The 70,768-nt window shown below is 32.9% G+C and overlaps 1 protein-coding gene, 1 non-coding gene and 1 pseudogene across 2 annotated transcripts; 1 reads left to right on the top strand and 2 right to left on the bottom strand.

Annotated features, from left to right (window-relative positions):
• Positions 1 to 728: 728 nt before the first annotated feature.
• LOC113872484 (uncharacterized TPR repeat-containing protein At1g05150-like) lies at positions 729 to 4,373 on the bottom strand. The gene has a single exon (XM_027510072.1). The coding sequence runs from the start codon at positions 3,706 to 3,708 to the stop codon at positions 1,297 to 1,299; it is 2,412 nt and encodes an 803-aa protein (XP_027365873.1). The 5' UTR covers positions 3,709 to 4,373; the 3' UTR covers positions 729 to 1,296.
• A 7,798-nt stretch (positions 4,374 to 12,171) lies between these two features.
• On the top strand, positions 12,172 to 25,369 carry LOC113871527 (annotated as a pseudogene).
• An 18,870-nt stretch (positions 25,370 to 44,239) lies between these two features.
• LOC113874009 lies at positions 44,240 to 44,346 on the bottom strand. Its single transcript, XR_003506071.1, has one exon. It is a non-coding gene; the product is annotated as a small nucleolar RNA R71 (small nucleolar RNA).
• Between the last annotated feature and the right edge of the window lie 26,422 nt (positions 44,347 to 70,768).

Below are 70,768 nucleotides of genomic sequence, written 5' to 3'. Positions count from 1 at the left end.
CACCTCATATTCAATCTAGGTTATTTAAATCATTTTTATGTATTTACGTGAATTCAATGTAAAATAGACCAGTATTTATAGTTTTTAATGTTTTTATATTATTTGCTATTTTATCTTAATTCAAGGTGAGAAACGGAGACGAGGAACAAAAACACCTGATGGCTAACGAGATTGAAAACAAGTCAAGTTTGTGGAGATCAAGAGCAGGGAGGGAGACACTCTCTGGTTTTCCCATTTTGAAGAAAATGAAAGGACTGGGAAATTTTAGAATTTGAATTTGAGTCAAAATGAGAAGAAAAGCAAAGTTATTTCTAAAATTTAATTTTCCTCTCCAATCAAACCCTTCTGTATTCATTTCCTCGTGCATATTCTCACGTCAGCATTTTTCATGCTGCATCCTATTCACATGAACATTCTCATTATTCCCCAACCTGTGCTTATTGCTCTTGTGGATCGGACATGCCTTCTCGTTGCTAAGGCTTTTGGTTTAGCACATCAAACTCCACTACTAATCTCATTTTAACTTAACAACCCTTCCATTTCCACCATTTTTTGCTTTTTACGAACCTTTATATTTATTTAAGATCACAAATCAAACAATAACATTTTATTTCAATATTAAATAACTTCCGCAGAGAATGTGTTACAAATTAAAAAAAATCACGTCATTATTTGATTTGAGAACTTCATATCAATAACATAAAGAACTTGATCAGAGGTTAGTATATTTTTCTGCACTAGATTCAATTGCAACAAAATTTCTGTAAATTCATAATACAAAACCGCAAAGGCCCAGTACACAAAAGTGTAAATGTAAACCAAATTAACCATATAAAAACAAATGACAGTTGAAAGAACAGTTAAATGTACTGTCAAATTAACATTGAAATGAAAGAAAAACCATGAATGTATTGTACTCATGATACTTGAAACGTACAGGCAAAATCTAACACAGTTAGGAGGACAACTCTTGAAAAATTAATCACTCCTCCATTGAACATTAGACAAAGGTTTGTCAAAGAAAAATGCTTCATACACAACAGCAAGAAGCGATAAAGAAGCATGATCAACACAAATGTTTGTCACGGATGGGGTTAAGGTTTTACAATATCTATAAACAGTTACTAAAACAGTGAAGAACCCCCTGAAACAGTTATTAGACAAAAGGGCCAAAATGCAAAATGCCTGGTGAATGCATGAGCTAGATATGTCACACTGAAAAGCTAGGATAAACAAGATGGGATAATACAAGATAGTAGAACAAAAAATCAAAAGACAAAAATTGAATGCTACTATCTACTGTTCATCGCGGGAATGCAAATTAAAGCACGTACATTTGTCTTTCATGGCTTCCCCTTCACTTCCATATTCCTTAAACCTGTACTCTTCCTGCTTAAATGAAGCAGGCACCTTTCCCTCACTGTAGCATTGGTTACACAAACTAAAATGAGATTTTGTCTCCTTAAACCGAGAACCAATAATTGGGTACCGGCAAACTACGCACACGGTGTTGCCATGCCGGTTTCTATCCCCCATTTCAAGCTTCAGTAGAGTGGGCATGATACCAAAACCCCAATCTGGATCATCAAACATTACTAGAAACTCGGAGAAAGACACCATTGAAGTGTCTGAGTCTCCTCGAACTTCCATTAATTCACTAACCCCTTGGGAAGGAAGATAAACGGCCCTTAACAACTTGATGTATATAGTGGCATCAACTTTCTTAATATTAGCACCGTCTTCATTCATAGGACGCCACAAAAGTGCATCAAAGGCAATCCTTTTACGTCTGTCTGGTGGACCGCCGCAAATAGGGGCGAGAATAGCATAAAACATTCCCAGATCGAGCCTGCCTGAACCACTATCATCCAAAACAGACAGAATCCTCTCATTTATCGCTTTTACAGCTCCTTGAAAAGTCTCAGGCTTCAGAAAACTGAGTAATCTGTGAAGAATTTCTTCCAAATTCGGCTTTCGAATGGACTTTTCAGGAACTCCACTTCCAGAATAGGACACCGGCACCTCTCGTTCACTCATTTCCTTCTTCAAAAGCTCCACACTGCAACGATTCAACCTGGTAACCCTCTGAAGTGCTCTGATTTGCAGGGCAGTGGCTAGTTCCTGCCTCCCAGTAGTCCTTTCTCCAACTGTCTTAAACTTGGACGGTTCAACTATGATAAACAATGACTCCCCAGAAACACCCCCATTGGCTTTGGTCTTCTTTTTCTGCAGCTGCTTCAAATGCGATATTGCGTCATGCAACTCAACCCTATTTGTCATTTTCAACGCTTCCTTCAAGGCTCTCTTTGCTTCTTCCGTCTCCCCAGCTCCGAGCAGAGACACCGCCTTGTTCAGCTGCGCTCGCCAATGGTTAGGCCACACAGCCAAAACCCTAGTATACATTTCAGAGGCCCTCTGAAACCTGCCAAGGTCCATATACAGCCCACCTAAATTGTAAAGCGCATCCACATGCCCGGGTTTCAAATCAATAGCCTTCTGAAACACTTCAATTGCCCTCTCATCCTCCCCCATGGCATGCAACGCTGAGGCCAAATCGCAATGCGCATCAGCATAATCCGGCTTCATGAAAATTGCCTCTTCCAGGGCCTTCACAGCCGCCCTATATTCCCCAACACCGAAAAGGGCACTGCCTAGAAGCTTCAAAGCTCTAAAATGCGTGGGACAAAGAATTGCCGCCTCTCTGTAATACTCACAGGCACTCAAAACCATGCCTTCGCCCTCAAGCGCAATGCCAAGGTTGACATAAATCTGAGGCAGCAAGTAAGCCCATTGGTTTCCACCGGCCTCGGCGGATTCAAGAGCCAACAAGAACTCCTCCTTGGCCTCCTTGTACCTGCCAAGAACATACAAACAGTTGCCAGCTCTAAAATGAGGCCTCACATCAACAGGTTGCAACTCACAAGCCCTCTTGAAACTAACCAAAGCCTCCTTAAACAACTGATGCTCATACAAAACCCTTCCAATTGCCATGTGTCCATCAAAAGCTTCTTCCCTTGATCTAGCACTATCAGCCCTGGCTCTCAACCCTCCCAATTCCTTCAAAAACACTGAATAATCATGCCCTGACTCCTCCCAAAACACTCTCTTCTCCGAAATCTCCGCAGAAGGCCCCAATTCTCGGGACCAACCTGCATCCGAATACGCATCAAAGTTGTCATTTTTCAATTTACCATCTTTGGATTGCTTCATCTTCAGCCTCTTCACCAGAATCTCCAAATCATCCACGATCTTCCACGTGTCGTCAAACACGATCCCATGATTTGGCGACACAGCCCACGCCGCCGTCCGCTGCTTCTTCTGCGTCTCCACGGCCATTCTCTCGTCGACAATCGACGACGACGACGCCTCAGAAGCTGCCGCAAGCGACCCCTTTGCGGCTGCGGCCTCGTCTACGTTGAGGTCGAGGCCAAGGGCGTCAAAATCGCGGTCAACGTCGCCGGCACCGTCGTCGTAGGTTCGTAAGAGACCCTCGTAGGTGAGACCCTTGTCGCCGTCGATGAATTCGCCGTAGGTTCGGAACACCTCGTCGAGAATGGCGTTGATTTGTTCGTCACTGAACTTTACCCTAGGGTTTACTGCACCAACAAGCGACGCCATTTCGTCGCGGTTGAGACCCCCGTCGCGGTTCGCGTCGAATTGCTGGAAAATTCGACGAACCTTCTCCGATCTGGTGCCCCTTGTCGCCATTTTCAAACTCAAAATCGAAGCTTGGTGGTGGGGGTGATGATGGGTCGGTGTGGGTGTGGGTGTGGCTGTGGCTGTGGTTGTGGTTTGGGGAAGCAGAAGCGAAAAAAAAAAAAACCCTAATTTTTTATTAAGTGTTTGAAATTGGAACCCCAATGAATTGTTTTAGAATCATTGGGATTGTTAGGATCTGGGTTTGGGGATGGACTCAAAATGGTTACTTGTGGTTGATGATAATGATGATGGGTGGTTGTGGGGTTAGAGTAACTCAAAGGGACCATTTCGAAAGGCCATGATTTTAAAATTAGAACCCTAATTTGTTTTTTGAATCTTTTATTGAGTTTCGGGGTTGATCCTGGGATTGGGGTTGGACTCAAAATTGTTAACCGTTGTTTATTGTTGATGACGATGATGATGGGTGGGTGTGTGGGTGGGAGCAAAAGGGCATGAATGGGACCAATTCTAAAGGCTATTATTTTTTAGGGTTTGAAATTGAAAACCCTAATTTGCTATGGAAATCATTTGGAATTGATTTGAGATTTAGCTTACACCATTAGCTGTTTATCGTTATCATCACAAGGGGATTGTCAATCTCGGCTCAGCTGTAAAGGAATTGAAGAAGAAACATTGTTCTCTTTCTCTTTACAATTTCAATTTCCTTTTTAAAAATATGTAATTATAATATTGATGGCTGTTTGATGCTTGGTGGGGCTTAATTAGTTAATTTAAGTTAACTAATGATTGTTATTGGTAATGAATACACCTGTCATGCAAGCTTTCATTTGCAAATAGAATAACAAATCTATAAATATTTTATTTTATGCCTCACATTCCACTCTTTCAATGTAATAGTTTTACACACACCAAAAAAGTAATAGTTTAAATATTTTATTTTGTTTAATCCTACTTTAAATTGGTTTATTTTATTCTTAAATAAAATGTTTATTTCTTTAAGTTTAATTCAGCTTTTAAATTTTTATTTTATTTCAATTTATTATCTTTTTCTTTAATTTTAATTTAATCTTATTTATTAATTATCACAGTGAAAGATTGTGATGATTGAAAAAAAATCATAATTTGTGATGATAAAAATATTACAATTGTCGAATAGAACTAAATTGAAAGTTGAAAAAAATTAAAATAAAAAAGGTCAAATGACCAAAATATTAATTTTAATGTACACACACAAAAGTGTATACGTTCGCCGTATATTATTTATGACAAAGCATTAACATCAATTAACATTCAAAAAGAATAAAATAAACAGTGAGTGAACATACGATAAAGATATGATAATTAAAGATAAATTCAATTTTAGTGTATTATTAGTGTTATTGATAATTTAAATATATAATAAATATAAAGTTTAAATTAGTTATTAAAAATATAATTTTTACTAATGTAATAATTTATAATTGAATGATATATATTTTAACTACTTAAATAAAAAATGAATATTTAATTATGAATAATTAATATTAAAATGTTAAATTATGTAATATTTTAAAATATTATGTAATTATAAAAAAATAAAATAAAATAATTTCACTGAATGTATTCCTTATCTAATCATGCTAAGAAGATAAAATTGATAAAATCCAAGATTTGGGGATTTAATTTTTCACTGAAATTTTTTATCATTTTTATCTCCTTGAAATGATCAGATAAAGAATATATAAGGAATACATTCAGTGAAATCTTTTTTTATTTTATTTTTAATAATTACGTAATATTATATATATTAAAAAGGAAAAACCAAGCTTCTAATTTCTCTGTTCTTTTGAAGCATCCAAGAGTTATTGTCTCAACATGTGATGTGACCCTATTTTCTGGTATTAGTTCCATTAATTTTACCTTTTTTTGTTCGAATTATCTACGTTTCTGCTGTACTATTTGATTCACTTTTCTTTTTCTACTGTTATTCCAGACAAAGATCATTATTACCAACAGTAATAAGACTATGCTGCTGAGTCCAGATGTAAGTATATAACCAATTACATTTTAATGTTATCAATTGCAAAAGGTTATTATTCTGGTATAGTGGACGCAGAATGTAAAGATATTTGGACTAATCATATAAATTTTACTTCCATGTTGACCTATAATTAACATAGTTAATTGTGATTAGTAAGACTAAATCAGCAGTTTATTGACAAAATTAACATCGAATTTAACACTGAAGCATTATTTCTAATATCAAGAAAATTATGTATCATCAAGGCAAGTATATTCTTAGTTACCTGAACCTCAAATAGGACCAACATAAACTCATCTCAATCAGTTAGCATTAATTGCTCATGTAAGCAAGGATTTAGAGGGCAACCCATTCTATTTGACATCATCAAATCAAGTGACGTAAGTGTAAAGGTGCACTTCTAAAATTCAAAAAAGCTCACATCCATAAAAGAGAAATGACTTTAAACCTCAGGTATATGATCTTCACTGGCCAAAGCTTTGACCAACTTAAAATTTGGAGTGTTTTTCATAAGAACATTTTTTTAACAAAATCTCCACCGCATAAGCAAGTTGAAAACCGCCACCTGAACGGTTCTAATTCTTACCATAAATTCCAAACCTTGGAATTTACAATGGAGAATGGGTGTCTTGCAATGGCTAGAGATGTGAAGGAACGAAGACATGTTTGCAAATAACGTGTGGTGTTAGATAAGCATCACATATCTATGGTTAATCAATCATGTTAGCCAAAATCAGGTAAAAATCAAAATCAAATCATTAATCAACTATAGGAATTCAAATTCAATTTTTTACAATATTAAAACCAAAACCAAAACCGATGACAAGTAAAATTATATATATATATATATATATATATATATATATATATAAATATATATATAAATATCGTATCAGTTGTCATACTAATATAAATTTAAAAAAAAATTATACTCAATTTAAACTTTATATTTAACAATGTCTTTTCAGAAAAGAAAAATTAACTATTTTGTTACCACAACGACATTTTCTTTCACTATTTTTTTCTCACGCACCTTTGTGTTTTTGTGTTTTTCCTTGTTTTTGCCTTTTTGGTGAGTGGTGTTTCGGGAGTTCTGTAAAAGGCTTAAAATATCTTGGCGTTATTCTGTAACAATTACAAAGTAAATATTTATCTATCAAAAGACATTATTGACGCCATGATACTATTTAAGAGTAAATATATAATAAGATGGTTCTGACAAAAAAAAAAGTGACACTCTGTCGAATATGTCAATTTACTTATATTTTATATTTTATTGAAATTAATTGATTTTTTAAAACATTGTGTATAATTTAATCTACAAATATATTAATTTTATTTACATTTTATTTTTTTACTTATACTTTTGTGAAAAATATCAAAATATATGTAAGTTAACACATTTAACAATTAATTTTACAAAATAAAATTTTCAAAAATAAATAAAATATCACTTTAAAAAGTCAAATTATACGACTCTACCGTTTAATGAGTACCAATGACGAAAACAACAAATAAGAGAGAGGAATTTTGATTGGAGAAGAATATTAATAATATTTTTAATTCTGTATCTAAGTTTTGTTTTTAGGTGCATACGCAGATTGATTTATTTTAAAAATAATTATATATTTTTTATAACTTTGAAAAAATATAAATAAATTATTATGTTTTTAATTTAAAAATATAATAATATTATTGATTTTATTACTTCAATATATTTAAAATTTCTATATGAAATTTTAATTTTTAATTTTTTAAATTTAATATTTGTGTTCTTGATAATAACATGATCCTATAAATAAATAATGTAAATTTTTTAAGTTAATCATATTATTAAGAGGAGTGAAAATATAAAATTGAAAAAATTAGACATTAAAATTAAAATGAATAAAACCAAAGTCTTAAAAATACAAAAATAAAAACATTGTTATACTATTAAGTTTTAAAATAAAAAAACAGAAATTTTAGTCAATGGAATATTGTGATAGGCCAAAAGTAATAAAAATCTAACATGAAAACAAACAAGTGGAGGTATTTACAAAGCATGTCCACATTTGGAAACCAAAAAATATAGATACCCTAAGGTTGGTGACCTGGCTTTTTATTTAAATAATATAAATTTAAAAATAAATTCTTTATTTATTATAATTTTTAAACTATTTTTCTGTTTAAGACTGAATATGCTATGTGACACATATTTTATCAATATAACTTGTGAAAGTCTGTAATTTTTATTTTTTTAAATTAATTTTGTTACAAAAAATTGTGAAATAACAAGATGCTGCCATGTGTCATCATATCATCTATTTCGTTATAAGATAAACAAATTAAAAACAAGTTTATCATGGATAGGAGAAAACTTTCTAAAGATGTCACATGTTACTTTATGATGTATTTTATCGTAAAAGTGGCACAACTTGTGGTGAATTGACACATGGCACGAATATGGTGGATTGTGCGAATATTATGGAGAAACTTGCAAGCATTCAACCTCTTATCCAATGGACATTTTCATGTAGGTCATAGGTCATATGCTTTGACCAAAATATTTTGCTATATATATATATATATATATATATATATATATATATATATATATATATCAAATGTACCTTTCAGTTGATTCAATTTGAAGAAGAAATTTTGAAAGGCTTACAAAATTAGTTTTATTTAATTTTTTTTATAATTTGTTGTTAATTTAATTTAAAAGTGTGATATTAGTTATTGTTGATTATTTTGAATTAATTAAGTAAATAACTTAATTATTTAGTGAATGATTATAATTTTTTAAATTTTAATTTTAGAAAAATAAATAATGTATTAATTAATTTTTATTTGTAAAAATACAGCATAAGTGGAATTGTTATTATTATAAATTGGAATGGTAAAATCTATGAAAGAAATAAAAATTTGAGTTTTGAAGGAAATAAGAAAGTGATTCAAATAAAACGAAGAATAAATTTTGAAACATTAAAAAGAAAAATTTATTTGAAACATAATCTTGGTCATAATCAAGTTATTTATAGATTAATTTCATATTTTTTATTGATGAAAATGGTAGACCATACACAGCTTTGGATATATGTGATGATGAAAATATTGATTGCATGATAAGTCCATATAATCAACAAGGTGGTGAAACTATTATTAAATTATATGTAGATGTCGCTGTTGGTGGAAGTTCATCAATTCTGTTGTAGATAGTGGATTTAAATTTATCATTTTCACAAAAAAATGATATAAACCTTGTCAATTCTGATTATTACCAAGGTAAACTTGATATTTACAAATTGTTTTATTAATATATTTATTTGTTAAATTTAAATTTTTGAATTTGTTGCAATAAAAGAATTAGGAATGATGTTGATGAAGAATATGAAGATTCAAATTATGATGATTATAGATGAAGGAGAAATTTCGTTAGATAGTTCTTCTTCCACTAATGTTAAGGGCAAATTTGATCCCAAATTAAATATACAATAACAAGAAATAGGAGGAGGTATTGTTAAATAATTTTTAAAATTTGTTACTTTTAATTAATTATATTAGCAGTAATGAGAACAATTTTTGCAAAATGTAATGTAAGAGAGAGTGTAATTCCTTTCTAGAATGTAACCCTACACTATAAGTATATTAGTTGAAAAAATTATGATCAAGATATGACTAAAGAATATTTTAAAGAAGTCAATTCATGAGTTGAAGTAGATCCTTTATTGGTTGGCTTGTTATTTGACACTAAAGAAGATGTGAAAAATACATTATAATATTATGTGATGAAGATTCATCAAAGTTATTTTGTGGGTGAGTCTAAACCAACATGTGAAATGCTTGAACCATAGCTCTAGTTACCCATAAAGAGTAAAGGTTTTATTGTTGAAGAATTCAAACAAGTGAAAAATTACTAGGTGGAGTGATTCATATACATGTGTCAATCTTAGAACTTCTCAAGATCTTCAAAAGTTAGATTTAGATTTAATTTTTTAATGCATTCTTGGTAAGAGAAATCTTTAATATATTTTAATAATTTTACCTAATATTGTGTATACAGTTACATGATTTTTAACTAAATTGTTGTAATTTTATGTAGGCATGGTGAATGAAGAGCCTTTAGTATATATTTCATTAGTACAAGAGAATAAATGTTCGATTTAGATACAAAATTTTATATAAAAAAGCTTGAAAGGTGAAGCAAAAAGCCACTATTAGGGTTTTAAGTGACTAGGATGAATCATACGCTCCTTGCAACGTTGTTTAGAATAAATCCAATTACATGCTCCTGAATCTATTTATAAAATTGAAACCAAAGAGTATGTAGTTGGTCATCAAGTAGATAACAAGTTTAGAGTATTTGAACGGTTGTTTTGGTCATTCAAACAATGTTACGAAGCTTTCAAATTCTGTAAACTTATATTACAAGTAGATGAGATGTTCTTATATGATAAGTATCATTACACGTTACTCATTACAACAACTCAAGATGAAAACAATTGTGTGCTTCTAGTAGCTTTTACAATTGTTGAAGGAGAAATGTTATCAGCATGAGAATGATTATTGACAATGATTCATTTGCATGTTACTGATAAATCTGGAATTTATTTGATCTCAAATCAGCATTAAAGTATAAAAGGGACAATATCAAATTCACACAGTAGGTGACAACCTCCAAATGCATATCATGTATATTGCATTTGTCATATTACTAGCAACTTCAATCACTGATTTAAAAACACAGCATTGAAAAAAGGCCTCGTCAAATTAGGTATGTCTTTGTATTTGTAACACCTAAATCTTTACCAAAACCCCATCTATTTATCTTATGGTTTTAGTATCTATAAGATGATACACCTGAACTAACGAGAAAAAGAAATCATTGTCAAAACCGCATTATAGAGAGATTCTATCAGCTATATAAAATTCATATCACAGGGCACAATTCCGACTTTACATCCTCCATGGCTAGTTCAAAATGCCTCCATAAACAATCACAATACAATTCCTCATTGTACAATTTAACTCTAACAATATTAGCTTTTGGTATTCACATTTTTGCCTCAAGAATTTATTCATTTAATCATAACAACTCCAATCAATTTTCAGAAATAAAATAAAAAAGAAAAAACACAACAACATACTTGATTCGAGTTCACCTATCGCGAATCATATTTCCAATTAGTTTCATTTCATAACAACATACAATGCTTTTATGTGAACTACATTAATAGTTTCCAGAATGGTTTTATAACAACATCGGAGTAAGTACATAAAATCGTAAACCATTTTAAGTAAGATTCTAGAAATGTAGCGGAGAAAACATGAGTAAAAGAAAATGTCTTGTAAATTATCCAACCAAATGTCCAAAGTAAAGTCCACGGTAAAGTAAAACCCCAAAGTCTAGTATTTCCAAAAGCAATAAAATAACTCAAAGCCTACGAGCAGTATTACTCCATGACAAAATAAAGTAACAGCCTATAAATAAAACTCTAATGGAAGTGAATCCTCGTTGGGATCAGATTCTAATCCATCGGAGTCGAAAGGGTCATCCATTGGCTGAGGGCAATAAGAGGGTGGCAGGTCGTCTGAGTCACTATCAATCCAGCCAACAGTGGGTGGAGGTGATCGAGAGGTAGGTGAAGGTGGTGAAGGACGTCAGGTGGAAGGTCCAGCTTCGTCGGGAGGAGGTGCTTGGATCCGTGGGAAGTGGCGAGACACTGGTCCAATGGAAGACTTGATAACCTCAATATCTTTCAACTCGGGAGCAGGGGTAGGACTGGGAGGAGGGGTAGGCTCTAGGTCAAGATCGATAACAGTCTTACCTTCGTCAATGAAAATTTTAAGACGTTTGGCTGGAAGTTCTTGTGGTGGAGAAGGAGGAGGTGAGTGGATGATAATACTCCATTCCGAAGGTAAAGGTATGGAGACGTCTGCAAAAAGGTGATCACTCCAGCTAGGCTTCCAGCCGCCTTCAGTGAGAGGCCCCATGGTTATGGAGACCATCCTCTGGTACAAGAGATGGCGCATTGCCTGGTCGTATCTCCATGCCGCTTTTTTGTCGGAGTCCTCTCCCTATATCATTGCTCGCTGAGGGTCCATCTGTCATACAATCATGCTATACATACGAACACACAACAATAGAACACAAACAGAAAGGGTGAGCTCCAATACAATTAGTCATCAGATATTTAGTAAGTAAGGAAATCAGAGTAGTATTAAGCACTTACGAAGTCACATTTCAATAAACACACAGTCATAACATAATGCCCAATAAATAGTTACAAAATGCAAGCAGAGTCACAGAGATTCGTTGCAACATAATTTAAACAATAACGCTTAAAACGTCACTACTTCCTCAATTTGTTCCCACCATTCCTTCAGTCAAGGTGATCGGAGGCCCTCATTCCCTACAAGCACACATTGTATGTAATCCTTCAGGAATATTCTCCCATTTAACCATTTCGGTCCCTCAGGAACGAGTCCTTCCATGATCCTTGGTAATGCTTGCTCGCGTCAGGATTAGTGGAGGTTTCGATAGTGATGTGTCCCGGCCACGGTGAGCTATTATGCACCATTGGGGCAACCCCCCTCCACTACCCCCAAGGTTCTTCCCTCGAACCTGAACACTCACATCCCTCAGCTGTGCTAAACTGTGACCTTGACTCTCCATCCTCCATATCATGCACATAAAAAGTTTCGTAACTGCATCCTCCTCACACCATTTTTTGAGCATGCATTTTATTCTCAAAGGTCACAAACCACATAACCAATTCACGCTCATAAGACCTAGCACGTTCAAGGAAAAGAAGAACCATTCATCCACGGTCCAAGAATAAAAGAAAAAGGAGAGAAGATGGAGATAGTTATAAAAATATCGTTGAAATATCATAGTCGAAATGTACCTTTGCAAACAAAATAATCATCAAAGAATCATAGAAATAACCGCAAGTTTAATCACACATGCAACTCATTTCTACCACAAATTTTTTTGTAAAATAGTGATTAGGTGGTAAGAGAATTCTTTCATGGTTAAGAAAAAGGGTTCCTTGGTCATACAGAATCAAACAGAGAGAAAAAGGTGAGTAATTTCTCAGCTAAAACAAAAAGGAATGAGGGTAGTCGATGAAAACCGAAAAGAACACAAGGATTCATAGAGTTATTTTAACATGCAATCGGATATTCATCAAAGTTACCAACTTTATTTAGTAGTGAGGGCAAACAAGAAAGAATTGTGTAAGGTTTTCAATATCATTGACATGCAAACAGTAATATCACTTACCCACACCCATTCGAGTTACCACATGCCATTTTTTTAAGTAGTGTTCGAACAAAGAAGTTAGAAGATGAAGAGAAAGTCATTTGCATGCAACTTTTAATCTCATTGGAAACGAAAATAGGAAGGAGGAATATTCATCACACTCGATCACGCACATGTTAGCAAACATATTCATTCACACATAATCAAGAACTCCCCTAACCATGTTTGGTTTGAGAAAGAGAGATAGAGTGGAAGGCTTGGCCTTGATACTAGCAGGATCTTGGTCACGACTTGAGTCCTTGGTGTTTTGTCGCCTCCTTGAGTGGTTGGTGATGAAGTGTGTTGTCCACGAGAGAAAAGGGCGTAGAGGGTTTTGTGTGAGGGTGAAAGGTGTCGAGAGAGAAAAGGAGTGGTGAGGTTGAGAATGTTTTTGAAAATGAGGGAAAAAGGGCGCGTGAGGATTAGAAGGTGTCCTTATATAGTGTGGCTTGAAGCTTTTTCCCATTCATCTCCCAAAGGCTGGCGGTGAGTTGCATAAGAAGGGTTTTAGGGCTAGGTTAGGTGGAGTGACATACCCTTTCGCCTTTCCACTTGAATAGTCACGTCTCATGGTGTCTAAGTGCATGTGATGCGCCTTGTCAAGAGAGAGTGCAAAAGAAGCAAGTCGTTGGTGATCCACACGTCTCCACATGTCAATCATAATGATGGGGTAATCGAATGGGGGTTTGACCTAAGCAAGAGTGGGTAATTAATGCACGTTGGCGGCTAGGGTTTGTTTGTGGAGGGAAATGGGTTCAAACCCTTCGTGTCCCACAAATTGAAAGGGTGATGTCCTTTTGAGTGGCTAGTGAAAAGGTGGTGCCTCTTGGACTCCTTGAGGCAAGGTGGCGCCTTCTCTTTGCCTTGAGCGTGTGGCCAGTGCCATAAAACAGGAAATAATTGCATGCAATTAATGAGGCATAGTTTCCAGAATAAATGTTGCTAAGTTTTTGGTTGTTCATTAAGTGCAGGCTGGCAGCTGGGGGGTCATCTCCAGAAGGAAGTGGAGTAGGCTATCCTTTCATTTTCCTTGTGAGGTTAAATGTGGTTAAGAGGTAATTTAGGCAACTTGAATGACGGTTTAAATGAGGCAGGTGAGGCCCCCTCGGTTTAAATGAAATTAGGACGTGGTTATTAGGGAAAAATAATGTGAATGGTTAGTTGGTTCATGAAATCAATGCAAGGTTGCTGTTTAAATTTCTCTGATGGTGGCGCCACTTATGGGCCACGCGCCTACACAAATCTCTATAGGGTTTGGTCATAAATGCAAGGTAATTAAGGAAAGAATATATGGTTAATGTCAGGCACAGATTTGAGGGATTAATTGCTCCAGGTATAACGTCCCAGGCTGATTAGCACGCCCAAATAATTGTAGGTGACCGTTTGGGTCGTTGTGGAGGGAATCAAGCAGGCGCCTCTTTACTTCCCCATGATATTAAATGCAGGTGGGGCAATTGAATATGCCTAGTGGCGACTAAATGGGGAAATGGGAGGTTTCTCGAGTAAGTGGGAAGTATCCTCAATAATTGTCCACAAGATTCTTGCTAATTTATGATTAATGACCTACCTTAATTAAATATGCACGAGAACCTGAAAAGTTCACAATTAAGGAAAGGAATAAAACTCCATCCTCGGCTACACCATAAATGAGGGATTTTCAATTGATTGCAATATAACATGTAACGGTTTAGGAAGAGACAAATGGCTACACCTAATTAGGGTAACTAGGGAATTGATAATTGTATTAAGTGCAATTATTTAGGCTCAGAATCTAGGTCATTATGGTCGGTTTCTTTCTCTTTCCTATCTTAGGCATTAAATGAAAATTGGCTGCCCTAATTAAGAGAGGTATATTGGATAAAATCCTAATTAAATGTACAGGAATATGGAAAGTCTATACTCGAGGAAAGGATTGAAGTCCTATTTTTCGGTTGCACCATAAATGGAAATTTTTCAAATGATGGTCAATCAAAGTGTAACAGTTCAAGAGGTGGCGGCTGCATTTAATTAGGGTAATTTGGAATAATGAAATTTTACATTAAGTGTAGTTAATTTGGGGTTAGAATCTGGGCTATCAAAACCGATTCTCTCTCTCTCTCTCTCTCTTGTGCATTAAATGAAATTCGGCCATCAACTTAAAAGAATGAAGGTTTACAAGGTGTCTCTTGGGGTTCCTTGTTTTGCACGTGGAATTTAGGGCAAATATGGGTTTCCATTAATTGACTATCTTAATATGCATGGTACATGGAGAAAAATAAATGGAAGGATTCGTATATACTTATTAACTAGGCCAAGTGGACATTTAAGGTGAGTGAGGAAAAGTCACACGTGTAGCTCCACTTAATTTAGGAAGGTACATAACACAATCAAATAATATGAATTAAAAGATAATGTAAACATTAATTACAAGGGTTATGAAGTAAAATGGGGTCCACCTATTTGACCAAAAGACATTTTTGCCCTAGGGTTAATCTCACTAACCTAGGGTTGTTGAAGATAAACCTCATCACATAATTATTATAACACATGCACATAAAAATTCACATCAAACATTGCCAAAATAATAATAACATGTTTCATTGTATAGCAGGGGTCCCTAGCAATTTTAAACAATCATCTCAAAAGAATTTATTAAGTCAATCAGTCACACATAACAAAATAAAGACAAAATTTTTGCTAGTTGCAACAAGAAGTAAATAAATAAATAAATAAAAATAGCGTATGGATGCTAATTAACTCGGACAATCCTAAGCATATAGACCAAAAATTGGGGGATGTTACAGTATTTGCATATCATTTATATTATTAGGCATAATTGAATGTTAAGACATATATTTCTAATGCTTTTAATGTTGTTATTGTATGATATACACTGTCAAAAGTATTCTTTCAGCAAAAATTAACAAGATTTTGTAATGAATTTAAAGATATACAAAGGTGGATTGATTGCATTCTTATAATTTTGTAATGAATCTAAACTTATAATTTTGTACTTATGAGAATTTTGTATTCTTTGTTTTGTTTGAAAAGTATATTTAAATGATATTTAATTGTTGTGAAATGTTGATGATATATGTTTGGTTGGTTCTGAATAATTGTGTTATATATCATAATATATGCATTGCATGACTTTGTCTAGAAGTGCTTTACTAAGCACGACCTTTTCATCTGAATAATAAGAATGACATGAAAGAAAGTGCATGATGAGTACAAAGTGATAAAAGGAATTAATATAAATAGTTATAGAGATACACTTGGAGTATAGAGTTCACAGAGAATTAGGAAATTTAGGAAAACGTAAGGTGGTGAATGACATATGCGTATTTGTACACACTCTTTCTGAGAGCGAATGCATCACATAGCCTCACACTTGTTTCCTTATTAGACTTCTGACTATACTTTTACTTACGGTCCGTTATTGTATATGTTGTATTTATGTGCAAGAGCTAATCGGCGACTATTTACATATCTATGTAAGACCTCATGAAGTACTAAAGGTATCGAATATCCATGGAAAAATACATATTTGAGAAACAAAAGTGTAGTGATTGAGTATGTATGATTTTGTAGAAATTGTTGATGAATTTGTTTATGTATCTGAGGTGACAATGCTTCTTTTGATTTGTGAATGAAATTTATGTTATGATGTAATTGCATTATGTTTAATGGTGAGATAGAAGCTCATCATTACTAAACATTTCAGAGAACAAGGACTTTTGAATCTGGAAGAGTAATTAGATTAGTAGACTACTTTGTAAATTATAGACTACCTTGTAAATCGTAGACTAAACTATATATTTATGGAATATCATTTATTTTGTTATTTTAAATTTGCTGTAGACTGTGATAATGAATAGGGTGATGTTTTTACTTTAGAAATGAATTTAGATTATAGTGTTTCTTTCGATTATCGTGTAAATAATAGGGTTCATCACACTTTAGCATTTATGTTTATAGAGGAACAGTCAAAACTTCAGCCACTGCGAATTATTTATATATCTTCCTTAATGGTGAGATAGAGGATTGACACAATGATAATGACTATGACTCAGTCCTCAATATTTTAGGTGTTGATAAGGACTGCTCTTAGGACTTATTCTTTTGATATTATAATTGTCTAATCTAAGTCCTAATGAAATTTTAATAACAGTTTGTAAATATTAAACTTGTGTATGTAATGAAAATTCAGTTATGTACATTATTTCTTTATTAATTATTGTGTAAATGTAATTTTTAATAGTACAATTTACATTTGGTTATTTCTAATGTCTTTGTAAATCTTCATGAATAGACTTATCGATATGAAAATTTTAATTTTATCACATTTTCATATCACATATTTTACAACAAATTTATTTTATTTCTTGTATCTCGTCACAAATCATATTTTTTAAATAAGAAATTAAGGGTGTCATAGAATATTTTGTGAAGCGTAGAGAGAAGGCTATGTTTGACATTAACAATGAAAGCATGTTCTGTCGTAAAGTAATTATGCAAATTAAAAAAAAAATCAACATCAAGCACAAAGAACAAGTTTTGAGGTTTAAGAAATGTTTAATCTAATAACACAAAAGGATGGTCACAAATAGACAGTTGTATTGTCTAGGAGATTTTGTGAATGCGGAAGATTTCAGGCCTACCAATTATTTTGCTCGCATGTAATAGTTGCATGTACTACTGTGAGTATTAATTTTTGACAATATATTGACTCAGTTTATTTATTGCAATATGTTGTAAATACGTACTCGCTATGATCGTACCCTATTGGGAATGAATGCAACATTCTTACAAATAGTGAATGAAAGTTAGTGCTTGATGATGAAAGAGCGAGAGGTAAGGGGCGACCAAAGCTAACTCGTATTAGCAATGAAATGGATTAAGTTGAGTCACAAAGCAGACAAAAGTGTAGGAATTGTAACCAAGTTAGTCATAACTAACGTCATTGTCCTCAACAAAATCATGTTGGTTAAATATAAGCAAATGTAAGAGTGAATCTTCTACATTCACTCTAATTATGCATCATAATATGAGTAACATCCTCATCCAACTAGCTCATCTTCAGGAAACTCCTACAAACATATTAGGCTTTGGTTTGATACTTAGATTGTTTTCAACAATCTGCGTCCAATCACTTCATGGAGAGTTAGATCCTGCCTCAGGATGAATGTTGGAGGCATGATATTCTCGTACTAGTGTAAGTCTAAAAACTCTTACACTCGATCTGAGTCTTTTATTTAACTTACATCTAACGGGTTATACTTTACTACTTCATTGATCTTTAAATTAAGTTAAATGAAAGACTAAAATCGAGTGTAAGAGTTTTTAAACTTACATCAGTGTGAGAAAATATATATATATATATATATGCTATTAGCATGAATACATGCTAATTTTAAAATGCATATATACAAGTAATATACTACGTGATCTTGGTTTGTCTGGTACGATATAGCAAGGAAAATTTCAGTGTACCAAAATATAGTGTTAATCATAACCATTCATTGTATTAAAATATTTATATTATTAATTTTAAAATAAAAATTACTTATTTCAATGGTTACAATTTGTTTAGTGACAATTTCATTGCAAAATATCTTTATCGATTTCATAGACTTATCATATCCTAATAATTAAAAATAAAAAAAATGTAAAAAGATAAAAAAAGTTATCATAATTTATTCTTCTATTTATTTGTCTTTCACTGAAATCTCTTAAAATAATATTAAAATTATTATGATAATTAACTATTAGGAATTATTCTTACCCACAAAAGATAATATCTTAAAAGATAAAATAATTTAAAATAAATAAAAACATTCAAAATTGAAAAGCAAGAAAAATCCCACTTATCAATATATGGATATTCCTTTCGTGGTCTTTGTATATTCAACTAGGCAAAATTGTTGGTAGCCAAGAATCTTTGAGTATGCATTGTGTGTCTCACCATTCTTAATTTCCACTAAAAGTTTTTTTTTATTATATCTTTTTTAAATTTAATATTTGGTTTAAAAAAGTAGAAAAGAAAATTTTAATGAAAGGAAAAAATGATTTAGTTTTTAGGAGAGAATACAAAGGAAAAAATAATTTTACTATTATATATTTAAATAGTAAAAAATAATTAAAGTAAGACATTTTTAACAAGTGTAAAAGTTTATCTTTCCTCTAAATTTTACATTTTTAGAGAAGTTTAAAACTAATCGAGAATAAAATCTCCTTCCCTTTTCTTCAAAGTATAAAACTAAACGTAAAATTAAATTAGAAACATAAAAGTTTTAATTTTAACAAAATTTGTCTTTTTTTTTTTTTTTTTTTTTTTTTCATTTTCGTTTAACCAAACATAAAAATTTGGAATGCCGAATTTTTAATTTTTTTTTATTTCAGTGAAAACACACTTCCAGACTATGCATATCCTCTTTTGCAGTCGTCGTGTAATATCAATCGGGTTTGTACCATCGAAAAACAGTGCTAATTTTATGAATAATATGTGTTGAATTGAGACAGTTTATTTACTGAAGTCAATTGTATATTTGTAGGATGAGACTATGAAGGTAAAACGTAGGAGAGCTGTACATATATTGAAAGAAGGATGGGAGGTTTCACTTGATGGGCTGTCTAAGAAACATGAGACAGAAGAGATTCATTTGTCCCCCGTTCAGTAGGTTGAAGAAAATGACATCATTCAAATTCCACCCGTTAGAACAGGAGTTCATGGCAATGAAGTTGTAAATAATAAATATGTTGCTAAACCTATTGCTGATATTTCCATCAACAAGAAACCTGATGAAATCAGAAGTTCTTCTCCCACGTCTTGTTCTATTAATGAAATAAAATGTACCTCGTCAAAGGTATAGTTCCTTCTCAGATGGAATGTTGCTGTGTATGATCAAGATACAAGATATAATTCAAATCTGTCATTTGGACCATTGGATGAATGGCCGATATTTATAACACTTATGAATTAGTAAGAGTAAGCCTTAGTGTTAATATTTGTCTGTCACTTTACCTTCTTTTTGTGTAGGTAAAAATTACACATTTTCCAAATTTCAGTTCTATTTTGTTAGAAGAAATTAACTTGTTTACTCACTACACTATGCTTATATAGCTGTAATGGCTGTAGATTAAGATGTCATAGTTTGTTATTGATTGACATCATAATGATCTCCTTTGTCTTTCTGTATTTCACTGTAATACTATTTGGCATTTTTTAACATGGGACAGGATAGGACAGATGAGAACCTAACTCCAATGTCAATGATGGAACAACCTTCCAGATATTTCTTCCCTGAGGTCTTCAAATGTTCCTACTGTTGTGCATGTATACAGACCAACTGAGATTGAGGACAAAAGAAAGGATCTGCCGATAGTTATGATGAAGCAAGAGATAATGGAAGCTATAAATAACCATTCTAGTGTTATCATATGTGGAGAAACTGGGTGTGGTAAAACAACCCAAGTTCCTCAGGTGAGTTTGTCTCATACCTGATTACGATGATAGTGTCTATCATTTAAATTAGCTTATCCTTTGATTATTTTCATTTTAATTTCAAAATTTATCAGTTTCTTTATGAAGCTGGCTACGGTTCAAGCAAGGGTATTATTGGTGTGACTCAACCACGTCGGGTGGCTGTTCTTGCCACTGCCCAGCGTGTGTCATATGAGCTTGGTCTTCACCTAGGAAAGGAGGTTGGTTTTCAGGTCAGATATGACAAGAGGATTGGAGAAAGTTGCTCTATCAAGTTTATGACTGATGGAATTTTGCTAAGAGAAGTTCAGGTCATTATATTTTACCCCAATATTTTGTCTAGGTTTTCATTTTGAGAAGTCCTATCAAGTTTTTTTGCTGATTAACAAATGATAAATTTGTAGAAACATTTGTTCAGTTTGTATTAAGGATTTGTGGAAATGATAAATTTGTGGAAATGCTCATAAGTTAATAGGAACTAAGAAACATTTGTTTGTATTAAGGATTCTTTTATGTTACTTATACCTGATAGAATGTTTGAATTTATTATTCATTATGTAATATCTTAATCCATCATTCCAAGGAAATCACCAACTTGGGAACTTCTGTTTGTTGGCAGGCAATTTCTTGTAAGTTGAGTGAGTGATTCAGGGTGTGGAGCACGAACAGGGAAGCCTTAACTAGGATTTACTGGATACTGTCTTAATTAACTATAAGTCGAGTGAGTGATCCTCGGGTGAATAGCATTATTCTCTATGTGTGGATGTGAGCACATTTTAAGATGATATATATTTCATATGACTTTTAATCGGAAACTAAAAATTGATTTATTTTCCACTTTCATTTGTTCATACCATGTTTATTATCATTAGCAGATGCAAGCATCATTCTTATCAACAAAACGTATTAGTTATGCTTAAACAAGATTGGTAATATAGTTACAGAATCATATGTGCTGATGTTGTTCGATTGAATATCTGGTGCAGAATGATATTTTACTGAGGCATTATTCTGTCATAATTCTTGATGAGGCTCATGAGAGGAGCTTGAACACACACATTCTGATCGGGATGCTCTCACGTGTAATTAAAACTCGCCAAATGGTGAGTAAGAGAGTGATTTATTTTTCAAATGTTTACAAATGAAATATTTTAAAATTTCTCTGTAAATAATAATTGTGGATCCAACGTTCTAATAGGGATGGCCTTTTATTTTACTATTAAATGACAGATTTGTAATGAACAGAAGAAGATGATACTTTCAGGGGAAAGTATAAGTCCTGAAAAAATGGTTTTTCCACTAAAACTTGTGCTTATGAGTGCCACCTTGCTAGTACAAGACTTTACTTCTGGGAGGTTATTCTGTACTCCTCCACCTGTGATAGAAGTTCCAACAAGGCAATTTCCAGTAACAGTATACTTCTCAAAGAAAACAGATTATATTGGAGAAGCATATAAGAAGGTCTTGGCAATTCAGAAGACGTTGCCACCTGGGGGCATGCTTGTCTTTGTTACAGGACAAAGGGAAGTAGAGGACTTGTGTAGGAAGTTACGCAAACTGATAGATTTAGTGGCTATGATGAAGATGAGAGAGATGTAAGTGAGGATGAATCAGATTTTTCTTATGATTCAGAAGCAGAGAGTGAACTGGAATTCAATGATGATGATAGTCTTCAGCATTTGGAGAGCAAAAGTAATATTGTGGATATCTTAGGACAGGAAGGAAGTCTTGCTTCACTGAAGGCTGCCTTCGAAAAATTGTCTGGGCAAGCTCCATTAAGCTCTGCAAATGGGGAGCAGACATTTCCTATGAATACAGAAGGTAATTTAGACCAATCAAAAGTTTTCAGAGAGAAAAGAGCTAGAGAAAACTGCAGTCTTTCTCCCGGTGCACTCTTTGTTCTGCCTCTGTATGCGATGCTTCCTGCAACAGCTCAACTTCGTGTATTTGAGGAAGTCAAGGAGGGAGAACGGCTTGTTGTCATTGCCACAAATGTTGCTGAAACATCTTTAACAATCCCAGGGATGAAATATGTAGTTGATACTGGAAGAGAGAAGGTGAAGAATTATGACTCCTCTAATGGCATGGAAACATATGAAGTACAATGGATAAGTAAGGCATCTGCCGCTCAACGTGCAGGCAGAGCTGGAAGAACTGGACCTGGTCACTGTTATCGTCTCTATTCTTCTGCTGCCTTTAATAATGAATTTCCTGAGTACTCTCCTGCTGAAGTTGAGAAAGTACCTGTTCATGGTGTTGTCCTTCTCTTGAAATCCATGCATATTAAGAAGGTATGTTTAGTATGATACTTTATCCTCTGTGTGTTTTCATTCCATTTGCTTGTTTATGTTGGGTGCTTTCATTAGCAGACAGAGGAGGAAGTAGTTCATCATGTACTTGTCCTTTCTGATGGCTTGGCTATTTATCAATTATCATGTAATGAGTGAGGGAATGGAATCCTTTTTAAGCCAAAAGGTCTTCCATATACGTCATTTACAAGATTGCATTCATTTAGATTGCTGCTGATTGATTACAAGACATTAGGTGCTACTTATAATCTTAAAGCTCGTTCCTGCATAGTCTATTTTGTTCTATATCAGGAAATTTATTGAGCAAAATTGCCTGGCTATGTAATTTACTCCATTCCTGCCTGGTCAAACTGATTGTTCTTTTCATTTTTTTATTCTGTCTTTTAGTATGAGATATTTCTATGCTTATTCTTATTGCATCTCATCCAGGTTGCAAACTTCCCATTTCCTACTTCTCTAAAAGCTGCTTCCCTGCTTGAGGCTGAGAATTGTTTGAAAGCTCTTGAAGCACTCGATAGCAAGGATGAACTTACAGTTTTGGGCAAAGCCATGGCACACTATCCCTTGAGCCCTCGTCATTCTAGAATGCTCCTCACCGTTATTAAAAATACAAGACACCAGCATAAATGCAATCAAAATCTGCTTTTGGCATATGCGGTTGCAGTTGCTGCAGCTTTGAGCTTGTCAAATCCTTTTATAATGCAATATGAAGATGATAGCAGCAGAGATTCAGAGATGTCTGAGAAATTTAGCATGGGTGACAGTGGGAAAGACATTGATAAATAAGAGAAGTTGAGAACTAAAAGAAACTGCTAAGGTTGCACGTGAAAAGTTTCGAGTTGTTACTAGTGATGCCCTAACCATAGCTTATGCTTTGCAATGTTTTGAACATTCACGAAAGACAGTAGAATTCGGTGATGAAAATGCAGTGCATTTCAAAACAATGGATGAAATGTCCAAGCTTCGACAACAGCTACTCAAACTGGTCTTTTATCAGAGTGATAGAGGTGGTTTTGAAGAAGAGTACTCTTGGATTCATGGAAATTTAGAGGATGTAGAACATGCTTGGCAGGTTTCTTCTCAAAAATATCCTCTTTCTCTGGTTGAGGAAAGGCTCATCTGTCAAGCAATATGTGCTGGTTGGGCAGATAGGGTTGCCAAACGCATTACAGTTTCTTCTAGGGCCTCCGATGGAGAGAAACCTTCTCGTGCTGTTAGGTATCAATCATGCATAGTTGATGAAAGTGTTTTCCTTCATCGTTGGTCATCTGTTTCCATTGTAGCCCTGAGTTTTTGGTTTACAATGAACTATTAGAGACCAAAAGACCAAACAAACAAGGGATAACAAGTACCAAGAGAGCATATATGCATGGAGTAACAAGGGTGGAGCCAGCTTGGCTAGTTGAACATGCAAAGTCTTCATGCATCTTCTCTCCTTCCTTGACGGATCCCAAACCTTATTATGGTGCCCAGACTGACCAAGTAAAATGTTGGGTAATCCCAACCTTCGGACGTTTCTGTTGGGAGCTTCCAAAGCATTCATTGCTCATTAGCAATGATGAACATCGGGTGCAAGTGTTTGCCTATGCTTTGCTTGAAGGCCAGGTGTGTCCATGTTTAAAATCTGTTCGAAAATACATGTCAGCCCCTCCTGAAAGAATTATGAAGAGAGAAGCATTTGGTCAGAAAAGGGTGGGAAATCTTTTAAGCAAGTTAAAGAGCAGGCTGATTGATAGCTCAGCTATGTTAAGAATAGTGTGGAAGGAGAATCCAAGGGAATTGTTTTCAGAAATTTTGGATTGGTTTCAGCAGAGTTTTCACAAACACTTTGAAAACTTATGGTTACAAATGCTTAATGAATGGAAACACAAGAACGCCCTCTACATAAAAGTATTAAAAAAAAGGGAAAATCTAAAGCCGTGCGATGATTGCTCAACTCTTAAAAGGTGAAACACACATTATTTGATTATTTGCAACTTTGTATAATCAAAGTCACTCTTGTATTCCTGTATTGACAAAAATTGTGTCAAGTCTTTTCCGTATAGTTTTTCGTCTGCAAAGTAGTGTTAGAGGAGAAAATATAATTATTGAGAAATTTTACTAAGAATTTGATGTATAATTTGGGGGAGACCTACATTTATTTGGCTGCTGTGAATGTGTTGGGTGGAAGATTGAGTTGCAATTTGATATGGCGCCTAGATTGCATCTTCTACAAAGCAGCACGTCATTTTTTGTTTGTCTTGAATATTTTGTTGCCTTATGCAGGAAAAGAATGCATCCCAGTTTTAGCCACAGCAAGTGGTGAGTTGATAAGAAATGGTGGGCATCTCCACCACTGTATTCATCCTGAATTACCTCAGCACCCTAATTTCTTACCATAGCATGCTCAATCACATTCCTTTACTAATTTACCTGCACGAGAGATGCTTTTCTTTCGTCCTTTGGTATACCCAAACTTGATGGAAGCTGTGCAGCATCACGAAGAAAAAGGAAAAAATTGGATGAGTTGAAACATGACAATTTTGTTGCTTCTTAGCCTTGTATCTTGCTGAATTTATTGGCTAGGAATTTCGTAGTGAGTAGACAAAAAGTAGTTGGTTATAGTTGCTAAATTTAAATTATTTGGTGAAGTAAAGATTAGTCGCAATGCTGAAGAAGATATATTACTTCAAGCTACACCATTAACAATTTTATACTCCAAGCTTACATCCAATCTAGGTGATTTCTGCTCCATGTTTCGGGAGCATAGAAAATGTTGTATACATCAGCATAATGAAAATTTATGGTTAGTGTTTCTTGTTTACAGCTCTCCAGTGGATAATTTTGATGTAACGAGAATTATGAAGCCATTGAAATTAACTGCAACAAAATGCTTCAGACTTGGACCAAGCAAAATTGTTGATTGAGAACATAAGATGTCAACGAAAAATGATATATACGATGAAAGATCGGTAGCGTTCAATCAAAAGTATAACAATGATTTGTTTGATATGAAGATTTTATACTTCTACCGTGTTTATATCTTCGCTTATCATCTTTTGTTAATTAAAGTTGACAGTTGATGTTGGTCAATTTTTTGTTACTCTAATAGGTACTCATAATGGAGTCACGGTGAAAGTCATGTCACATCCTTGTAAAATGGCAGATATTACAGACCAAGAAGTTTCCTGTAAGAACCCTACAAAAGGATTTGGCTTTCCGGAGTTTATCGCTTATTCTGCATTTCTTATTCAAGAACCCATTTATAGCATGTTTAGAATCGTGTTTGAACATACTTAAAATCACGTTAACACAAGTTATAACTAGTAAGGTTGAAATAAATACAAAATACGTGATTAGTCAAATGTGAATCCGAACACACCCTTACTATGCTGATGGCACAAGAGAAAAATGTCAAGGAGTGGCTGTCCCTGCTTTGATAGAAGGAACACTTCTCGTTATCATAAAATGGTCAAATACTCAAGAAGTGATTATTGATGCCAGTGACACTCTTTACTTCCAATAATTTTGAGAAATCAAACAGTAAGATTTGGAGTGCTTCACAGTATGCATGCTATTTTAAATGACTGGAGAAAAATAAAGATAGAACTTTGGTCAAATTCCTTATATTCTTAGTATTAAGTTCTCTAATTAAATTATGACACATTAACACATTTAATAGTGATAAATTATGTGATGATACCCATAAAAACTTTTCAAAGTATAGTACGTAACCAATTTTAAACAATAATACATAGACACTTGTTTAAATAATAAATTTATTTAATAATAAATTATTATATTTATTATATTTGAATAAATTTAAAAGTATTTAAGTTAAAACTAAATAAATTAAAATTTAAAAATAAAATAATAATATTATATTAATATGTTTTTTATATTCTTAATTTTATTATTATTAATATTTAATTATTAAATTAATATATTATTTATAATAATATTAATTACTTAAATATGAATTATATTTTATTTGAAACTAAAAATTTGTAAAAAATAATAGAAAAATAAAATAAAAAATTTAATATACAATATATATATATATATATATATATATAATAGAATCATATAACAAATAATATAAATAATATAATTTTAAATAAATTATATATAATAATTTTTTTTAACTTACTACATATTTTTTTTTATTAGTATAAATTTTTTGGATACGGTACTTATAAAAAAAAATTTTATACCACAACACACACCTTTAATAGTTTATTAGTACCAAAATTCACATGTAACGTATCATTAAAAGATAAGAGATCTTGATGACAAGAAATTTTATCTAAATTTTGTCTGAAAAATAAAATCATTTGCAACAATGTCTCATACATTAGCCATATTATCATGTCCCAAATGATATTAGTTAATCTTTGTCTTTTTTCAGTGTATAGTCATCTCAACTCCAATTAGGCAGTGTGTATTTGTCAAGCTCATTTTGAGCTGAATATTGTGCTTTAAATTAGATGTTTTCTTCTGTTCATTGTCCCATGTTCTCTCCTTGTATTATTTAACTAACTTTACTGCAACATCTGTTATGTGGTTGCTCTATTAAAACATTGATATAACTTTTGATTTCTCATTACAGTGGTGGAAGACCTTTTCCGGAGAAGGCAACCATTACCATCTATGGATGTTGTTTATTACATCCAGCCTTCTAAAGAGAAGTAACTTTGTTTCTTAAATAGAAATTTCCATTTTGTTTGCCAATAGATAAAAAAATTATGTAAAAACTAAATAATCGTTTTATTATTCAAGGAAAACTCTCCTATTATATAACAACATTTACTGGGATTTTCATAAGTTATGGTACCATTTTTTAATTTCCTTGGTGTTATTTAAAACACGGACTAAAATTTTGCTAATATTTGCTTCGCAGCAGCCACACGAATGTGTATAGATATTCTATTTGTTTGCTTCTTTCTTATCGCCAATTTCAATCACAGTATGTATATGCTATAAGCAGTTTAGTTTAACTATTTGATACAACATGTTTAATTAGCATGGAAGAAAATGCTTCAAGCTGTATCGTGATAGAAAATTCTCAGGATTTACTTTTGATTATTTGTTATCAGGAAATTATTTTGTATGAATTGTGTTTGGAGGCTGCATGATATTATTGATTGAGGGTACGCTATAGGTATTTCTTTAATTCAATGATAGATATCTGTAATGGGTGGGGAAAGAATAAAAGAGAGAGCAATTTAAGAAAATTCAAAAGAAATAACTAGGTAACCTAATAGCTGATTCTTCTTAGTAGGAGCCTTAACCTAAGTTTAGTGAACCATCGCCATAGATAGATTTTCTGGTTGCAAATTACTCAAAATTTTCTTGTGTATCTACACAAATCATAGAAAATTTCCTCAAGTTCTAGTGTTGGCTTTAAAATGATTTATGAATTAGTAAATTATCATGTGCACACACGTGCAAAGATTTGGGGTGTACAATATATTTGCAGAGACTTAAAAAAGTAATTCTATTGAAGGACAACCATTACCATGAGTACAAAACTTGTATAATGCAAGATGTCAACTAAGACCCAAAAAAATCCAGTATAATAGCATGCTTCTCCATGTTTCCTGCCTTAAATTATACAGTTATCCCTTTATGTATGAGTGCATTATATTATCCAATATTGAACTGCTCCCTATCATTCAATTAGCAATGGAAGTGTTTTTCTTCTACACTATGGTAAAAGTGAGGATAATATACCAGAGTGAGACTTAAATTTAAAGTAATTATGATGTCTACTCCAACCAAAAAATCTAGATTTCTATTCTTTCCTATCTATTGGCAGTACAAGTCCACAATTTCTTGTGTTTTGTTTATCTCAAATTCTAATTCAGGGTTAAATTATTTCTCTAATCCTTTTTCCAATCCCATTTTTACTCATTCAACTGTCTTCTCTTCCATGCATTATTTTGAACTGTCTTTTCTGATATGTTATTTATTTTGTTTTCACCTGCATATTTTATCCATATTAAGCATATCTTTTGCTAGCATGCAGTGTGGTCATGTTCCTGTCTGATATGTCTGGAAGGGAGCCTCTTTACAGGAAGTATGTGAAGAATTCTGGTTTTCCCCAAATTTTAATGTTGTTTCATCTTTTATAAGCTTAATCCAAGACAAAACTGATTATCTCTTCTTCTTTTTTCTTTTTTTTTTCCTTTTTCTATTGGGAGGCGAGGGGCTGTGTATCCTTTGTTCCTATACAATGTTTCAGAGCCTATGTATTTTTCAGTTCACCGATCCCAAAGGAACTTGTAAACCACATCAAGAGTGACACTAGTGTCTTACCTCGTATAGGTGCATTAAGAGAGGTCAGGCTGTTGTTGTCCATTCTTATCTAGTAGTTATCAGCAAGTAGTCATCATCAAACTATTTTGGACTGAAATTACGGCTGGTTCTATTTTGTAGATGAATTTGGAATACTTTCCATTAGATGGTCAGGTATGCAATGATGTAAACTATTTCAAGTTGAAGTGTACGTCAATGTGTTTCACCCACACAAAATATTGTTGAACTATTTGCCTCATTGATTAATAGTTTAGTCAATTAACCTACCTACGCACGATCTTGGCGTATCATAAATCCTTGTATAAATGTTCATTGTACTGTTTAAGGCGTAAAAATAAGTTATCCGATAAATTTACTGATTTATATGAGGAAGTCCTACTAACATGGTTTTATCATATGATCCCAAGGTTTTATTTCTTTTTAGCTTGCGACGGCTGAATTTAGCAATGATCTTATGGAACATGGGATTGTAATGAATTCAAAGTCGTGATTTACATGACATGAGCAATGTATAAATACTGGGAACAACTTAATAAGAATCACCTTGACCTTTTCAATTGTCCAACATTATTTTATTTAGTTTTAAGCGAAGAATCACCTTTACCTCTTTACACAATGTTCTGAATGAGGGAGAAATTGATTTTTTATTGAGATCTATGTAATGCAGGCGTTTACCACTGATCAAGAAACAGCAATGGGAGAACTTTATGGAAATGTTGAGAATACTCGGAGATTTAATACCTGCTTGAATACCATGGCAATTAGAATAGCTACAGTTTTTGCTTCAATGAAGTTATTACTTTCACACCTCACATTTTATATTGTAATTAACCTAGATCAAAGTTTTAACAGACTACTTCTGTCGCTCACTGTAATGAGAGACAATAAGATGGTTATAGGTACTTATTGTTTAAGTCGTGACTTTTCTTCTTCTTTTAAGCATGTTATAGTTGATCAAGACGTATGAACATTGTGTCAATCTCTACTGAATGTTTTTCAAAATCTACTTATACAAGCTATCCTTGACTCTCCTATAATCTCCTCCCTTCTCTATTATAGCTATATCTTAAATTTTTTATCTTCACTAAATCTGAGACAAATCTTGTAAATCAAATGGTTATCATCCCGTTCACTATTATGTTCTTTTTCTATGATGTGCCAAACATGAAATAGAACTCTTTTTTTTGTGTCCCTTTCAGTCGTCTACCAATCGCTACCTTAGTGTCTGATACTGCAAATTGATATATTTACAGAAATTACTAGATAATTCTTATTTCATTTGTTTTATTTAATGCATAAATTATTGTGAAAAAAATTAGTTGTAATCACAATTTTTTATTCATTTACGAAAGAATAAGTCGACTATTCGGTGTAGTTCATACAGTACGAATTTATAATATTTGATATCTTCTGAATGAGTATATCAATATGTTTCTATATTGTTAGGAGTTACCATATGTATGGTATCGTGCTACAAAAGAAAGTGACGAGTCTACTCCAACAGCAACTCGTGAATTAGTTCCTACCAAGCTTGCTTGTGCTGTTTGGGACATGGTCTCAAAATATAAATTACTATTCCCAGTTTTCCACAAAATGAAACTTGTGACATGCTCATTGTCGATAGATCCATTGATCAGGTTAAAAATATATCTCTTCATTATGAATCTTTCCTTTTATATCTCACCTTGTGATAACTGTTTTAAATCTTCATCTCAGATTGCTCTTGTCATTCATGAATGGACCTATGATGCTATGTGCCATGATTTGTTGAATATGGATGGAAATAAATAAACGCAAGAGGTATGATTTCTTGATAATCGAGCCTCCCCTTCATCTTGTATGCAATTTTTAGCATTTTGTTGTTTCTGATTTTGACATAGCAATCATTTCAGGTTCCCAGCAAAACCGGGGGTCAACCTGAAATAAAGGAGGTCATTCTAGAAGACAATGATTCAGTCTGGCTTGAACTTCGCCATGCACATATAGCAGGTGTACGTCTCATTCACTCTCTAATCAGCTTAAATTTCATATATTCAAAATGAAATCTGAATGCTCTTCTTATTAAAATACCAGGCTAGTGAAGACTGCATGAAAAGTGTACCAATTTCGTATCAAAGAACAGCACAAATTCAACAAAGTGGAAGGTTCGCATTGGTACCTTCCTCCTTACTTTATGAAAAATAGTCGTCATTACATGAAACGGCTTTTCTAATACACGCGTTAAATATGCCTCATTAAATACTTTAAATTCCATAAAGAGTGAGCATAGTATTTTTTTTTTATGAATTTTAAATAATAAATATTTTTATTTTTAATAAAAAATTATTTTTAACTTCTTAGAGTTAGGGATAAAAATAGATTAATTTAAGCTTTGTATAAATAAGTCTTATCTATTTTGTAATTTTAAAGTACAAGCATGTTTTATTATGTTTTATATGCTTTTTATTAAGATTAGTATGTCATTTTTAAAAGTATATTTTAACCTATTAGACTTTTTAATAATATTGAAACATTCAATAGATTATTAAATTTCATTATAAACATGTTATTAAACCATTTAAATAGATATATTTTTATAATAGTTAAAAAAATTATATCTAAATAAGCTATAAAAAATAGCTCAACACCTTAAATATGTATAATAAAATTACATATTTTTATTTATTACTTTCAAACTACATATTTAATTTAAATAAATAAATTACTACACATACAACTAATACAATAAAATCAACATTAATCTATAAATCATAAATAAATCTAATAATATAAAGTTTCACACCTTAAATCAATAAATTAATACAAGTAAATAAGTTTTAGACTTAAATTTAGTAAATGTAACAAACAAAAATTTAAAATACACAAATTTGAATTATTTAATTAATTATTTAATATATTATTATATTTTTTTATTTTTAAATAAATTATTTTAATAGACCTAATAATTTTTTTCTTAAATTTAAGTATAATTAATTTAATTAATTAAGTCTTTTAAAATTTTTATATTAAATTTATTATTGAAATAAGTCAAGTCAGACTTTAAAAAAATTAGATCATGAATCTTTATTCTAAGATGTTTTTATCTCTACTTAAAACTCTTTGATACATAATGAAAAAACTATTCATCAAATATTTCCTCGTTAGGTTCTATCTATTATTAAATTATCATAATTCATTTTGAAAATATAACATGATCGGGCAACCTCTCTTCCGGGGAAATAATTACTTTTCTTTTATGGAAATTCTCTTATAATATTTTTATTAAAAATTGTTTAAAGTTGAACACAAAACAAGCTACTTCAAATAACTCATGAAACATTTAATTGAAAGAAAGGAAAGGAAAGGAAGATGAGAGATTTTAATGGAAAGGAGAGAAAAGTTCCAAATTTAATTACGTCGAAGAGAATGAAAGGGGATTAGAGGTACCGAACAGGGTTCTCCTTGTTTGCTTTTTAAGGAAAAGAGAGGGAAAATATAACTAATATATTATCATACTCATACGTGTTAATGGAAGGAATGTGACGTAAAAACAATCTCATAATAATTTAGGGTGTGTTTGGATAGGAAATTAAGCGCTTATTTAATAAATTTTTAAAATAATAATTTATTATATAAATTATTATAAAACATTATTAAAACAAGTTAAAAAATTAAAACATCTCTCCATTCTCATCGAACCAAATTTTATTCCTTAAACCTTATAGTTTTATGTAAAAGATTTGATTGTTATGATTATATAATAATAAGAAAATAAAATATCATAAATCTGGAATATGCTGTTTTTGTTTTTGTTTTTGGTCCAAGCAGTTTAATGAAAGTATAAATGTCCTGTTATTAATATAGGTAAATGTGAATGTCGCTGACGAATGATACTTTAACGTATAAGTCAACAATACAAGGTTAGATTTATGTTAGATAATGGGTCCAAATGTCAGCAAATAGGTAGAACAGAATAGCTGGATAATTGTATCTATAGTTTTTTAACTAGAATAGTTTACGGTGTATATAAAGAATAGGAGGTCAGAAAACAATAGAAAGTAGGTTTTATTAATTTAATATTTAATAAATATTTTTGCGCTAAAAAATAAAATAAAATTACATCAAAATATAATTTTATCTATATAAAAAGGACTTAAGGTTAAAAATATCTTTTAATGAAAATGATATATTTTTGTAAAAAAAAATTACGGTTACTTTGTTTAAAATACAACTCGTGGAAATTAAAGTTAGGTAAATAATACACATACATAATGATAATAAAATACAAAGTTAAGTAAATATAATAAATAAAATTTATATATATATATATATATATATATAAGCGATTTAAAAACTATTAATGTCAAACTTACCGAGCTTGAGTTTAACTCTTAAATTATCAAACTATTATATGCATATTTAACAAGTGAAGCTCAAATATTTCATGACTAATTTAATTTATTTAAACTCTTAGGATAGAGGAATTGCGTATAACATCATTTGAATTTTGTTCCTTTGATATCTAACAAATGTTAGACGAAGGAAAAATCATTACACCTACTTTAGATAGAAGTGAAAAAGGTGGTGGAGTTGGTCTAATAGGTAAACAAAAATGGAAGTATCATACAAGTATTTCAACACTCAAATAAATGTGTTTTAGTAGAGTAATAATATTTAAAATGAAAGTTTATTTAGAGATACAAAGAATATAAGCATAATAATACAAAGAATAGTTATTTTATTAAAAAAAATAGTCGCAACCTTGACATTTAAATATAGTCACAAGATAATTTTAACATAAACTAAACTCCTTAATTATTAAATATTTTAGAAATCTAAGCATGAGAAGTACAAATTATCTTATTTCATTTGTAAGAAATAAGATGATATTTATGTTCTGCGGTGTATTGGACTTTGAATGACTCCTTATTATAATGAAAAATTCAAGCAACTAAAATTGTATTGGGTCAAACTCTATTAATTTACGCCTAATAAATTAAACCTAATCTTATAACTTAAGAACAAATATCATATAACATTACATGAGTAGAATATGTTTATCTTATACTATTCTTTTAGCTAAAATTATTGTTCTGATTATTTAACCTTTAAATTTCTAATTAATTTATTTAATTTCTTAGCTTGAAATATGAGTAAATAACTTTTTCAATGTGCCTCTTTAGGGTTGTGAGGTAGAGAGTGATTCGATGGTAGAAATAGGGAATGTTTTTGCAAGAAATACTCCAAAATTTAAGTTAGAAAGGTGTTTGACAAGTAGTTCTCAACAAGACTTTGAATTAACATACCTAAGGCTTTTGGTGTCTTTCCCTTTACATACACATTGATTACCTTGTTTTTGGTCTTCTATCATTATATTGACATTAATCTTTGAATTTAGATTCTCCACGATCGATTCACTTTCTTTCTTTCATTAACTTAACCATTTAAAATATAAACCAATGGTTGAAATTTTGTTGGAAAGAGAGAGAAGATTTAAATTCTTAGCCATTAAATTAATATTGTATGACAAAAGTTACTTGATGGGATTGTAAATTTACACGAGACTCTAAGTAACTAAACTCTCTAGTGATTGAAAGTTAGACATATCATGTTAACTAATGAAATAGATTTTGCAAGCATTTGTTTATTATATCTTTAGACTTTGTTGATTTTTAGTTAGACTAAAGTGTGTCTCTGACACGTGATTTGAGATAAAGTAAAATAAAATTTGCCATCTAACTACGATCGCTCAACTTCAAATCATAGTTGCTCATTTCATTAACTTTTTATTTAAAAGTATTTTAATATTATGCAATAATAGATTACAATTATGAATATTCCAATCTTGAAAATGAACTATATATTATCATTAAAATTTTGTACGTTAATTAGAAAATATTGAAATAACTTGTCTATATTTTATATTTGTTTAATTTGTCTTATATTGTAGTCATGTCCGTATAATTTAAAATAAATCTCTTGAAGTTGATGCATAAACATAAAATTATGGTAAAACAAATTATTTAAAAAATAAATAAATCCATTTATTGAAACATTTTTGGTATGTTTCAAAAAAAATTCTTTACGTCGTGGGAGTTCTGATTGCTTTGTTTCCTTTTATCATTAGATGAACACAATATAAAAAATAAAAATAAAAGGCAAATAAAGAAAAATTGGAAAATACCAATGATTATATTTTTATTTTTGTAACTTAGTGTACGAACATTTTAAAGAATTCTCTTTGGCTCACTTTTAAGAGTAAAAGATTCATATTATCAACACCTTGCTAAAGAATATTGAAATTATTCTAAATAAAGAAAATTCAATGAAGAAGTAAATTTTAAAAGAATAAAATAATATAATATTAAAGTCAAATATGATGTTAACTAATGGGGTTAAGTAAAATTAAGAATAAAAGACAAATATAAATGCGTAAAAATTAAAAGACCAAAATGAAATGGATAAAAATAAATAAATAAAAGACTAAACATATAATTTGATTGTTTATATTTTTTATATGATTATTTTAAATATGCATTATTATAGAACAACCCCGTAGTGACAAGGGGACCAGGAGTGTGATCTGTTTTGTTGATGATATGGTACAAGCATTAGTCCCCACTGCTAAGAGTCATTATCATCTTTTGTGTCATTTTGTCTTTTCAAGTTTCATGTTCTTTTTTAACAATCATTTATGCATTACAACTGTTGCAAGCTGGTGCCAATGTCAAGTGCCTGTGTTTTCTAACTTCTAATGTTGAATCAAACTTTAAGAAACCATTTTTTAAAGAGGTATGTAACGGTATAATAAATATATATTAAAAAATTAAAACAATAAAATTTAATGGGTTAAAAATACATTTATATTAAGAGTAGAGTAACATTTTTTAATGTTTTAAATAGTCTTCCACTACATTATTTATCATTTTCGAAAATGTCACGGGGTGTAATTAAGGAGGTGGTGAAGATTCAACGTTAGTTTCTTTGGGGTAGCATGAATAAATTATTAAAAATAGCTTAGATTAAATAGAAAAAAGTATGCATACCATAGAATGAGGGCTGTCTAGGAGTGAGAAATGTAGAATGGTTCAATCAGAACTTGTTGGATAAATGGGCTTGGAGAGGTTTAAAGTCTCCAAACTTGTTGTGCTTTGATGTATTACAGGTACAATATGAATCATATGCCGATATGTTAATTTCTATGAAGGTAGTTCATAGTGTTTTAAATTGGTGGAGGGATATGGTGTACGTATATAAGCAAGCTGATGGGTGGATAGATTCTAATGTCACACGAGTACTTGGAGATTGTAACGCCTTAATTTAAAATTTTCAAATAAATAAATTTTGCAAAAATAGGAATAATAAAATTTTTATTCAAATAGTTCCTCATGGTTAGTTTCATGAAAGTAGTTCAAAATAAGGATGAATTACAAGTTTGAATCAAATCATTGCTATAGGACTTAATTTAAATACACCTAAATTTCTAAAATAATTTCTTAAGTCTTATAGTAGTTCCATCCATCTCTTCACTGAGAGCTTGGTGCTGATCGTCTTGGTCACTTGAAAATAAACGTAAGGGTGAGTCCTCTATACTATCACACGCAAGCACAAAGTCTCACCTTCACACATTACACATATTTATTACAAAATTCAATTCATGCATCAAACAACACATTTACTACTTTTCAACATTTCATAACAATTCACAAACAGGTGCGCTCATTGCATCATCAAACAATCCACACACACGTGCACTTACTACACGTAGCCACGCTCACTGTGGCATTGGATGGTTGCCGCCTCAGGGACTTACTCAGTTTTACACCATGGATGGTCGCCGGATAGCTCCTGCTCCACGGATATAACGTGTGGGATACTGAGTCCCTCAAGCAAAGATGTTAGTTAGAGACTAACTTAGGAGGAGAATGTGTGGCCTGTGGTGCACACGCTCACTGTTGGTGTCACCACCACCCTTTCTTCCCCAAGATATCTCTACCACTCTCATTTTTCACACCCCTAGTGTATCCTGAACCAATCATAGTTTTCCAACAATTCGAACACAATCATAATCGCAACCAACATGCCATTTCCACACACTTTCAATGATTTCATGTTATTCACCCACATTCTCAATCACTTCAAGACATTCACTTTCACACATGGCATGTATGCCCACAATCAAGCACATTACACTCGAACACCAATTTTCATAAAAACTCTGCCGCAATCAAGTCATTCCATTACACACATCATGCTTAATATCAATCACAATCAAACCATTTCATCACACACACTACATTCCATACAATATTTCTATCTCAATCTCACTACAATCAAATTATTTTCATCCAATATATGTTTCTCCACGTTCTATCTCAACCACATTCTAATACATAGCAATATAAATAAATTCTAAGCACAAAGAGATAGGGTAGGGTCTCCCTTACCTCTGAATGAAGACCCAACACAAAACTTAACAATGGAAATGCTCCCCACATGAATTTCATCCTAAACACATGGAAAATCTCCATGAGAACTCAAGAAAACGAAGAAAGGAACAAAGGAATGAAACCCTAGTCCTTAAAACTTACCTCCAAACACTCCAAACGTGATCCCAAGCTTCAATCTTACTCCCAAATGGCTTTAGAGACAATTTAAACGGTGAAATAGGGTTGAGGGTTGAAAGAATCAAAGAGAGCTCGAAAAGAGGAGTGGGAAATGAATTTTCCAACCCTAAACCCCTCAAATACCCTATGAGTCATGATATTCTCGCTACAGGGAGACATCCTCACTACAGCGACACCCCTTCTCGCTATAGTGAAAATATCAGAGGAAACTGCACTCTGATTTCTACAGAATCTCGCTATAGAGAGATTGCAACCCAAAAATGCACCCCTCTCTGTTGCCTTCTCGCTAAGCGAGAAGACTCTCGCTACAACAAAAATGCAACAGAGGCACGCCTTATGCTCAAGACCTTCTCGCTTCAGCGAGAATCCTCATGCCACAGCAAGAATGCCCCTGCAGCATAGACTTAGCCTATTTTTTCAATCAATTCAAACCAACCATACTCAAACATTCTCAATACAGAATCAACATTCACATATTCATACACATCCACATCATCACATATATTCACATCATCATATACATCAAATACACATCCAAATAAAACTCCATAATTTATATTAATATATAAAATATCATTACAAAATTTGGGGTGTTATAGCGATGATTGTTCTTTTAATTTTTGGAAGGATAAATGGGCAGAAAATATTGCATTGGCAAATTTATACCCAAAACTATTTTCAATAATGACTAATAAGGAAGTGAGGTGGTGGATAACAGACGATTTAAGATGGGTCAATGGTCTGGAAAATTCCTTAGAGAAGACAATTGTTTTCATGGAAGGGGATTTATAACAGTAGTTGTGGAAAACTATGGAAGGTAAAAAGTTGAGAGAAAATGTAAATGACATGTTGTGGAAGTGCGATGGTAACAAGAAATATAGTGTGCAATCCACTTATTACTACATTCATCATTTCTTCACTTTACCGAATAATGAAAGAGAAGGTGTTACACTTCTCTCACTCTATTCACTGATTCAGGAAAAGATGAGGGTATGCTTCCTTCATTTTTCCCTCTTGCTCTCAAGTGGCATCTCCTTCATCACTTGCGTTCCAGATTACTTTTTTCAATGAAATATCTTTACCCCTTAGCTGCTTGACTTGATGATCCACAATCTTCACAGGGAAAACATCATATGACAAATTTTCTTGGACTTGGACAGGATCAAGTTCAATTACATGAGAATGATCCAAAATGTATTTCCTCAGTTGTGACACATGAAACACATGATGCAAATTGGAAAGATTTGTGGGTAAGCCAATATGATATGCTACAAGACCAACTCTACTCAGAATTTCGAATGGTCCAATAAATTTGGGAGATAGCTTTCAAGACTTCAATGCCTTGCTGACTCCAGTAATGGGTGACACTCGCAATAACACATGATCGCCAACTTGAAATTCCAATAGTTTCCTTCGTTGATCATGATAGCTCTTCTGTATATCTTGGGTAACTTTTATCTTTTCTCTAATCATCTTTACTTGATCATTTTGTTTATGTACTATATCAGGCGCATACAAAATTGTTTCTCCAGCTTCATACCAGCACAGAGGAGTTTGACACTTCATTTCATATAATGCTTCATATGGTGCCATTCCGATACTTGCATGATAACTATTATTAAACGTGAATTTTACTAATGGTAGACATTCATCCCACACCCCCTGTTGCTCTATTTCACAAGCCCGTAGCAAATCCTCCAATGATTGGATAGTGCGTTTTGTCTGCCCATTAGTTTAAGGATGATATGATGAGCTAAGCTTTAACTTAGTTCCCAAGGCTTCTTGCAGACTCTCCCAAAACTTTGATGTAAACCTTAGGTCTTGATTTGATACGATATTTAAGGGTACCCCATGCAATCTAAATATCTCATTAGTATACACTTTTGTTAACTTTTCCAATTTATACCTCATGTTAATCGGAATGAAATGTGTAGTCTTTGTTAAATGATCTACAATCACCCACACAACATCGTGATTTCTCTTTATTCTTGGTAGTCCAGATACAAAGTTCATGGAGATACTATCCCATTTCCATTCAAGAATCTTCAATGGTTGTATTCTCCCGGTATACGTTGATGTTCTACCTTCAATTTCTGGCATGTTAAACAGTTTGCAACATACTCATCTATCTTTTTCTTCATGTCGTATCACCAGAAATTTCTTCACAAACTGTGATACATTTTAATTGCTCCAGGATAAAAACTCAGCTTTCTCTTATGCGCCTCTTCCAATATCATTTGTCTTAATTCTTCATTTTGAGGAATGCATACTCTGCCTTTGAATCTGATAATTCCATTTAAGTCGCAATAAAACTCTGAGCCCTTGCTCTTATCCTTTGGTTTCACCATATCTTGTAGATATTGGTCTTCCAGTTGAGCATTCTGGACTTGCATCAAGAAATCATTGTTAACTTTCAAAGTACCCATGTACTAGCTTTTAGATCTCACTTCTACCATCAAATTCAAGTCTCTAAATTCTTCTATCAATTTTCACTCTTTTATCATCATGGCAAAAATATGTAAGGATTTCTTGTTCAGTGCGTCTACTATGACGTTCACCTTCCCAGAATGATAAGATAACGTGAAGTCATAATCCTTGAGAAACTCCATCCATTGCCTCTGCCTTATATTTAGTTCTTTCTGATCAAACAAATATTTCAAACTCTTGTGATCACTGAATACTTCAAATCTGGATAAGTAATGCCTCCAAATTTTCAATGAAAATACCACTGCTACTAGATCTAGATCATGTGTGGAGAAGTTGACTTCAAGAGGTCGAAGTTGTCTTGAAGCATAAGCAACTACTCTCCCAAATTGCATCAGAACACTTCCCAATCCTTGTCCTAAAGCATCACAATATATTTCAAACTTTTGTTCTGGGTCTGGCAATATCAACACTGTGTCGATGTTAGCTTTTCTTTTAGGTTCTGAAAACTACCTTCGCATTCTTCATTCCACTTGAAGTCTTTTTCCTTCCTTGTCAATTTCATTAAAGGTAATGCTATTTTAGAAAATCCCTCAATGAATTTTCTATAATAGCCAGCTAGCCCAAGGAAACTTCTAATTTTAGTTGGAATTGTAAGTTTCGACCATTTAGCTATCGCCTCTACTTTTGCTGGGTCAACCATAATTCCTTTATTTGACACAACATGTTCCAAGAATTGTATCTGTGGAAGCCAAAATTCACACTTTGACATTTTTGCATACAACTGCCATTCACTCAGTATTTGTAAGATGATTTTTAAATGCTCAGCATGCTTCTCAGGATTCTTGGAATAGATTAGAATATCATCAATAAACACTACTACAAATTGATCCAATAATTCATGAAAAATTTGGTTCATATAATCCATGAACACTACTGGGGCATTAATCACCCCAAACAACATTACCAAATATTCATAGTGATTATAGCGGGTCCTAAAAGCTGTCTTGGGAATATCTTCCTTCTTCACTCAGATCTGATGATAGCTTGATCACAAATTGATTTTTGAAAACACCAAGGCTCCTTGTAATTGATCCATTAGATCATCAATCCTGGAAATTGGGTACTTGTTTTTAATCGTCACTTTATTCAACTGACGATAATCCATGCACATTCTCATACTCCCAACCTTCTTCTTCACCAAAAGTACTGGAGCTCCCTATGGCGATACACTTGGCCTTACAAATTGCCTTTGCAATAGATCTTCTATTTGCTTTTTCACCTCAGCTAACTCCACTAGTGACATTCGGTATGGTGCGATCGATACTGGGCTTGCTCCTGGAATCAAATCGATATTGAATTCAATTTCTCTTACTGGTGGCAATTTTGTTACATCTTCTGGAAAAACTTTCAAAAAATATTGTACTACTAGAATATACTCAACTTTCACGGTCTTTTGAAGTTCAGCAGAGAACAATACCATGAAAGTCTTAGTTTTAAACGTGTTTCTCGCTTCACCCATATTTAGAAGTCTAGAGTTTCCTGATGTATCATCACCAAAGATTAAAGCTTTCTCCCTACAATCTAACAGAACACGATTGGATGACAGTCAATCCATGCCCTAAATAACATCAAGTTGAGAAAGTGGTGAATAGATTAAGTCCATACACAAATTACTACCATGAACTATTACAAAACAGCCTAAGCATACAGATGAGGTTACCACATGCTTAGCTATAAGAGTGGACACAATGACATTACATGGCAAGGAAGATACTGACAGTCCAACACAATTTACACAGTCCATAGAAACAAAGGAATGTGTAGCACTAGAATCAAACAAAACATCACATAGCCTATTGTTAATGATGCATTTACCTCTAATCAATTCATCAGTTTTGGATGCCTCAGACTCACTCATGGCCAAAACTTTGCCTTGGACATTCGACTTTGCTCCACTACTTGTTCTGGATGTAGGTCTATTTCTTTCACTTGCACTTCCACTCCGTTGAGGAGCTAACTAATAGTTAATCATTGAGTGCCCTGTCTTCCCACAAATACCACAAGCTGATAGTGGCTGTCAGCAATTCCTTACTAGATGGGGTCTTCTATATCTAAAGCATCCCAGTGGTCCTCTTGAGAAATTAGAACCACTGCTACTACCTCCACAAAATGCAGTCCCCTTTGACTGAGACTAATTTACAGCAAAGTAAGGTCCTCTAGGAAACCTTGGAGGCCTTCGATCCTGTCTCATCAGTCCTCTAATCTGGCTATCTATAGTCTTGCCCTTAGAATTAGCTTTAAAAATATGGCATTTACTGACCAATATTGGTAAATCAGTCAACTGGAATACACTGATAATAAGTCTGTAATTAGGTCCTTTTTTATAGCCCATATATTCATATTTGACCTTTATTTTATTTGGATTTTACACTAATTTATATATTAATTGTGCAGTTTGATATAAAGAGGCCGCAAGTGGATTTTGGGCCCAAATTTATGTAAGATTAGAGCTTCGCAGCAGTTAGCACGCCCAGACCCTTTCAACAAGCACGGGGGTGTTTTGAGCCCATGCACGGTTATACTTAAGGCCTTGTACAGCCGTGCTCATCTGCGGGAAGCCCAATTATGAAGAATCTTTAGGGTTTTCAAATCCTATTAAAAGGAAGATCTCATGCATCGTAAAGAAAGACTGTTTTTACATCTTGGCTTTGACTCTAGAATACATATGATCTCGTCTCTCTTGCACGGGATCCTTGGCACATGCTTGGCAACACTTGGAGCTTCAAGCGATCGTACTTGAAGACCAGGAACACATCTCACACTCTAGTTTGCTATTTCTTTTGATTATGGCTTTGTTTATGATTGTTTTAGTTCTTTCTTTAGCATGAGTAACTAAGTCCATAGCTAGGGCTATGAGAACTATTGTTCATAAATTTATGAAATTTTGATATTTGAATTTAAATTTGATTTCTGTTTTATGATTAGATTTTATCCTATTTCGCTTCTTTCTTAATCTCAATTAATTATATCATCAGGCGACCGTATCTCAGTTAATTAATAGATCTATAGGGTAAAACGAGACAAAGGATTAGGTGGACCAAACCAATCTTTCTCTTCTAATCATTATTAAATTAACAAGTTCATAGGTTCCTCAAGCTTTCTCAAATTGATGTCTTGCATGACCATTGGGTATTAATAGTATTCGTATGAATGATTGGTAATCACAAGGAAATCAGATTTAGAGTTAAATAGAAAAATAACATAAAGGATTGAATGAGAAAACCCATATGCCCTAGGTTCCTCTCTGATAAGTTTAACCAAGATGTGCATTGTATTCTTTACTCGTAGTTTTATAATTGATTTTATAAATTCTTGTTTTTAATTAATCTCGTATCTTTGAAGCGTAAACAATTGCATTAGGAAATTCTTAGTAATTGGAAAACAATCCTTGTGGGACGATATTTCAGGAACTTAATTTAAGAACCCTGTATTACATCTCAATGGTACATTTGCCCTCTGTATAAGTTTTTGACACCGTTGCCGGGGAATGCTTTTTCAATATTAAGAAAATCTCAAATTTAATTGATTTAAGCAATTTGTGTTTTATTTTATTTTGTTTTGTCTATTATTAAATTATTTTTATAATTTTTGTATTTATTTTATTTTAATTTTTTTTCACAATTTTTTTTAATGTATGCTCACTCATTCTAAGTGCTCTACAACTTGTTTATTTGATCCGGAGATTGAGAGAACAACGCGTAGACAAAGAAAAGAAGTGAAAGAGCAAAGAGCGGCAGAGGGAAGGAGATCAATTCAAGATTACATGACACCTACTGCTAGAGGCACTCCTAAAGCATCGCAGCCTCTAATGTGGAGGCAAAAAATTTTGAATTGAAACCAGCACTCATAACCGTGGTCTAGAACTCCATGCAGTTTGGAGGCATGCCTAATGGAGACCCCAATTTACATCTGACAAAGTTCCTTTGATTGACAGATACCATAAAATACAATGGAGTCTCCAACGATGCTATTCGACTTCGTCTTTTCCCATTCTCGGTATCTGAAAAGGTGAATGCGTGGTTTTCCTCACTTCCAGCCAACTCCATCAAAACTTGGGAGGATCCCACTCAACAATTCTTAAGAAAGTACTTTCCCCCATCAAGGTCCTCTAAGCTTATGACGGAGATATGTTTTTTCCAACAATATGAAGCAGAATCCTTATTCAAAGCATAGGAGCGATTTGGAGAGCTTTTGAGGAGATGTCCTCATCATGATTTTTTGACGTGAAGACAGGTACAAATTTTTTACAGTGGCCTATCAATCACTACTAGGGCTACAATTGATGCTGTAGTAGGAGGGTCCCTCATAAGAAAAGATCCAGATGATACATACAAGTTGATAGATGAGATGACATCTTCTAGCTTTGAGTGGCACATTGCTGACTCTTATGACATTAAGAGGAAAAAGACTGCCTAGTTTACCAAGCAGAGAGCAGCAGCCCACTAATGAACCAAATGACAGCCCTTACAAAGCAACTAGAATCTTTAATGAAGACTCAAGACCAACCTGTAAGAGCTCCTGCAAGCCCAGAATCTAAGCAAGAGGAGGCAAATTTCATGGGCAATCACAGTTCGGGGTGGAGGAGTAACCCTCCTAACTCTTGGGGGAATGGCTTTGGAAGTCAAAATTCAAGTGTTTATCGCCCTCCTCATGTGCAAAGTCAGGGAGCAAGACCTGAAGGAAAAGAAGCTCCTAGATCTCAGTCCAACTTTCAAGAACAGACGATGCAATATGTGCATTACTCTGATAATAGGATGACAGAGCTTGAATCCAAGTTAGACCAACATATTGAGAGAACTGATAAGTGGTTCACAAAGGTTAAATCTGAAATACAAGCTAACTTTTCTAAGATGAGTGCACAATTAGAGCAAATTATGAACCTTCTAAGTTAAAGAGTGATGGGAACACTGCCATCTCAGCCTGAACCTAATCCAAGGGAGCAATGCAATGCCATTACCCTTAGAAGTGGGAAGAAACTACAAGAATCTCAAAACAGAGGCACATGCACGCCCATACTTATAGAGAAGCACGCCCATGCTGATTCTACTTGCATGCCCGTGCTTACTGATGAGCATGCCTCTGCTGAAATAGAAGCACGACCGTGCTTATACAAGCACGCCCATGACGGTGATAAAAGCACTGTTGTGCATCACTATGAGCAAGATCATGCTTCAAGCGAGGAGCCTAAAAAAGAAAAGAACGAAGAGCATCATATTCAACCAAGGCCCTGTGAGCCTAAGATATCTTTCCCACAACGGCTGCAAGGTCATCCTCCTTATGATGAAGAGTTCCACAAGTTCTTAGACTTATTGGGCAAAGTGCACATCAATATGCCTTTCATTGATGCTATCTTCAAAATGGCCAAATATGCTAAATTTTTAAAAGAGATGTTGACCAATAAAAGAAAGTTGAGAGCACATGAAACTGTGAAGCTCACCCAAGAGTGCTCAACTATAGTCCTTAAAAAGCTTCCACCTAAGCTTAAGGACCTAGGGAGTTTTACTATTCCTTGTACAATTGGGAAAACTCATATTGATAAGGCTTTATGTGATTTAGGAGCAAGTATTAATCTTATGCCTTATTCTGTTTTCAAGAAGCTTGGAATGTATAAACCTAATCCGACCTCCATGTCACTTCAGCAGACAGATAGGTCAATCAGATACCCCAAAGGCATAATGGAGAACGTACTAGTAAAAGTTGGGGAGTTTATATTTCCTGCTGACTTTGTGATACTTGACATGGAGGAAGATGATTATGTCCCCATCATACTAGGGAGACCGTTCTTGGCCACTGCTAGGGCCATTATAGACGTATAAGAAGGGAAGCTTACACTGAGGCTAGATGATGAGGAAGTTATATTTCAAGTTTTCAATTCTTTCAAGTACCCTTCTAGCCAAGAGTCTTGTCACTTTGTAAGCACTGTAGATGTTGCTTCTCCTCCTCCAATTTATGTGAAGCATGGAACCATAAGAAGAAGGCCAAGGAGGAAGCAATATAAGAAGAAGAAAAGACAAAAGCTTAAACTATCCATTAATAAGCCTCCTAATTCGAAGCTTAATTTTTTTTCTCTTTATTCTAATCCTCATCTTATGAATAATTTTTCTGATGTAATAGATATTGGGGAGGCAAAGCTGCTGAGGAGACAATTGCATATCAAGGGAGTCACCTCTGAGACTCATATCTTTGATCCTGTCTCATCGATCCTCTAATCTAGCTATCTACAGTCTTGCCTTTAAATTAACTTAAAAAATACTGCATTTACTGACCAATGTTGGTAAATCAGTCAACTGGAATACACTGACTACTGCTCCTATCTCAGGCCTTAGCCCATTCTCAAACTGGGCACACAAATCTTCATTTCCATCCTCGTGCAGGAAATGAGGCTAGTACTTCATAAGCTCGTGCAATTTCACAGCATATTCTCCCACAAACATATTTCTTTGCTTGAGCTCAAGGAATTCTCGAGCCTTTTGTTTCCTGAAGTCTCTGGGGAAATAGTTTCCTAGGAAACATGCCTTGAAAGCTTCCCAATGAATGTACCTTCTTCTTGTGGTAGAGTTTGACTAGTAAACCTCCACCAGTCCTTTGCTTCTTCTCCTGACATATAGGTGACATAAATCACCTTATGCTCTTCGCGACATTCTATCGCATTAAAAATTTTCTCTATATCCGCTATCCATCTCTAGGCTCCTTCAGGATCAAATTTTCCTTCGAACTTTGGAGGGTTATGTTTTGTGAACAAGGAATGTCCACGATACTCTATCAGCTCCGCATCTTAGTTATGCACCAAGGTTTCCAAGACTGGCATCATGCAGGCCAGGATCTCATTCGTAGCATCAGTAGATCTACCTCTACCATCCATAATTCTAATTTTAGAAAAATCAAATCTCATACATCAACTTTCATTCCAACACATTTCACATCAAGCTCAAACCATATAAACATTTCAAACATCTCAAACAAGTCAAACAATATGCAATCACTAGGGGATATTTGTGATTGTTTAATTAAGTTAACCCCTTGTTTATCCTTTTCCTTCATTTTATCTCACCTTAATTATTATAACCTTTTGGCCATATTATAACCTGTAAAAGACCTCATGATTTTTAATTGTATTCAATTGACTTAGTGGAGAGTTAGTTTATCGTCAAGCCTATGGTAGTATATTTCTTTTTAGAGGGACTGAGCGTTCTCTATTTTTGTCCTTATACACTGAAAGAAAGGGAGGAGAGTAGAGTATCACTGTTTGATGATTGAGCAAGAAGACAGAGAATATAAAATTTTAAATGACTTTTTATTTCTTAAACTCAATGATATTACTCTTTTTCTTTGTATCTCTGTTGTTTTAGATTTCTTATTTTGATAATATGTTTCAAATTGTTCCTCTATTCTTTAGTTAGGACTTTTGCTTTAGGGCAAGCAAATCTCAAGTATGAGGGGGTTGATAAGTTCATATTTTGATATATTTTATAACTTATAATTTATACACTTAAACTCTATTTTATATATATTTACACTAATTATGTAATTAATTATTGCAATTTAGTTGAAGTTGTTATTAGTGCATTATGGAGATATTCTGGATAAAAATAGATAATTTTAGTCTTTGATAGTGCTATGTGAAGTTGAGTTTGAATTTTGAATTTAAAATTTAAACTTAGATATGAAGATTTAGAGCGATTCTGATGGTGGATAAAACCAGTTTGAAAAGATAGAGCTTAACTGACTAGAAACTCAGGCCACAACCTATATAAAGATGCCTTATGCCCCACACTTGAGAGACTTCCACTTCTCTGCATGTAATAGATAAAAATAAGGGGCTAATATGTATGTAAATAAATAAAAGTATTTTAGGAGTCAAAATTAGAAAAGCATTATAATAGTTGTGATGTGTAAGCAGATAAAAGCGGGAGACTATATAAGAGCTTTGTGTATGACATTGAACATTATGAATAGAATTGTGATATTGTGTTCCTCTTCAACCTGCATTGTTGGGAGTGAGTGAGTGTTGTTAAGGATAATTGATATTGTCTTTAACAATTTGGTATCAGCTAAGTCGGAGACGATGGTGACAACAAAAGAACTCGAGACACGCATGGACACAATGAGAAGACAATGACAGATTCATAAGATTTAATACAGAAGACCTTGGAGGCATTGCAGAAATCGATCGAGGAATTAGTATCTTCAATAGCAGCCTTGAATGCTAGCTAAAAAATCACACCAGAGAATGAATCCCACAACGAGACATCGGAAACTCCTTCCTCAGTTCTTGATAGAACCCACCTGCAATTTCTATCTTTTGATGGCTCCAATTTCTGTGAATGGCGAGCAAAAGCAGAACAATTCTTTGAGCTCAAAGGCACACCGGAAAATCAAAGAGGTCGTTTACTTCTTCTCTCCATGGATGGCAAGGCATTCTCATGGCAACGCCATTACATTCAGTCACTAGATTTTTAGAGCACAACATGGATTCAAATCTTGCAAGATGTTGGAAACATATTCGATGATGGAGCATTTAATGACCCAGTTGCGAAACTCGCAAGATTGAAGCAAGAAGGTTCTTTACTCGAATATCTAGAAAATTTTGACAATCTTTTGCCTCGTGTAACAATCTTTGAGGAGATAGCATTAAGCTTCTTCCTTTTAGGATTACGTTTAGAGTTGGAGAAATTAGTTCGTGTCCATAGGCCATCTACAATTCAAGAAGTTGTGAGGTTGGCACGTTTATAAGATGAGGTGCTTCAAGAAATTACAAAGAAACTCAATGGGAATAAATTGACCACCTCTGAGACACAATTTAGGTACTCACGATCCTAGTCTAGTGCAAATCAAAATAACAAAATTCAACCTATAACTACACTGCAGCAAAATCACATCGCATCATCACAAAACTCAAATTCTATTGTCGATTTAAAATCTACCACTGCAAGCTTAATTTCAAGGAAAGAGGTCAGCGAGCGTATTTCTAAAGGATTATGTCATTTATGTGGTGAGAAATGGGATAAGAACCATCGACTTAAGTGTAAAGTTTGGGGAAAATTAAATGCCATTTTTTCTGCACAAGAGGAGTTTGCTGAATGTGTCATTTCAGATTCAGAAAAAGAACAAGATAATGAATTGCTAGAACACAGTTTAGAATTAGCCAGTTTCAAATGTTCATATCTCTTTACATGCATTACAAGGTATAGCTGGTGGGAACACATTACAATTGAAAGGATTAATAAAAAAAACAAGAGGTTTCCTTCCTCATGGATATAGGGAGTACACACAATTTCATCAGTGAAAAGTGGATCAAGCTTTTAGGATTAAAAACCACTTTCATTAGAGACTTTCCTGTACTGGTAGCATCAAATAAACAACTCATGATTACACAAAAATGTCCTCAAGTGACTTGAAAATTCAACAATCATTCTTTTATGGCTGATTTCTTGGTTTTGCCTAGTAGCCATTTTGGAGTAATTCTTGGCATGCAATGGTTTATGACACTAGGTGAAATTTCTTGGAACTGTGCCCATGCCCATTTACCATGAAGTGTTAGCGTCAAGGTGAAACAGTTACATTACAAGGTGAACAATATCAGAGTGACCACATACAAATATCAAGAAATCTGAAAACCGCATAAGCCCAAACCATGTTACTTGCTATACATGTTGCGATTTGCTTCTAGGCTACAACAAATCAAAATGCACCAGAATTAATTGTAACACAACAATCAGCATTGGACACTTTGCTACACTAATTTTAGAATTTATTCTGAGAACCAACCCAATTGCCTCCAAATAGAAGGTATGACCATAAGATCACCTTAACAAGCAATGTCCCTGTTTGTTGAAAACCATACAGGCACCCACATAACCAAAAGGCAGAAATTGAGAGGCAAGTCAAAACTTTGCTATCCACTGGCTTTATCAGAGAAAGTTCAAGCTGCTATGCATCACCTCTAGTTTTGGTCAAGAATAAAAATGGTTCCTGGAGATGCTGCACAGACTTCCAGAAACTTAATGCTCTCACTGTCAAAAATAAATTTCCAATGCCTTTAGTTGAAGACCTCTTGGATGAATTACATGGTGCTAGCCACTTTTCTAATTTGGATCTAAGAAGTAGCTATAATCAGGTGAGGATGGCTGAGGAGGATATCTACAAAACAGCCTTCAAAACATACAGTGGACTTTATGAATAGGTGGTTCTTCTCTTTGGTCTTAGCAATGCTCCTGCAACTTTTCAGAACTTAATGAATGATATCTTCTGGCAACATTTAAGAAAATTCATTTTAGTTATTTTTTTTTTTTTTTATGATATCCTAGTCTATACTAAGACCTGGGAAAATCATCTAAAATGCTTGCAAACAACTCTATAAAGCCTACACGACAACTTCTTAGCACTACACCTGAAGAAATGCAATTTTGGCAAATCACAAGTGGACTATTTAGAACATCAAATCTCAGCAACAAGTGTGCAACTAGATCCTGACAAAATTGTAGCTGTACAACAATGGCCATAACCTAAAAATCTAAAAGAACTTAGAGGCTTCTTAGGATTATCAGGGTATTACAGAAGGTTTATACAAGGATATGGGAAAATTGTAGCGCCTTTAACTAGTCTTATATAGAAGGATGCAGAATACAAATGGACTGGAGCAGCAAATGAAGCATTCCTCAAGTTAAAACAGGCATTAACTTCAGCTCCTGTTTTGGTCTTACCCGACTTCACAAAATAGAGACAGATGCTTCAGGCATTGGCATAGGAGCAGTATTGATGCAATCACACCACCCAATTGCTTATATAAGCAAGGCTGTGGGGCCAAACTATCAGCTTCTATCCGCTTATGAGAAGGAGTTTTTTACTATTCTCTTTGCAGTAAAAAAGTGGCAAAATTACTTCTTAGATCAGCATTTCATTATAAAGATAGACCAAAAAGCTCTTAAGCATATCCTTAAACAACCTCCTACTACACTTACGCAAAATTAGGGACTAGAGAAATTAATGGGACTAGATTTCAATATTGAGTACAAGAAGGGAAAAGAAAACATTGCAACAGATGCTTTATCCAGAAATAAAGGTAAAGGAAGCTTAGTAACCCTTATAATTTTGACATCTCAGTTGATAGATGAGGCAAAGGATTCCTGAAAAGCAGATCATAGACTACAGAAGGTCGTGGAAAAAATCAAAATGACAGAATAGCTTATAATCTATACACTTATGATGGCGAAGTCCTCAGGAGGAAAGGCAAGCTTGTGGTAGGCAATGATTTAGATTTGAAGACTAAAATCTTCCAACACTTTCACAACTCAACCCATTGGTGGCCATTCAGGTTATGAGCTAACTTACAGGAGAATCAAAGAACAATTTCATTGGAAAGGCATGCAAAAAGAGGTAAAAAAAAAGGTACAGGAATGCAACACTTGCCAACAGAATAAACCCTTACTTCAGTTACCTACTAGTCTTTTACAACCTTTATCAATCCCTGATAGAGCATGGAAATCTATATATATGGATTTCATAGTTGGTCTTCCTAAATCCAACTCTGACTGTTATTTTTGCATTAATAGATAGATTAACTAAATATGCTCATTTTTTTACCTTTGCTCATCCATTTGGAGCTGCAAAAGTGGCACAAGTGTTTATGGACATTGTGGTAAAATTGCATGGATGGCCAACATAGATCATCTCATATAGGGACTCAATATTTATGAGTGCAATCTGGTCAGAACTTATGCGAAAACATAGGGTAAAGTTATTGTGGTCTACTACATTTCATCGACAAACTGATGGCCAAACTGAGGCCTTAAACAAGTCTATTGAAGCATATCTACGATGTGTTTATGGGGAAATGCCTACAAAATGGACTACTTACTTGTTTTTGGCAGAATTGTGGTATAATACGAAGTTTCATACTGCCACTAAGTTAACCCCATTTGAAGCCTTATATGGGTACCCACCTTCACACCCAACCATGATCTCCACTGCAAAATCATTGGTGGAGGTAGTGAACTACACAATAAGAACTCGGGAAGAAATTTCTCAACTGCTGCAGGCAAATTTAGTTAAAGCTCAAACAAGAATAACGTGGTATGTTGATCAAAAGAGAGTGGATAAAGTGTATCAATGTGGGGACATGGTGTATTTGAAAATCCAACCTTACAAACAACACACATTGGCCAATACCCCTTTTGACAAATTAGCAGCAAGGTTTTATGGTCCTTATAAAGTGTTAGAGAGAGTTGGGAATGTCACCTACAAATTAAAACTCCCAGTAGGAACAAAGATTCATAATGTCTTCTTTGTGTCTTTATTAAAAAAGTACTATGGCAACAAACTAGTAATTGAGCGACGAGGGATTGTTTTTGCCATGACCTCTAGCAATATTAGAAAGACGAATTAAAAAGAAAAATAATCAAGTTGTGACAGAGGTTCTAATTCAATGGAGGGAGACCAATCCAGAGGATGTTGTATGAAGAGAGCTACAGGACATGCAAATTCAATTCCCAAACTTTGATTGGAGTTACTAAAGGATGGCCTTGAGGGCAAGTCTAATATAGAAGGGAGGGATAATTGTAATAGATAAAAATAAGGAGCTGATATGTAAATAAATAAATAAATTTAGGAGTCAAAATTAGAAAATCGTTATAATGGTTATGATGTGTAAGCAGATAAGAGCGGAAGACTATATAAGACCTTTGTGTATGACATTGAACATTATAAATAGAATTGTGATATCGTGTTCCTCTTCAACCTGTATTGTTGGGAGTGAGTGAGTGTTGTTAAGGATAATTGATATTGTCTTTAACACTACACACATTCTTCCCCTTCTTAGTTCTAACTAAACGTATCTTTGAGAGTCACTGGAGACCATAGGCAAGAACGACAAGCTCCCTCTTGGAGTCCAAGCAAGTGATTGAGCGCCTTTTCAGAGAACGAGAACTCTCTTCATCTTTTACCTCTCTAGGTTTCTTTTGTTTAAGTTTTCCTTTGTGGTTATGGGTTTATTTATCACGTTCTTCTTTGTTTATTTTGTTATGAGTAACTAAACCTATAGCTAGGGCTATAGCGGATCCTACTACAAACTTTGTGTGATTTTTACTTTTAATGTTGGTATTGGTTTTCCTTTAATGTTTGGTTTTTATTTTATTGGATTATATTGTGTATGTTAAGATTTGATCACCCTTAGCATCTCATAGTTAGTTGCATTGTAGGCGATCATACCACGTGTAATTAACGGAACTATAGGATAAAACGAGACAAGGGGCTAGGTTAATCACACTTAATTTCCTTTCTTTTAGCCATTATTAAATTAATAAACTCATAGGGTCTTCATGCTTTCTCCACCAATTATCTTGCATGGTCATTAGGGGTGTTTGCTTAGGGAAAAGAATATTGATATTGCATAATCATTGGGTGTTAATAGAACTAATTATGAGTGGTTGGCAAATATTTGGATACCAATATCAGGATTAAATTAATTAGAACATAAAGAAGTGTAGTAAGTGAACCCATAAGTCCTAGGCTCATCTTATCTTATCTCTCTCATACATTGTATTACTGTTCTTTTTATTTTATTGTTAAAATTAAGCTCTGTTTTTATCCGTTACAATCCTGTTGCATTTAAACAATCAAATTAAGTTATTCTTGCTACTTAAAAATAATCTATGTGGGACGATAACTTGGAAACTCTTACTTCAAAAACCCTTTATTACTTTTTGATAAGTAAACTTGCCTACGAACACTCGCTTGAGCGAGCTCCATCTTGCCTAAACGAGATGACATCCAGAGAGCATGATGTTTTTTCTGTGAGTCCTCACCTGAGTGACCTATCTCACCTAAGCAAGTTTCTATCTCACTTGAGCATGATCACTCTTGCCTAGGTGAGGTGACAATTAGACTAATTCTATCCTATCTCACTTGAGTGAGCATCATCTTGCTTGAGCGAGATAGCCTTGCAACATTATACTTCTGGGCGCTTAGTCTCACTTGAGCGAGATTTACCTCGCTTGAGCGAGACCTCCTGTACCAAAATCCTTCCAAAAATCCTCCATACTTTTTTCTAAATGCACTTTAATACTACTTAATATTAAACAAAACATAATTTACCAAATAATGAAAAAGAGGGTGTTACATTTTTCATGTCAAATACCACAAAGTTCATAAGGAAAATGAACTTTTCCACCTTCACAAGTACATTTAATATATTTCAAAGATTTGTGGTTCACTTGTTTGTCAGCTGCAAAGATATAGTTGTTGACTTAAGTTTTTTCATTCCAAGTTTCTTGGAAACAAAAAAGGAAATAAAGTTGATACTAGCTCATAAATCACATAAGACTTTATCAAAATAGAAGTTTTTCAATAGTGAAAGATATATTAAATCTTCTCGGATCTTTAAGCTTAGGTAAAAGCTTTTCAAAGATTATAACAGAACATTCTTTATTTAGATATATGGTCTTAAATTCTGTTAATTTCTTTTTATTGCTTAAATTTTTCTTTAAAACTTAGAATATTTTAACATTTGAGTAACGACTTCAATAAAAGGGATGTTGATTTTAAATTGTTTTAATGTATCTAAGAGCTTTTAAATGAAAAATTTTCTTCTTTTTTTTTTTTAACCTTTAAGGGAAAAATTTTTGGATTTATAAGGTTTCACAATGACTATTTTTGACATTCATATTTCTCTTTTTTCTATGATCATATCATAGAAACTATTTACCTCTCTTTTTGAGTAACTACCTATATTTTCTCCTTTAACATTGAAGGTCCTTTATATTTTGTCACACTTGAGAGTGATTTCTTTTACCTATTCTTTTGAATTGATCTCATATTGACTTGGTTAAAAAACTAGGTTGTCTTGTGTTTAATTGCAAGCAGCTCATAAGTATATCAAATTAATAAGAATAATAATGAAGCTAAATCATTGTATCATATTATAAATTATGTACGAGTTTTTTACACTTAGGAAAGCTAACATTGATATAATGAATAATTGAGTGTAGTTATAATATGAAAATAAAAGAAATGGTGGAAATAAGGAATAAGAGCAGAATAGAGAAAATCCCAAAGAGGGCCATAGGAAGAAAGAAAGACTATTAACAAATTTCACACCTCCTTTATTTTCTAATTCCTCTTTTATATTTACATAATCATTTAGCGCAAAGTTTGTTGCACGTTTCTTCTCACTTTTGCAGTCACCTTGATTTTAGTATCATCAGTCATGTGTCCCACTTGTGTAATAGAAATTCTATGCACCTTACTAAAGGTTCTCTCCATTCCTTGCGCCTCATTTACTATTGATTGTTTATTACTCATAACATTAACATATTAAAATAAGTGATTCTTTGTTTTCTACGAGTTGGTTTCTAGCTTGACTATTCTTTCCTGTGAAGTATCATTAGTAGCATTTTATCTTACCTTTTTAGTCTATAACCTATTTGATTTTGCATATGAGGAGATGTATTATTTTGAAGATTTTGTAGGTTGATTACATTGCTTACCATCCAGAAGAGGTTGAGATGTTTCTTCTAACTTGAGTTCTAAGTGTTACCCAAGTATTCAGAGAGTAGTAGATATATAATATCACTTCTTATCTTTAAAAGATTGCTAATGACACAATTAGATTCAAAGTCATGTGCTACAATGTGATAATGAAGATCATTTTAAAAAAATTCAAAATTTATATAGACTAAAGCCAATAAAAAAAATTTGAGAACTAAAATAAAATTTTTAATTATAGAAATTTTAATTTGATTATATTTATGATGACTAAAATTATTATTAAATATAGCTAATTTAATAAATGAATTACTAAAATCATAAATACTTGTCAATTTAATTTTTGAAATTAAAAAAGATCAATTATTTGTTAAAATTATAAAAATAATATTTTAATCTTTTTTATATTAATATTTTTAATCTTTAAAATTAGTAAGCATTAGTATTTTAATTCTCATTTTTATAATTTCAAAAGTGTATTACTTATTTAAGAAAAAAAAAAGCCTACACTTTAATTTGGATTTTGTACATATACATATATAAATAATCTAAAAAATAATACATATGTATAAGACTAAATGACTTTTTTTTTAGTTAAATTAAATGTAATATTAGTTAATTTTATGAAAATTTAACTAATTTTGTTCAAAAATTGCTAACAATTTTTAAGTCTCATATTTTTATAATCTTTTTAAAATTTTATATTTTAATATATAATTTTTTAAATTTCATATACATATAAACCTTGATAAAATCTTTAATCGAATTCAAATTATGAAATGAACTGATATTTATTTTATTATATACGTTGATAAAAAAAACTTATTCTTCTAGTATGATGTAGAGAAAAAGGAAAGAAATAATGATCTTTATGAAAAAATAATAATAATATAAGCTAAACTATTATCATAATTCATTCGATTTTATCACACGTTACATAGGTCAATATAAAATGTTTATTGTTAGTTATTGATAAGAGTCAAACAATACACGAAGGGATCGATTGTAATATATTCTTTTCACTTTTCGATAATTTATGTTTGTTTAAGTGGTATTAGAGTGCATTTGGAAGAGAGTATGGAAGAATTTTGGTGCAAGAGATCTCGCTCAAGCGAGGTAAATCTAACACAGGCGAGACTGAGCGTGCAAGAATACAAAGTTTCAGGGCTATCTCGCTCAAGCGAGATGCTTCTCACTCAGGCGAGATAAGATAAATGTAGCCCAACTGTCACCTCGCCCAAGCGAGACTGATCTTGCCCAAGCGAGATAGGTCACTTAAGTAAGGACTCACAGGAGAAAGATCGTGTTCTTTGGACACCATCTCGCTCAAACGAGATAGAGCTCGCTTAAGCGAGCATATTAGAAAATAGTGGGTGAGATCACTATATGCATATCTTGCTCAGGCGATAGACTTGTCGCTCAAGCGAGATGTCGTCGCTTAAGCAAGTTGTTCCTCGCTCAAGCAAGAGCGCACAGGGCTGAGGGGTACTTAAGAGATTTTTAGCATGAAAATTTCATTTCATTCTCTCAAGTTTTCTCTGAACTCTCTCTTCCTTTTACCTTGATAAAAGTCTTAGAAACTCTAATTTCTCTTCTAAGCCGAGCTTGGACGTTGAATCTAAATGACTCCAAGTAAGTTTCTTTGAATTAAACTTGATTTTTTTCGATCGTTTTTCCTATTTTATTCCTTAAGGATATCTCTTGATATTCAGGAGAACTTACATAGTTGACATCTGATCCTTTTCAACATCTCTTTGTGAACTCATCTTCGAGGTAAGGTGGGCTCTATTCTATCGTTATATTACAGTATTTATTTTGTGCTCTTAGAGCACTGCTATGTGAATATTTTATGAGAATATGTGATTGAGATAGTTATTGTGTGAATAATGAAGAAAAAAGATATTTGTTTGATTGTTTGGACTGATTGATTGTTTAGGCCAAATGGTTGGTATATGCTTATATGCATTATATGATAAGTGCTTAATATCGAATATTATGAAACTTGCTAAGTGATTATGTTATGATTTTATGGAATATGTCTGGATATGAAATGATATAATAAAGTGTGATATTGATATGAAGGATTTAATAATTGTACCTATATTCATGAGGGTATGAGTGGAATGAACTTAGTCTGAAAGTGCTTTACAAAGCACGATCTTATGAATGGGAAAAAGGATAACTCTGAGAATGACTTAAGAGTCGAATATGGATTGAATCTAGTGTGAATAGTTACACAGATACACTGAGGGTATAGAGTCCAGAGACGATGAAAATTTGGGGGAAACGTAGGGTGGTGTGCGACATTCGCGTATGTGTATACACTCTTTTTGAGAACGAATGCATCACATGGCCTCATACTCGTTTCCTGACTAGACTCCTAACTATGCCTTTGCTAAGGGGCCCGATTATTGTACATGTTGTATCTATGTGCATAGGCTAACCGGCGACTATTTACCTAGTTGAGTAAGACCTCAAGAAATGTTGGAGGCATCGATATCTGTGATCACAGTGCACTAGGAGTGCGTATTGAAATGAGAGGATGGATAATAGATAAAAAAAATTGTGAATGATGTATGTTTGAATATGTTTGCTATGTGAATTTAGTATGAAAATGGGTATATTGCATTTTTAATATAAACTATGATTTTGTGATATAATGTTTGAAAAAGGATAGAATAGATGCTCATCATTACTAATATTTTCAAGAAACCAGGATGACGGAGCCTCAGAGAAGAGTTAGATTAATAGATAGATCAGTACATAATAGGCTCAATTATGTATTTAATGAATATCAAAGATTGTGTTATTTTAAATTTGTTGTTCTTGTGGAGAACGAACCTAGGACTTTTGTTATGTTAGAAATAGATTTCTTTTGTAGTATTCCTTTTGATTTTTCTAAGACTAGAATACATCAGACTTTATGTATATATATGTATAGAGGTACTGTTAGAACTTTGGCAGCCCTAACTTATCTATTCACCTATCACGACCACGACTATCTCAGTAGACCGTCCAGATGGACATTTGAGCATGTTATTGGTACAGAGATCAGAGCTGATTCAGGCGATCGCTACTTGGGATTAGACGAGGATCTGGATTCGGAAGATTTAGCCGAGATAGAGAGCTGGCATGAGGTTGATGACTAGGACTAGTCTTTAGTATTTAGTTATGGGGGAAACTGTTCTATGACTGATATTTGTTTATGTGATTAAATATTTGGTGATGTAAATATTGTTTTAAGTCCCATATATTTTGACAAACATTTGAAATTTTTATGTTGATATATGTAATGTATATTTAGGTTTCCCATGAAAAATATTAAGTTTTATTTGTGATATTTATTTACTCTTTACAATATTTATTATTGTTGTTATATTAGTACTATAAAAGTTTGAAATTATCATTTACATATGAAAACTTAAAGAAAATTTCACTAATTTGATATAATAAGCTCATTATATCCAGAAATTGATGTTTTATTTTAAATGATTAAGAATAAAATATACATTGTATGGATTTTAATTTTAGGATGTTAGATCAATTGTCATATATGAAAATATTAAAATAATAAAATATAAAAATTAAATAAAATATAACAATATAAGAGTAGAATAATTATTATGCTATTTTATGTTTATTATATATTAAGATAGTAAAGTAAATTATATTATATTGTTTAATGTTTAAAATAAATAAAATAATAATAATATTATGAACTATATTGTTTAATCCATATTATAAATAATTATTGTTATTGGGCTTGTTTGTAATAACTTCATAGTTATTGGATATGTTTTTATGGTTATTGTTACTGGCTTGAGCCATAGTAGGTAAACTTGACTTATCTTGTTATTAACCAAAGAGGCTGCTGCTCCTAACCACATCAGAGTAATTGTTCTCATTGAGACAGTATACGTAGAGCATTTGAAAGAGCGATAGGAGAAATTCTGTATGTTCACTCATTTCTTCTCATTGATCAAGGAAGCGCTCGTTCATACACTTATCAATCTCTACTGTTTCGGTAATTCTAACACCTAATCCTATTATAACATTTGTTTATCATTTGTCATATTGAGAATTAGATTCTAATTTTTCTTTCAAGTGGTATTAGAATCTGTCTAATTCTAATATGTCAGTGATATTACGGTAGCTGGAAAATATATATTCATACATACGATGAGCTCTAATAGATCAATTTAGATTTTTGAATTTTCTTTGATTAATCTCAAAATTAATTTGGTGGCTTTTGTTATTGTAATATTATGAACAAAATGACATAAAAATTGTGTGAAACATATTAGTGCATAAAGAGAATTTTAATTTTGAAATTATGAACCCTAACTTTTGAACACAATTCGAATTTGAAAAACCCAATCCATAAGTTTATAAATCTGTTTCAATTCCTTAGAGCTTTTATAGAATAGGAAGTTTCAACTCTTTTGACACCAAAATCATGAAATTTCATTAAGGGAGAAATTGTGAAAAAAATACCTCACGCTACCATCTTTTTTTTTTTTTCTTGGACTTATCTAAGATATTAGAGACTATGATTTGAAACGAAATTACATGATTTTTGTAGAGTATTGAAAACAGGGAATCCATGGACATTTGATTGATTTTAGTTATTACTCTGTGATCTTGTGTATGCTTATATTTTTAAGATGATGTATTTGGTGTTATAGTGGACATAATTTATTATTTTTGTGTGTAAGAACTATGTTTTTGACTTTTTTATTTGAGTTTCAAACTAATTTTCCAATTTTGTTGCCTTGAATTTAATTTGGCGTGAATTTGTGGTTTGTACTTAGTCATTGTTAATCTTTTTTTTTTTCCTGTTTACTGCAATTGATTATTGATGGTGTTTGGATACTTTCTTATGAGTTTTTCACAAGATAGGGTAACGTGGACAAAGATAGCTACAAAAGGCCATTTAGAATGAAATTTGTGGGGGGTCTGGTCTAAGGATTTTTTTTCCCTTAGGATCTTATGTCAGTCTTACTCTTTTGTATTCACTTAAGTAATAAAGTAGGATAAAAATAAGTGGATGTAAATTGAAATTCACTATCCACTATTGTCTAGAAAGATTATTTTGCTACCTTTTCATGTAGTGTTGTCATTCTAAACCGTAAATTTGTTTGCTTTGGTTAATGCATGCAAACTACAAAGGCCCTCTTTCATGCAAAGACAATTAACAATTTTTTTGTAAGATTATATAGGCTCCAGTTGTAGATTTCATTGCCCTACTCAGATCATCAGAGTTGTCGAGTCAAAATTGTGCTATCTATTTTGAAAATAATTCAGAACATATGGTTTGTAAATAAAATAAAATAAAAATCAATTTATAGTTTAAAACAAGCTTCTAAATAGTGGTACTTAAAATTTGATCATATTGTAAGCTCTCTTGACTTTAAAAAAAAATATAGTTGATCAATGCATTTCTTTGAGGAATAGTGGGAGAAAATTTGTTTTTCTTATTCTTTATGTTGATGACATTCGATGCATCTTTTATCTTGGGCATTGAGATTCATCACAATAGATCTCACAATATACTTGGGTTGTCTCTACAAGAATATATTGATAGCATCCTCAACTAGTTCAATATCAATTTTGTAAGCTATGTTGCACCTACTCAGGTGATAAATTTTCTAATACTCGGTGTCCTCAAATTGAAAGTAAAATGGCAGATATAGAGAAAATTTCTTATTTTTCTACTATTGACAACCTTATGTATGCTCAAGTTTGTACATGTCCTTATATTGCTTTTGATGTGTTGTCTATATACCTTGGGAGATACTTAAGTAAACCCAGTATGACACATTGATAGGCTGCAAAGTATGTTTTGAGGTATTTAAAAGGTACCATAAATTATATGATTACATATAGGAGGTCAAATTATATTGAGGTGACATGTTATTGTGATTCTGATTATGGCAGTTATCCAGATGATCATAAGTTCACATTAGGTTATGCATTCATGTTAGCTAGATTAGCTATCTTTTGGAAGAATGTCAAACCGACTTTTATAGCCACATCAATTAAATTTAAGATTTTCTTAATATTGAAAAAGCAATCCTCAGCAACAGCACCAAAAACTTGTTCGGTGGGCAAGTGTACCCATCGAGAAGTAATAAAGGGTTCTTAAATTAAGTTCCCGAAATATCGTCCCACAAGGATTGTTTTTCAATTACTAAGAGTTTTCTAATTCAATTGTTTAAGCTTCAAAGATATGAGATTAATTAAAACAAGAATTTATAAAATTAATTATAAAACTAAAGGCAAGGAATACAATACTCGTCTTGGTTAAACTTATTGGAGAGGAACCTAGGGCATATGGGTTTTTTCATTCAATCCTTTATGTTATTTTTCTGTTTAACGCTAAATTCGATTTCCTTGTTATTACCAATCATTCATACAAATACTATTAATACCAAATGGTCATGTAATATTAATATTCTTTTCTCTAAATCAACATCCCCAATGGTCATGCAAGACATTAATTTAATAAAACTTAAGGAGCCTATGAACTTGTTAATTTAATAACGATTAGAAGAGAAAGATTGGTTTGGTACACCTAATCCTTTGTCTCGTTTTACCCTATAGATCTATTAATTAACCGAGGTACGGTCGCCTGACGGTATAATTAATTAGGATTAAGAGAGAAGCGCAATAGGATAAAATCTAATCACCGTGCATGGGCTCGCAGCACCCCGTGCTTATTGAAAGGGTCTGGGCGTGCTGACTGCTACAAAGCTCTAATCTTCCATCAATTTGGGCCCAAAATGCACCCAACATCCACTTGCGGCCTCTTTATACCAAACTGCACAATTAATATATAAATTAGTGTAAAACCCAAGTAAAATAAAGGTCAAATATGAATATATGAGTTGTAAAATAGGGTCTAATTATAAACTTATCACCAGCAGGGCGTTTGGTTTCAGTTTTAATTTGCTGATAGGTGATGCATTGGGCAACAAATAAATGAACATCCTATCGCATGTGATCCCAATGGAAATTTGCTTTGAGTCTGTGGAGGGTCTTAGTCACTCCCATGTGTGGAAGCAGTATGAAATTCCATCAAAAGCAAGGATTATCAAGGCCATTATGAATTTGAAAGTCAGCATGATTCGAAGGCTCATTAAGGATTTAAAGGAGTAGATTTTGGTACTCCTCACTAGCAGAGGAAGCAGAATGCAGCTGATCAAGGAACATGAAGCTAGGCATAGTTAGAACCAAGCATTAACCATCAACCGCAAGGACTCTGGAGAGGGCATCAGCAACCAGATTGGAATGGCCTGATTTATATTGAATTGAATAATCAAATCCAAGGAGCTTGGATAGATAAACTTGTTATCCAGTGTTTGGATCACCTAGGACATTAGTTTCTTGAGACTTTGATGGTTAGTGAGGATGACAAAATAATGACCGAGCAGATATTGTCACTATTTGCGCATAGTAGTGGTAATAGCATCAAGCTGACGAACATATGTGGAAGCTCGTTGTAAGAGTGGACATATTGGCTTACTGAAAAAAGCGATGGGATGATCTCATTGCATTAACACAACTCTCATGGCAAGACCAAAAGCATCGATTTCTAGAGTAAAAGGAATGGAGAAATTAGGTAGGATGAGCACTGATGCTGCTGTCATGGCTCTTTTGAGTGCATCAAATGTTGATTGTGCTTCAGGGGACCAATTGAAATTATCTTTGCAAAGAAAATTGTTCAAAGGTCTTGTAATTAAGGCATATCCTTGAATAATCTTTCGCTAGAAGCCAGTAAGGCCAAGGAACCCGTGAAGGGCTGTGGTAGAAAAAGGAACTGGCCAATCCACCATTGCTTGGATTTTAGAAGGCTCTGGGGCCACCCCTTCCTAAGACACAATATGACCCAGGTACTCCAGCTGCTGTTAAGCAAACAAACACTTGGAGCGCTTGAGAAAAAATCATGCTTGTAATAATGCAAAAAAACACAATCCAAGTGAGAAAGGTGAGACTCAAATGTGTCACTGAAGATCAATATGTAGTCAAAGAACACAGAGATGAATTTGTGGAGGAAGGGCCACAGAAGCTCATTCATAATGGCTTGAGCGTTGTAGAGACCGACGACATCACTGTGTATTCGTAGTGACCCTGATCATTCGAAACATTGTTTTGTAGATATCACTTTCATCCATGAGAATTTGATGAAACCCTTGCCGCATGTCAAGTTTGAAAAACCAAGAGACGTGACCCAAATCATCCAAAAGTTCATCGATGGTGGGCACAGGGAAACGGTCCTTGATTGTTAGCACATTTAGGGCGCGATAGTCGACAAAAAACTGCCAGTTGCCATCCTTCTTCTTGACGAGTAATACTGGTGAGGAAAAAGGGTTGTGACTAAGGCGAATCATACCAGAGGAAAGTAATTTAGCCACTTGGTTTTCAATCTCTATTTTTTGAAAATAAGGGTAGCAATAAGGGTAGATATTGACGGGAGAAGAGTTGGAAAGAAGGTGTATTTGGTGAGTTATTTGGCGCGGTGGGGGAAGGGTGGTGGGTGTTTGGAAAAGGGAGGCAAACTTGGTTAGCAAATTGTCAACGGCGGGGAGCGGTGGAAGTAATGGTAGGGATGGTTCGGATTTTAGGGTAGAGAGAAAAGTGAGGTGAAACAACTCAGAAACCGTATGAGTATTGATGATGCATTTGAGTTGGTAGGTCGTTGCACCTTCAAGCCCAAAAGGAACATTCGCTGAGAGAATCACTTTTTGGCCCAAATGGGTAAAGTGCATGGTAAGTGTCACATAATTAGTGGTGATGGGCCCAAGGCTCTTAAGTCATTGAACGCCCAAAATTATGTTTGCACCACTAATTGGTAAAACATGAAGATTGGCTGTGAAATAGTGGCCCTGTATCAAGATAGGGACCTGTGGACACACCTGTTGACAGTCTAAAACTGATCCATTACTAACCATGACGTGCAGAGCTGCTGCAGCTTGGGTCGGGAGCCGAAGAAAATGAGCGACCCTAGTTTACAAAAATTGTGCGTGCTGCTACTATCAACAAGAATGGTGAGCTTAGCATGATTCTCCTCGCCATAAACACGAAAGGTCTCTGGCACTAGTAAACTAGAAAGTGCATTAAGACTAATTTGAGGAGTGGAATCATCAGGAAGTGGAGGCTCATAAGAAATAAGCTGGAGGAGATCACGAGAAGAGGAGTAATCACCCTCACCCTCACTGTCGTTAGTTACAAGGAGGAGAATGTGAGCATTGCAACAGTGGCCGGAGGACCACTTCTCTTCGCAATGATAATATAACCCTTTCTAGCAAGAAAAAGCCAACTCGATAGGGGTGAGAGACTTATACTGGACCATGGAAGGAGGTGAAGTGGAAGTGGTTGGCGTCAGAGAAGAAGACAGCGATGTAAAACAAGGTTTAGACCCATGACGGCAGTCATTGAGCTTGTCCTCCTATAGTCTGGCGAGGGCAGCGGCCTGAGGAAGGGAAATTGGTTGTAAGGCCTAAATCTCACATCGAAACTTCAGTGAAATGCCAGAGATAAAACAACTGAGGAGAAAAGGGGGTGTGAGTTCAACAATATAGTTGGCAAGGCATTCAAATTCTGTCAAATAGTCGTTGACGGAACTGAGTTGTTGTAGCTTGAAGAGGGCACCCTTGGGGTTGTCGTAAAACGACGATGCAAATCAGGTTTTCAGAGCCTGTAATAGACCAGGCCAAGACATAATAAACCTACTCCGAAACATCCATTGATACCAGCTCAAGGCGATGCCGTCCATATAGAAGGATGCCACAATGATCCGTTCGTCATCGAGGGTGCCTTGATAGTCAAAAAACTGGTTGATCTTAAAGATCCAACCTAATGAATCATTGCCATCAAAACGTGGGATCTCCAACTTAATAGGGGAAGGGTGGGTGAAAGGGATTGGGGGCGAAGGAGGTGGGAAGTGCGGGTTGGAAGGGGTAATAATGGCGAGACGCTTCAAGATGGAATTAACTTTGAGGGATAGGTCGTGTTGGGTGGTTGTAAGAGAGTCCTGGTTTTGGGTGAGGTGGAGGACGACGTCCTCAAGACGATCGGTGGCGGATTTTCTAGTATAATGTTCGGCCATGGACGACAGGTCAGACCAATTGATAGAGCAGAGATACTACAACTATGTTATTCTAACAAAAATTAATTACGAAATTCATTCTCCTCCCTTTCATTCGTTTTTTTAACAGAATATATATAAGGTAATACATTTGCAATCATTGGTTTCCCGTAATTGTATGATTCTAACAAACTTGTGACATGTCACCTAGTAAATTTGATTCTAACAAACTCAGAAATTCAGACATTCCAATCAAACAGAGTCATTGAGATAAATAGGCCTTCTTGTAATTCTGATGGGCCTATGAGTTTGGGCTGGTGGCTCATTAACTTGGTTCAGGGACTCATTGCTATCAGCCTCTGTGGTTAATAACATGATGGATCAAGCCTATCCACTATGGCTCAAAGCCCAATAACAATAACCATTGAATCATATCTACCAATAACTGTGAAGTTATAAAAATAAGCACAATAACAATAATTATTTATAATATGGGCTAAACAATATGATTCAATATTTTGAAATCCAATTAATCTAGAATTAAAGTTATAGCAAAAGTGATTTATGTAAGTCTATACATAAAATATCCAATAGTCTCCCACTTGAACAACATTAAAAAAAAACACCATCATATTACTCTAGATTAATCAACAAAATGTGGCCAAAACAAGATGCCAAAATAAGCCAACACGAACTATAAGCATCTTAATAATGCAGAAATCCATACTCGAAGTATTGATATCATACACGATAAGACACTTATATCATGTGACTAAACAACAAAGCGGAATATGGACAAATGGTAAAGCACAACAAAATGGTTAGTAAAGTTGTGAACAAAGTGCAATTTGTCCAACAAAATAGCCCAAGTATCCGCCCAAGAGGTTGTTTAAGATTCAATAAATCTTATTACAATAAAATTGAGACTCAATTCAAAATATCTTCATAATATGCCATAACAATATATGCATATACAAGAATAATTATAACAATTAAACTAGACATAACAAATATATATATATATATATATATGGCAATAACAATAGCAACAATAATTATTATTCGAACAATGTCTCAAATATTATAGATATGATATTATGACAAAATATAAGAATAAACTCCCACTAATCTAAAACATCAAAGAACAATGTCTCAAAGGGATTAGCAATCATAAGCTCAATAGGGATATGCTCAACATGAGTTTTAAACTCTTGGACCTTCTCTCTCACAAACATAAACTTTGTCTCAAAATGCTTTGTTCACTTTGAGCTCTTATTATTGAGAGAGAAACTTACCACTGCAAAGTTATCACAATATATAGTCAAAAGCTTAAAGATACTTTTCACAAAATCAAACTTAGTAATAAAGTTATTCAACCATATTGCTGATGTGTAGCCTCATGCAAGCTATATACTTTGATTCCATGGTTGATGTGGTTGTAAGAGTCGGTTTGACACTCTTCCTAAAGATAGCTCTTCTAGCTAACATGAATACATAACCTGATGTAGACTTATGATCATTTGGACAACTACAATAGTTAGAATCACCATAATCTGTCACCTCAAGATGATCTAACCTCCTGTATGTAAGCATATAATCTCTCGTACCTGTCAGATACATTAAAACACTTTTTGCAACCTATCCATGTGTTATACCAAGTTTACTCAAGTATCTCTAAAATACATCGACAATAAAAGCAATATCAAAACGTGTACAAACTTAAGCATACATAAGGCAAAGCCAATAGTCAAAGAATAAGGTATTTTTTCCTTGTCTACCATTTCAATGTTAGTTTGAGGACACTAGGCATTATAAATTTTATCACCCTTTTGAATGGTGCAACAAGGGCTTACAAAATTACATATTGAACCAGCTTAAGATTCTATTAATATATCCTTACTGAGATAACCCAAGGATACTGTAAGATCTATTACGATGAATCCCAATGCCTAAAATAAAAGATGAATCACCAAAACAATGTCATCAATAAAAAGAACAACAAATTTTCTCCCACTATTTCTCAAATAAATACATTGATCAACTGCATTTTTTTAAAGCTAAAGAGCTTACAATATGATCAAATTTCAAGTACTACTTTCTAGAAGCTTTCTTCAAACTATAAATAGACTTTTATCTTATTTTTTTAATTTACAAACCATATGTTTTGAATTATTTTCAAAATAGACAGCACCATTAAACTCAACAACTCTGATAGTATGAGTAAGACAATAAAATCTATAACCTTAGAGCCTTCACAATATCATACAAAGAAATTGTTAATTGTCTTTGTCAACAATGAAAGATAGCAAGTCTTCTCTGTCCTATCAATTTTCTTAAAATGTTTGCCTAGAGACACTGTTAAAATTTCACAATTTTGTGACGAATATTTGTTAAAAAATTTGTCACTAACCTTATTTGAGCCCATTTATCATGTTTTGTTATAACAATAGAGAAATATTCAGGTGTGTGAACTTTAGACTAGTTCTCAAAAAGGGCACCATTAACATTAGTAATGATAAAAAAAAAAATTTAATAGAGTTAACTCAGTACTCATAATTACTTTAACTTTGGTAAAATGTTGATGGATATTGGCAACGTCAAAATTTATTTAAGATTTTTTGTAAGCAAATTTAATAAACAAAATAGAACTTATGACAACAATATAGTTATCCCATGCAATTATAATCTTGCCAAAGGATCCCAATTTACAATACAAGAGTTAACTTTCACATTACAGAAAATAAATAGATTCTTAAAACTAATATAGAAAGGATACTGAAAATTTTAAAATATAATTACTAATCATTAGGAACTATATTAATAAAGACAAACTAATAGGATAGGTGCATTATTAAAACAATTCTCAATGTCACATTAATAACAATAATTTTCATATAATAATATTTTATCACAATTCATCCCACAAAGGTGAACTGTGAAAATATATATATATATATATATATATATATATATATGTGTGTGTTTGTGTGTGTGTGTGTGTGTGTGTGTGTGTGTGTATGTGACAAAATTTTATAATAATAATATGACATAATCACAATAATCAACAATATGCACATAATAGAGCACAAATTATTTAATTAATCAAATAATACTAAATTGAAAAATATGTTGAATATAACACGTGCATAATAGTGCCAAAAATATGTATAAAAATTTTAGTCCAAAATTAGAAAAATATTTAATATTTTTAAACAATTTGTTACAATAAAAAAATTAACAAAATTACTTTTGATATCCAGAAAATTAAATAAAATTCACTACTAATTTTAAACTATAAAAAATGTTAAAAAATTAGGTCTTATTACTATTATTCATATTGGTTACAATAATAAAATAGATTTATTTATTTATTTATTGTATTTGTTATCAATGCCACATAATGTATACCATTGGCTACCAAGCTACAAACATGCCTCAAAATATTCATCCTAGCAAGTGACAAAGCAACCATTAATATAAAGCAAAACATTAATTTATGAAATACAATGACGAAACTACAGAAGCCTTTTTTTTATCTAGAATAGATTGGTCAATGATGTTTTATGTACATCGTTTTAATATAGCAACAGTTATTATGAACTGATTAGGAGCAAGACATCCCAAGTTAATAATAGAATAGGTCAAACTTATCCACTATGTTTCAATCTAATAACAATAACAATAAAGTCATATTTATTAATAATTATAAGCTTGTTACAAATAAACTAAATAACAATAATTATTTATAATATGGAATAAATAATATGATTTAATATTTTAATATTTAATTAATTTAAAATTAAGTTAAAGTTATAACAATTAATTTATGTCGGTTCTAATATAAAATACTAACATTTAATTATAATTATTAAAATGTAATAAAATAATGTAGAAGAATAAGTGATCATATCTTATTATTTAAATTGCTGTTAAAATGTTCGTTGACTCACCAGTTTAACCCTTTTTATTTAAAAATTGATTTCAAATCCCATATTTTTTAACTAAAACTTTCGCGAGTTAGTTAGACAAACTCAATTTGCCAATAATAGACGTGTTCATAAAAAAATAATAATTAAACCAATAGTTATGAATTTACGGATATATACCATGTTATAATTTTATAAAGATAAAATTAGTTTTTTTTTCATAGTGATCCTATTAAGTTTATATAAGGACAAATAATTTAAATAAAAATGATTAATAATTTTTTTAGTTATCGTTTTTGTGAATTATTGGTTTAAGTTATTAAAAAAATATCACAATTGATAAATTTGTTATTGTTGATAAAAAGAAGGCCACAATTTTAATAGACAAAAACTTTTAAAATTGATAAAAACAACAACTTAAAATTAAAAAATCAAATCAAAACAAAAATATAAAATTAAAGAATCAAATTATTAATTTTTCTTTTTATATAACATTATTTATATAAATTGCCAATGATGATAAAGTTCAGGTTGTGTATTGATTTCAAAATAAAAGATATAATCACATATCATATTAAAAATTTATTTCTTTATTTTTACTATTTATTTATGATTTCATAGTTATACATTGTATAATAATATAAATTTAAATTATGTTACATGATAATCTTTATATAATTTTTTTATTAACTTTAAATAGTATATTTTTATCATTCATCAAGAACTAAAAATACATTTTTTCATATTTTATAAAAATTAAAAAGAAATATAATTCTTAAATATATTATAAGCCCAAAATCGAACAAAAGAATCCAAACATCTCACGAGCACTATACTAATATTTAATGCATTTGAGGAGAGACAGAGACAGGACTCTCGGGGCTTGGAGGCTGCAACTTGCAACTTTTTAAAAAGCATAAAGTCAAAGAAAAATTAGAAATTAAAGCCTCAACAATAGTATTGAGAAGAGGAAAAGGAGAATCACTCACATGCCTAAAGGCCTTATACCCAAAATTTTCATCCACTAAGGATCACAAACATTCATTCCTTTGGGTAGTTTACAGTTACACCCTTGTAAACAAAAATATCTCACTTTCATGGCCTAATCATATTGCCCTTCCCAACAACAAAATCTTATGTGTCTAA

The sequence above is a fragment of the Abrus precatorius genome, unplaced genomic scaffold, assembly GCF_003935025.1.
Source record: "Abrus precatorius isolate BTA unplaced genomic scaffold, Abrus_2018 Scaffold7, whole genome shotgun sequence".
Taxonomy (NCBI): Eukaryota; Viridiplantae; Streptophyta; class Magnoliopsida; order Fabales; family Fabaceae; genus Abrus; species Abrus precatorius.
This window is presented reverse-complemented; position numbering and strand designations above follow the sequence as displayed.

Coding starts and splice junctions, on each gene's coding strand:
- LOC113872484 (XM_027510072.1), bottom strand. CDS start 3,708: ATGGCGACAAGGGGCACCAGATCGGAGAAGGTTCGTCGAATTTTCCAG.